This window comes from Uloborus diversus, chromosome 8 (genome assembly GCF_026930045.1).
Source record: "Uloborus diversus isolate 005 chromosome 8, Udiv.v.3.1, whole genome shotgun sequence".
NCBI classification, from domain to species: domain Eukaryota; kingdom Metazoa; phylum Arthropoda; class Arachnida; order Araneae; family Uloboridae; genus Uloborus; species Uloborus diversus.
Genome location: NC_072738.1, coordinates 121,092,882 through 121,164,970, shown reverse-complemented (window position 1 = coordinate 121,164,970; position 72,089 = coordinate 121,092,882). Strand labels below are relative to the sequence as shown.

The 72,089-nt window shown below is 31.2% G+C and overlaps 2 protein-coding genes across 2 annotated transcripts in view; one reads left to right on the top strand and one right to left on the bottom strand.

Annotated features, from left to right (window-relative positions):
• Positions 1–4,167, bottom strand: part of LOC129228564 (motile sperm domain-containing protein 3-like) — a gene marked incomplete at its 5' end in the record, with an annotated part of 18,267 nt that extends 14,100 nt beyond the window's left edge. The window contains 3 exons of the mRNA XM_054863247.1: positions 1,719–1,960; positions 2,122–2,197; positions 4,059–4,167. Of these exons, the coding sequence (XP_054719222.1) occupies positions 1,719–1,960; positions 2,122–2,197; positions 4,059–4,167 (427 nt within the window). The remainder of the gene's footprint in view (positions 1–1,718; positions 1,961–2,121; positions 2,198–4,058) is intronic.
• A 7,933-nt stretch (positions 4,168–12,100) lies between these two features.
• On the top strand, positions 12,101–47,862 carry LOC129228296 (uncharacterized). Its single transcript, XM_054862974.1, has 15 exons — positions 12,101–12,205; positions 16,269–16,452; positions 18,939–19,000; positions 26,411–26,503; positions 28,546–28,758; positions 29,737–29,840; positions 30,891–30,996; positions 31,082–31,298; positions 32,481–32,545; positions 33,409–33,498; positions 34,993–35,232; positions 37,768–37,874; positions 41,918–42,059; positions 44,130–44,286; positions 44,396–47,862. Exons 1-14 carry the CDS (start codon positions 12,139–12,141, stop codon positions 44,282–44,284), a joined length of 1,845 nt encoding a protein of 614 aa, XP_054718949.1. The 5' UTR covers positions 12,101–12,138; the 3' UTR covers positions 44,285–44,286; positions 44,396–47,862.
• The last annotated feature ends 24,227 nt before the right edge of the window (positions 47,863–72,089 follow it).

The following is a 72,089-nucleotide window of genomic DNA, read 5'->3' as shown; positions in this document are numbered from 1 at the left end:
TGCTTGATCAATTTCAAAAGTTTCCAAATAATCTCTTTAAAAAAATAAATAATTAATTAAAATAAGTAGATTTTCACAAATATTCCGAAAATTTTCATGCTTGTTCAAATGCTAAAATCAACTCAGGAGTTAAGGGTTGATAATTTTGATAACAATACAGGATTGGTAATTCTAACTGAAATCAGTATGAGCAAAACTGCCTTACAGAAAAAACATCAGGGTTTCCGCTACGGTCGCATTTTTCGCATAAGGCGAAAACACTATCTGAATTGCGAAAATAAAGCAATGCATTTTCGTTTTTTTGCTCAAATAAAAAATAAATTAGTTTTTTAAATAAAGAAGAAATGTATGATCCTAGAGAGGAAGCGTGCATGGCGATAATCAACTTAATCTTTTTTAAATCTTAGCTAAGATGTTTAAACTACAATTAAGTTCAATAACTATTAGTCTTATCCAGCATTATGTCCCTCCAAAAACTGCTTTATTAGAAGGAGGGGACTGCAACATTCTAAACACCAATCATGTTTTCTTTTTTTATTTTATGTTTTAAAAAAAATTGCTGTTGTACTTATTTCTTCAAGGATGTCACAAATGAAATCTGAATTTTATTTTCAACCGGAGATGAAACACACTGAGGCATATATAAATATATGAGAATGTGTAACATTTTAGCATTTTGCTAACATTTTTCCATCAATTTTAGCTTTTATGCTAAAGAACTTTTGAACCCAGCTTAAACCCTGAAAAACATGTAATAAGTTGGACAAAAATAAAAGTCTACAATTCACATGTTTTAAATGGAAAAAATACAGCAAAATTTTCCAAACAATTAATGTTAGTTGGTTTAAAAAGAAGTCAAATAAAAACCAAATACACTGAAACCTGTTTTTATGCGGTGGATAGGGACCGCATAAAAAGATTGTTTTAAACTTCATGAGTAGCTATAAAAAGTTTTCTCAACACAATTTAAAAAATAATTTTTTTAGCGGTGGATAGGGACTGCATAAAAAGTCTCACATAGAAAATAACCCAAAAACTTACAAAATTGTAAACTTTAAACAAAATCAAAATAAAGCAAGTGATGATAATTTTTGCTGAGTACTCAGACAAAATTTCGGAAATAAGGAAATTTTTGGGACGTCACAGTAACTTCTCATCAGGATGCCTATGTCGTCACTTAAAGATACTGTTGTAAGGAAAAGTTGGCTTACCTTTTCCCTTCACGATAGGGAGTGGTGTAATATAATTGAGTTTCTGAATGCAGGAAGAACTTGCTAATAGTCAATAGACGAGTAGACAAAGAACACGTAAAGATTTAATTAGGAATGACTAAAACTAAATGTATACACAAATTATAAAATATATACATACGGCACAAAACAGATACACTAACACTACATCTAGAGAACAAAGACAACAAACTATTGAAGGGAGGAAGAAAGGAATTGTGGGAAGGATGAGTATGACGTCAGAGTGGCCTTGGCCTTTCGTAATAGTATTATTATGCTGAAATGATTTACTTATTTGAATATATGATTAGAATACAACAGATACTATATCGCACTCGTTTTGAAAATAACTTCATCAGTTGAATCCCAATCTGATTAAAATTTCAATATGCCGCAAAAAAAAAAAAAAAAAAAAAAGCATAAAAAAGACAGCATAAAAACAGGTTTGGGTGTATATCAACTGTTACAAAAAATACTACATCTGCTTACGGTCATGAGACATAGGATGCTGTTTCAAAGAGCCAGAGGAGACATCATCTGCTTCAAGAGGATGAAACCTATCACTTTCTGGCAAAGGCAAAGGAGTTTGCTCTACAGGTCTGCTTGCGAGAAGAGTTATTTTTAAATCATTTCTACCACCAGCACGACACTGCTCATCTGAATATAGTTCAACCCGCACCTTGTCAGAGACTCCTATATTTTTGGGACAAACAGCCTTGTGGTGCAGAACTCTGTTAAAATGATAGAAATGTGTTGTGTGAATTTAATACAAGTATAAACATAACTGTACAGCACTATCACTGTTAGTACAAAATATCTTTTGAAAAGTGCGGCTAGAGATTTTCATTCAGCTTTTAACACAAACATATAGTACTATGAAAAGCATACATACACATTAACGCTATGATGAGGTCGTATCAATCCTTCAGAATATGAAACAGTATATTTGATGCAATCGGTACAGGTTACTGAAATAATAATAAAAAAGATTAAAAAACATATTTAACATATACCTTCTTCTTAAAATAATAAATTAACACGAAACTGTATTTATGTACTGCAGATTCTGAAATACAATAACTCATGGTTAATCTTGTTTTTAGTATACACAATGTTATCTAAAAAGTGATAAAATAAAATAAATCTTATAACTGCATCTCAAAGCTAATATTTATCAGGCATGAAAGAGCAAGTTTTGAAAAAAAGCTAAACTCCACTTGGATTGAAAGTTACCACAATGAGAACAAGCAGTTACACACATATGTAAATCAGAATGTTATGAAATACATTAAAAAATACCTTAAAATGCCCGATAAAATTAATTAAGGAGAAAAATTAAAAACTACTAGTTATTTAAAAAACAAAAAAATTGAAGAAAAAAATAAAATTAATAAAATTTTTTTTAACTAACACAACAAGTTTTTTTCAAATTACCTCTATCCGCATTTTCGGGCATGATTTCTCAACAGATTTATATTAATGTTTAAAAAATAAAAATAAAAATTAAAAAAAATAAATAAATAAGTAAAAAAAAAACACCTGATAAAAAGCGGACTTCCTCAAAACCCCGGAAAGCTTCCATATCTGATTTGTTCAAAATGTGACCCATTTAAATCGACAGACTTTTTTTAGTTCGGTTTTGGGAATGTTCTTTAGCGCTTGTGCCACGTCAGCTTGAATGACTTGAACATCATTGCCAAAAGCTCCTTTCATTGAAGTTTTAAGGTTCGAGAACAGAAAATAGTAACATGGTGATAGAACAGGCTAATATGGGTGACGACTGAGAACACATATCCAATTTATCTGTATTAATAAATATATAGTACTCACATTATATTTTCAGCTAAGCATATTACATTAAATTACATATTGTTGCATCAGAGCAACATTAAGATATCTTAGTGTGATTTCTTTGATTAGATATTTTACTGTTGCTCTGAGGCGATGATATATACTTTTTCAACCTCGTTTTTTCAGTATGCTGGAAAAAACCGTGAAAGCCTGTTGAACTCTGAATTTTACCGCATGCCAGCTGATGTGGGGTAATACTTGTAGATAGTAGAATCTTGATTAACCAAACCTACCCGTTAACTGAAGTCGGTTTCCGCTTCACATTTTTTTCACTTTCTACCATCATCTAAAATTTCCTCTTAACAAACATGCATGTTTAAAGCCCCACATTCCTTCTATATGCAAGCCGTCTTTTCCTAACTGGATAAATATTTTGGAATTCCCTTTTTTAGAATCCCTTCTTGAAAGCTCAATTCTCCGTATCAGTGTACTCTTCCCCGCTTTGAAACATCCCTGTCCTAAACAAAAACACAACCCATTTCATAATATGGAAGGTCATAATGCCGAGTCCCAGCACAATCCAAAATTATTGCACCCTCTGATTGTAAGCAAGTGCAAAGAAGCTAACTTCTTTTGTCATCTCAAGAACTGAAAAAATTTTATTGCAACAGAATTTGTAAAGGGGGGAACAGTTACTTTGTGCTGACTTTTTGTTTCAGATATTAATTTATTTTCATTTATAATTTAAATTTATTTAGCAGTTTAAATAGTCATAATAACAGTTCAATGATGATACTAGATATCAAACGAGATGATTATTAATGAATTCTTGATCATCCAAAAATTTCAAATATCCAATGTAGGTTCGGCCCCAATTACTTTGGATTATCAAGGTTCTAATGTAGTAGTCAAATGTTTTTCAAATTGTCTCTGAAAAATTTGTGAAATTCTACAAACATGGAAGTATCTCACACACTCAAATATTTGAATTCTAGCATCAAATATATGTATATGCAAACAAAATAACTAAAAACTTACTGCGAAATCGCATAGGAATTGTATAATTGTTAAACACTTGTAAAACTTGTCTGTGTGAACTTGGGTCATCAGCATAGAATATTATCTGCTGAGGAGGACAAGTGACTACAGGAAGTAAAATTTGGAGAGAGCTTGGACCAGGCATACCACATGAAGATAGCCTATTCGAAGGAGAAAAAACATAAATGTATAACAATAGGATATTTAATTGCATTTCATATAACAATGATTCCCATACTCAAAAAAAAACTGGTGTCAATATCAATCACATTTTTGAATAATCTATACAGTAGGCGCCGCTTAATGTGATCACTTTGGGACAAATACAATTTGATAACAATAACCGACTGATAACTATAACCGAAAAGAATCCAAGACACAAATTAAGGTGCATTTATTTTGGCAACCTCAAATTAAAATCATCGTTACTCAACTAAATGCACTTTCAAATTTTAAATTATAAAATTAACAGAATGGAAATATCTGAATTACAAAAAGTTAAAGCTAAATTATGCATTTTTTAATCACATAGTAATAGGTGAAGTAAAATATGACCGTTTTCCCTGACATTCGTAAACCAGTTTCAAAGCACACTCAGCTTTTCTATCTTTTACAGCATGGTTTTGCTTGTTGTTTAAATTTTAATTTAACTTCGCATTGTTTTCAATCTCGACACATTCTTTAATAGTTTACAAAGCAATGGCAACAATGGAGATCCTACATCAATGTTATGTCCAACGATTGAATTTTTTTTAGGAGCAAAAGAAAGTTTTCTTAGGGGGAGTCTGGTCACTGGGGACGAACTTTCTGTAGCTTCATTCGTAGAATGAAAACCACAAAATGCTACACAGAAAGTTAGTCTTGTCAGGGTTTGCCTATGTATTTCTGTTAATTAAGGAACACTAACGGGGAAAAAAATTTAAAGTTTATGAAAAAGTGATAACAATAAACGAAGACGCTGATTACAATATCCGACTTTTTCAACGTGTATTAACATACAAGTGTTAAGGGACTTCGTGATTCTGATAACATTAAACGAATGATAATATTAACCATGATCACATTAAGCAGCGCCTACTGTATAAAGGTAACGGTGTTTCTATGTTTGTACCTGATGGCCAAAAGACACCATAACACCTACAGCCCTGAAACTTGGCACAAAATTCGAACATACCCCGGGGGTCTAAACCTCGAAGCCGAAATTCTAAATTTCTAATTAGTTTTTTCATAATTAACTAATTAAGATGAAATTCCTGGTTTTTTGCCTAATTAGGGGTAAGAAATCCCCCCCCCAATCCCTAACATTATATGTCGTTGGAAAGAGCTTTCCTTTCTGAACAAGATGTTTGTTCCATTTTTCTCAATTAATTAGAACATGAGATATAAGCAATTCTAATTGCGATCCTAACTGAGCCAATTTTCAAGGCTAAACTTGATTTTTATTTCTTCAGCGAGGTCATCTTTGGCATACGGTTGCATTCGAATAGTAGAACCAGTGAATTCTTGATTTGGTTATTGTGCAGTTGTCATTTTTGTTAAATTCATTATGCAAACGTTAATTGATTTTCTTTTTAATTTGAAAGTCACTTTGCGAATTTGGCGATAAACAAGGTAGTTGCGGATTATTTGTTTATTTCGGGAAATATTTTAGATTTCAAAGGATTGCATTTAGGTTTTCAAAGGGTGTTACGCACTTTAATTAAAAAATATGATTACTGATTATTTGACATCAGACACGGGGGGGGGAGGAGGTTTTTTTTATTTAATTCTAGTGTTTTTTTTCTTCCTTTTCTTAAGACGAAAGCTTATCTATAGTTAAATTTTTCATACGGGGTACAGGATTTCCTCTTTGTCCTGATGTACCGAGTTTTTTAATTGTGTTGTTTTTCTACTAGGGAGTTGAATCCTTTTTCATACGGGATACAGGATTTCCTTTTTGTCCTACCGTGATTTTTAATCACAATTGCTTATCGGCCAGAGTTCGTTTCGCTCGCTAATTGAGTGGGTTGGAACAAATCTGATATACCCCCCTCTTGGCGACTTTTTCCTGTTGGTGCCAAAAAAGCATCGCCAAGAAAACTATGTATGACGTCATATGTCATACATCGTTCTTAGCGATGCTTTTTTAGCGCCAACAGGAAAAATTCAAATTATGTCATTAATTATTTAATGAAATTAATGCATTAATTTTTTTCCGTTGTTTCTCCGGGATACGAGCCCTCGGTCTCATAGTACTTTCGTAATGAGACCCCTGCCTCGGTCTCATTACGAAAGTACTATGAGACCTCGGGCTCGCCAGGACCTCGCTGCCGCTCGGTCCGTTATCCCTCCGACTTTTAATATACATCACAGTCGGATATAAGTCACAGATCTCCTCCGTTCAGTATACAATAAAGTCACAGATTTTATGTGAAATTAACACCATTTTTGTGCTACAAAAATGCCAACCAGACCAAAATACAAACTACCAGAAACACACTAAAAACACAATAATTCAAAATATGTTCACTTACCTTTTTTACTTTTCTTTTACTTCCTCACGTGAGGCAGTGCACATATGTTCCGCTCTTAGGGAAATTATCCCATTTTTTATTATCATTACTTTACAAAAATATTTAAATTATGTTTGTTTTGACAAAAAAAAATCCAAAAAAAAAACAACCTTATTTTACTTGTATTTTGTACTCCACCCAATTAATTTCGCGAATTATTTCCAAAAACTTTACAAACATATCCTCATTTTTGTATTCACAATTTTTCATTCAAAAATTTCAATTGATATATTTGGACAACATCACAAACCGAACTCATAATTAAAATAGAAAATTCAACTAAATTAACATTAAAAAACAACAAGAAAAAGAATACTCTAAAATAAAGTTTGAATTGAAACTTTATTTTAGAGTATTCAACTTAAAATCTCCCTAAGAGCGGAACATACGAGCACCTACCTCCTACCACAGAGACACGTGAAAAAAGACAGACTTCGAGAAACTACTTTAAAGCGTTCAAGTTGCAAAACCAGGGTTGCCAAGTTATCGCCTTATTGGCGATTTTCGTATTGAGCGAAAAATTAAAATCTCGCCAAGAGGGGGGCATATCAGAGGAGAGCCAGTGGGTTTCTGCAGTGCGGTCACTTCCGCCAGATGTTTCGCTGTATCTATTTTATGTTACATATTTGCGTATTTAATTTGGTGTAAAAACAGGGGGAGGGAAGTCGATTTTTTTATTCAACCGACTTCCGTTCAATTCTTAGCACGGGCATCGTCATGCGGGTACAGCTAGTATATATATATATATATATGAGCCGCTCAGAAGCCAATGCGGTTAAGTCCATTTTTGGATATTTTCTGATTTTGGAAATTTTGATAAAATAAATGTTAATCTTCTTAGTTATTAAAGGATTTACTCGTTGGTTATTTTTTTCTAGGTTAGACAGCCCTTTTTTTAATAGCTTCTGAACATGTTGTATAATAATTTCAGAAGCCATTGTGAATAAGTCCACCTTTTATTAATATTTTTTTACATAAACTTTGAAATAAAAATTAAATTATTCTTCTTCTTTCGATATTTGTTGGCAACACTGAAAAACAAGAAATTCATTATACAAGAAGTCATAATCCCAGTGGCAGATACTTGAATTCAGATTTTTCTATTGCAAAAATGTATAACCTGTATGTCGAACAATGTAATGAAGAGCAAATTGTACCAGTAAAGGAAAAGTTTTATTACCATATATTTTCGACAAAATTTAACTTACATTTTAAGCAACCTTCAAAAGATACTTGTGCAACATCCGATTATTTGGTAATAAAAGAGCAAATCTACAATAGATGAAGAAAAAAATGCAGCTGAAGTTGAATATGACGAACTCTTGCGAGATGCAGAAATTGCCCGTAATAGTATGGCTAATGATCGACTAAGAGCTTCAGACGAAATATGCATGTTCAGTTTTGATTTCGAAAAAGCATTACCATTTCCGAAACTATCCACATCAGTGGCTTATTACAAGAGAAACTTATTTGTATACAATCTTGGTTGCCATGATTTAAAGACTAACGAGGGCTACAGGTATGTTTGGCCTATAACCCAAGCATCGCGGGGTTCATAAGAAGTGTCATCGTGTTTACCTAAACACATTAAATTGTACGCAAAGGATTTTCAAAAAATTATAATGTATTCAGATTCATGTTCAGGACAGAATCGAAATATAAAAACTGTGTTAAGTTTAATGAAATTGGTTCAGAGTGAAGACATAAAGGCTGAATCAATTGAGCTTAAATTTTTATTAAGTGTTTGCCCAATGATGCTGATTTTGCAGTTATAGAAGCTTATGCAAAAAAATTCTGTATATTTATAACCCTAGTGACTGATATCATATAATACAAAATAGTAAAAGGAAGAACCCTTTCAGAGTTGTCGAAAAGAATCCATGAGAATTTCTTTTCACAAGACCATTGGAAGAAGCTGTTACCAACAGAAAAAAAATCAACAAGTGGATTAACAGTCAATTGGCTTAATATGAGATGCATAAAATTGGAACCCAAGCAGCATTAAGTTCAAACATAATTTTGACGAGGATGATACCTTTCATGTAATTGATTTTAAATAAATAAATAAAAAAAAGGTAGGCCAGTAAATTTAAAAAATATAACTCAACCTATATTCAGAACAATTTCAAGAGAAACAAAAAAAGACATCATATGTTCAGTAAAGTATATACCTCCAATTAAACACTACTTTTACAGGACATTAAGGACAACACATGGAGATCAAGATTTACATTTAAATAACTTGTAAGAAGATGGTTTTTGCTATGATGAATAAACATAAAACTTATGACAATAAATGTTATTTTATTATTTTTACATAAATTTCTTATATTTTTCATCTGCCAAAAGGTATAAGTCCTAAAATTTTTAAGATGCTGTCATTATTTCAATAAATACTTACGTTTTTATTTACACATCCTGTACATATCATGTTTTTTTTGCAGAGTTTACATTTCGAAAAAAGATTTTATACACTTTTCTAATTAAATTAATAAACCAAGAATTTTAAAAACTAATGTATCAAAAAACATTAATTTTCTCAATTTTTGTGTTTTGGACTTAACCGCATTGGCTTCTGAGCGGCTCATATATATATATATATATATATATATATATATATATATATATATACAGAGAAATCTGAAATGAAAATTAGAAACATACGGAACCTTTTTTTTTGAGTAAGAATAACATTTTTGGTGTACTAAGTTGAATGTAATTTGTTGTCTGTTTTTTTATACTGATTTTAGATAAGACTTATAAGCAAATATCTGTTGCTAACTCAGGACTTCTACACTAAAATTTTATTGTTTAACATTTCACACCTACTGTTCTTCTGAATGAGGTAAAATTCTGAAACCATTTGACTATTTTTAATTGTTTTTGGTTGTTAACAGGTAAGAGGACAATGTTCCTCAAACTTTTTGAACAAACAGCTGCTGGAAAAACTGCCTTCATTTCGCAAACGAAAACTACTTTTTCAATGTTTTTGAGTTATACTTTTGAAATATAGACATTAATAAATTACTTTCAGAGGATGAATTGGTTAGAGAATTTTATTTTCATTCATGATATAAATTTAAATAAATTGAAAATTCATTTTGTAAAAAATGGAAAAGAATGATAAGTTGGCTTGCTTAAAAGTAGGAAATTACAACAATATGAAAACTCAAATTTGGCATTTTGAAACTTAACTGTTTTTGAGATAAATATTTAAAAAAAAAAAAGCAATGTTTAAAAGTAGAAACGTACCAAGTACTCAGTAACAACTCGGTACTTGGCCAAATTTTGATCACATACTCGGCCAATACTGAGTAATTGTAAAAAATGGAATATTGTTCAAGACAGATTTTACAATTAATAAAAAAATTTACATACTGCAATCATTTATAATTTAAATTTAAATGATGAGAATAATGAAGTTTACTTTGCTTCAATGAAGTAAATCTTTATTTTACTGTCACCAAAGTTAATAAAACTTATTTATTAAAAATGGGACAACAAAGATAGTAAAGAAAATATGAAATTTTATATTATTAAATGGATTTTTGCTACAAAAGTTATTTATAAGAAACATAAAAATACCTTTGCGTAAAAAATAAAAGCAAATAAAACAACACTCAAAGTACAAACGTGCAGGAACATTGCAGACACTTGTTTTCACGTTGCAAGAACAATCAAGAACTTTTAGCACTTCTTTTTTAAAATAAACATTCTAATATTCTAAAAAGAAGGGAAATGAATGAGAATGCATAAATTTCACACTCATACAATGAGACGTTTTTGCTAAGATTACAGTCACGACTTTTTGAAAATGTTAAATCCTCATTCACATTTAATGTTGATTGTTGCTTTTAAATAAAATTGACTCAATAAAATTGGTTTTTTACTTTCTTCTACACACATACTTAAAAAAAACTCATCTCGAAGTGATGAATAGTAGAATAAATTCCTGAATTTAGAATTCTGCAATTTTCATAGTTGAGCTTTTACTATGTAATTAAATTCTTTACTTAACTGTCTGATAGTATAGAAAACTACATCACAGTATCTCAGCTATAAATGGGTTAAAAAGCTGTAGTACAGAATACTGATATAAAAAATAAAATTTTTTTTTTGCCTGTAGAATGAGAAAATGTTTCAGAAGTTTAATATATTTAGAGAGTAACAAAATATATTTTTAAATGACTAATGGTGATCTGGTGAAATTTATAAAAGATTCTCTTCGTGCAATGCAATTTAAAGTACTTCAGTGCATAAATGAGTTACATGAAGCTGAAAGATTTAAAAAAAAAAAAACCTTTTCACTCTTTGAATAAACTTAAGAGACAAAGAAACAATCCCTCAATTTGCAATTTATAAGACAAATAGCCTAGTGCATTTTAGGAAAACCGAGAGCCTCGATTATTATTTTAAGTTATTTATTCATTGCAAGGAAAAAAAATACATATAGGTACATATACAAGCAACAAGTACTTAATTTTAAAACACAAGAAACCAACACAGAAAGCTTAGATAATACATTAACTAAGAAGAGAAAAGCATATCGAAAAATAAACAATACTTTTAAAATCTTAATGATTTTTAAGAAAGGATAAATGATAGATCGATACGTCAATTACTAATTTCATGAAATATAAGCACACCTTGTCAACAAACTTAAAGCAGTTTTGAAACAAATGGTTAACAAAGAGCTTGTATTACATAATTGATGTATCTACGTTTTAACTTGTTAGTAACGTCAGTTTGTTATCCGTATTATTTGGAAGGAAACAGCTGACTGGCATTGCTTTTTTTGTTTTTTTATTTTTCCAAGTACTTCTACTTTCGTCATAAAGGCTGCCAAAGATCAATAAAATGAACTTAAATAAAGCAAAATATAAATTCGTTGTTTACCAAATGAAAATGAAAGAAGTACTGTTTCATAAAATTTTTCACTCATATTTGATGTTATCATTTGAAAAAATATAAAAAAAGTTAATGAATGTGTGTAGGAAAGTAGCTCACGGCTTTGCAATTGAGAAACATCTTGAATAGCTTTTTGTCTCACAAGTAACTTTGAATAACTTTTATGCAAATAAACAAAATATAAAAAAATATATAAAGTTAATTTTAGGCCCAAGAAAGCTTACTTGCACTTTATTTATAATTTAAAATCTATTTTAACGAGACAGCATTTATCTTGAGCTTAATAACTTCTAACTACCAGCTCTGCAACAAAAAATATATACTAATAACTTGAAAAAATTGGTCAATACCGCAGACCACACGTGCTCAAGGGGGTCACGACTGTATGCTCCAAGGTCAGGGTTAAGACCAAAAGGGGGGAAAAGGGTTAACGAAAACAAAACCACAGCTTCAGCCTGACAAAAATATAAAACTGATAATGATAACTTTTGTCAAATACTGCATCAATAACTGATCAGGTTTCTTCTTTAATGATTATTTAAAAAATTTTGTAATTTTTTTTTTAACGAATCGATAGTTAAAATGAAAGTGGCATCAACGCTCGTGAATTTGTTTTCACGATGGTTGATAGGGACGCGCGTGCGTTATGTGTACCTTTAATATTTTACGTTATATTTTCGTCTGTGGGTTAGTATTCTTTTTTATTTGTTGAGCATTTAATTATTTATAAACTTTCATCATAAACCATTTCTTCAAATTCTCCCGTTTCTTTTAAATGATTTTGTGCATCAGACCGCGCCCATCTCCCCGTAACGTAGCAACTAAATGCAGTTTAATTTGTGAAATCAATTTTATTCTGTCAAATATTATCACCATGTTCTCAAAATGTTAAATAATTTTGTGTTCCAATGTTATTTTAATAGAAATATTTTCATGTAAAAATTTGTTACACTATTTTTGCAGAGTTTAAATCGTTTCTGTTCACGTATCAATACTGGTCAAGGAATTAAGCCCCTAAAATCTTATCTTTGTTGTTGTTTTTGGAAGAAGGCAATACGATAGTAAAAACTGCATAATTCTGTAGAAATTTCTTAATATATCTTTTCTTGAGAAAAAAAATCTAAACACATTAAATAAAGGTGCTAACTCTCTCCTCCCTACCGTTTCAAAAAATTATGATGTTTTTAATTTTTCAAAGGAAAATGGAAATAAAACTTGATTGGTCCCTTGGACTGCTAAAATATATATTCTGCCTGTCAGATAGATGTTTTTATTGTCCCGGACCAGAGGACCACTTTTAATTTGGAAGCCTTGTGTGGTATGTTTCCGCTATAAATGCATCACTTAACTTTGGGATTTGTTTACTTTCCACCTTGACAAAAGTAAAATCATGTTCATAACACCACAAGTTTGTTTCTCTTATGATTTGACCTACATTTTAGTTTAACTTATAATGTTTATTCATGACGATACATTCATTTGATTGATTAACATTTATTGAAGCTGCGGCGCCAGCAGAATGCATACAATTGTGAGCTGCTTTGAATTATACTCCTCTGTTCATCACTTTTGCCACATGCTGGAAGCAAGGCAGTTTACTACATACACAGATCATAAGTCGTTGACCTTCGCTTTCCGCCGGAGGCATGATAACATCAAACATTATTGATAAGTGTTCACCAATGCAGATGACGCCAACTGGATTTTATTTTAAAGTTCACAGCATCTATTGTACATATTCCAGGTTCCTAAAACATTGCTGCAAACATGTCTCGCACAGCTACCATAAATGTTCCAACAACCGTTGACTTTCTGACAATTGCAGCAGAGCAAGCAGTAGATAAGGAAGTGGAATCATTTTTGTCTTTGGATAAGGGTACATCTTTGCAACTGAAGAAAATCACCCTCACAGAGGCAGATGCTGAATAAACTTGTGATGTGTCACCAGGCCATGCTTGACCCTTTGTGCCTATTGATCGTCAACTCTGCAGAGCGTTTAATCTTGTTTTATTTAGTTGGCAGATGGAATATTTTGCATTTTAATTGCATGATTTTGGTATTTGGTATTTATTTTCATTTATAACAAAACTTGGAGTCTTTATTATTTTAATGCTTTGTTTCTTTAAAATTTAATCAAAAGTACTAGTGTATAGTATCACCAAGGAAGTAGTTTTGCTGTAGCTTTGATCTAAAATGGTGGCAATGAATGGTATAAAAAATAATGGCTACAATTAAAAATGCTTCTGGACCTGAGTGACATATGGCGGTTGATGCTAAGTCATTTAGGGATCGACAAAAAGCATTGCTATTCAAACACCTTCTTACTAATTGCAACCCAATAAGTTACAATTCAACATTTTTTTTAGGGGTTGATGACCAAAAAAGTTCGGCAGCTCCTAGCCTAAACAGCAACTTAATTGTACCTATTACAAGAAAATAACTAAATTCAAATTTTCAAGTCTATGCAGAGCCTTTATAACGCACAATCTTTCTGGTCTGGACCCGAGCTTGAAAATTATATAAATTTCTTTTTCTCTTCGACCCCCCCCCTCTTTTTTTTTTTTTTGGTTTTACTATTTTTAAATCTATTGAATTTTTTTTATCAGGGGGCATCAAATTTTACCTGGATCTGGGCATTTTTTTGGCTTGATCGAATCCTGACTCAATGTCTCAATTTGATTGTTATTATTTGAACAAAACTTATTACTGGTGATGGCAAAATTATTTTGACTTTGGAGGACATTTAATTATAGTCGAATATCGGAGCATATCCATAGGGGCATATCTCCTCCGACTTTTGAAATTATAGAGTCACCTGGGGTAAAAGGGGTATAAAAAACAGCATTTTTAATTTCAGTGACCCATAGCAGAAATATCATGAAATATAATTGTGTTTTTGTTGAATATTCTATACATTGTGTATCTTAGGTCTAATTTGGGCATAGTTTGTGTTAACTTTTTGCTTTAAATTTAGTGTAAAGGGGTATACCTATTTTACCCCTGTGTATACCCATTTTACCCCGTGCTTCGGGGTAAAATGGGTATACACCGGGGTAAAATGGGTACATGCTGTTTAAAGTTGAACTGCACTGTAACTAATGGAGAGAATTTTTTTAAATTGAGTATAATTGCATTGGAGGATAAAAACTTTAATCCAAAACCACCACAAAAAATTGTTTACAGAACCAAATTTATGAACAAAAGGCGCATTGGCAAAGACTTGCGGTTTGGCTGAGGTAGTATTTTTACAACTTTGTGATGCCTGCACAACATCAGTGTCATCTTTCTTGGGGAGCACATAGGATAATTTGGCAGATGATTTTGTAGCAAACTTCTTAGTATATTCACCTTCAGCTGAGATTTCAGTGGTTAAACCTATGAATTCCACAAATTTAACAACGTCCCTGTCGCAAATTGCTGGAATTAACAAGTAGAAGAACAACTAGTTTTCACTTCTACTTCATTAGTTATTTTATCAATTATTGTTAATGTTTTTTTTTAATTTATTTATTTTATGTGTATTTATTTATATTTTTTCTGCTTTTGTTTGTCTCTTGCCTGTTTGTGTACAATCTTGCAGCCACCTGTTCTGTAATTACACCTCCCACCTTTGTTTAGACTCTTACTTTTTTTGTTTTGTAAATTTTTCGTTTCCTTACCAGTGCTAAAAAATGGCTGTGAACCAAGAGGTATAATAGGAGGATTTAGTTATTCAGTACAACTTTGCTATGAGGCATAAGGATTCTGTTGTGATTGTATGTGAGGTTGTACTTAGACTATGTGGGAATGGGGTTGGTGGTTTTAAAAGGAAATTAAAAAGACGGCATATTAGCTATCAATACTTACTATGTTTTATAATGTGTAGCAATGATCCTTATACATAATAAACTTACAGTAAATTACTAACCTACAGTAATCATGAACTATATCGATAATAATAAAAAAATATAATACCTTTAAGTACTAATTGGCATAAGTTATAGTAATTAAAATGCAACAAATAAATGAAGAGTAATTATTTATAAAACTTTTTAAAAACATACTTTTAGTTTAAAAGATGAATAATATCTAACATTTGTCTTGCAAAGATAATTAAGTTTTTTAATCTTCATGCATTCAATGTCTTTAACTCGAAAATGTTGGCTATACCCATTTTACCCCGTGCAACTAAAAGTACTACAAAATTTTTGTAAATATTAAAATTTACTTATTTTTTGAGTTTTCTGTTAGAAAAATTCTTTTTCTATCAAATCCAAATAAAAAACTTCCAAAACTCTTCCTGTAAATTTTTCTAGAAAGAAGTTTATCACTCACTATAAATGCATTGCTTTGTGTTCTGAAAAATAAAATTGTTGCTAAGCCTGATAAATGAGTTGCTAGATTTTTTCCTCAAGTCAAAATGTTGCTTGATATGTAAACATTTTCATCATATTTTTTTATTTTCAAAAAATGTTGTCCAGTAGAATAAAATCAAGAAAAATGCAACTATACCCATTTTACCCCGGCTACCCATTTTACCCCGGGTTCCCCTATTTAAAAAATATGTATATATTGAGTCAAGTATAGAAATTTTAAAACTAACCATATCCCCCTCCAAAATTTTTGTTTGGTTATGGCACTGGTTAGATAAGTATCAAAGGTCCTCAATGATAAAGTTTTGAACTGGTCTTTGCATCTGTTGGGGGGGGGGGGGCTGGTTGTGCATGCCCTGCAATGTATTATCTGCTTCACCTTTCACTTTATATTTTAGTTTGTGCCTGGTATGGCGAAGAGGCATGTTTATTACCTCAGACACTACATGGTAAATGGTTTTCAAGAGAGGATGGTTTAAACAACTTCATAACAGTTGATTCAAAAACAATTCAAGGGCGTGGCAGATGTGTTGAAATTTTAAACACCAATAACGACAATTTCACAGTTCTTTTAAGAAATGAGTAAGTATTGCATATTCATGCAAAAATGTTATTTAATATTAAATAAATTTTTATTTAATTTCATTAAAATTTTTTGTAAAATGTTGTTTATATAATATACCTAGAAACTAACAAAAATATTTTAGGATTCAATAATGTTTGATGTTTAGCCTTACTAATACTATAAATATGAAAGTAATTTTGTTTGTATATTTGTTCGTTTGTAATTATTTCACTCCTTAACTACTCATCTGATCATCATGAAATTTTGTAAAAACATGGTTAGGGGTTCAGAATAGAGCATAGGCTACCTTTCCTCCAAAAAAAGAATATTCCAAGATTTTAATTCCATTTTCACTGTAAATCATTGATTTGCGATTATCTCATTGAAAAAAAAAATCATTCTTCTGCCTTTATACAGGAGTTTAGTAAGACCTCATTCGAAATATGCTGTTCAGTTTTGGTCCCCTTAGCTCAGGAAAGATATTTCAGTATTGGAAAGAGTTCAAAGGAGGGCTACTAGTCTAGTAAAGGGACGTTCAGATTTAGATTATGATGACAGTCTTAAAAGGCAATGTATAGCCTGGAGCAGAGGAGAGTCAGAGGAGACATGATTCAATTGTTTAGATTTATCAAAATGAAAGACGTTACTGGGTTAATTTTTGCACGGAAAGCAAGACGAGGGGTCATTGTTTTAAGGTTATGCTATTCATATCTCAGGCTAACCTGGAAATTAGGAAAAGTTACTACTTTAAGTAAAGTCTTGGGCACTTGGAATTGCTTATCGGAAGAGGTGGTAATGAGCAAGAGGTTGGGTAGCTTTAAGAGGGCTATTGACCTTCATTGGGGACTAATAAATTGACTATGACCAGCCTAGCTAGGCCCAGAGCCTGTTGCTGGTCATCACATTTGTATTTATATTTGTTGATTTTTGCAGTATGTTCAAGCCCCCAAAAAGCTGCCGTATATGAACTCGACTCAAAGTTTGAGGATAACTGGAACACTCCCTGATTCTTCATTTTTACTTGATTTCATATTCTAAAACAAGGCTTATCTTCATTTTTGAAGTGTCGTCCATGGCTTCTGTTCACGGAATTGAAATTAAATCAAGTTAAATTTCTGATTTGTAGCAGACAATTTAAAGATGTGAAGAAAAGTATTAAAAAAACACGCATGAGGAATTTTTTCTATAAAAAGTGTCCTCTTTCTTAAGAAAATGTCGTCTGTTTCATAATCATAGTTATTTGTAGAAAAATGTGTGAAAATTTTGTTTTAAATATCAACTGTGCTTTCTGCCAGTTTCAATAGCTTTTGTGGAACACAATAGATGAGCAAAATTCTGTTAAGTTTACATATGTTAGTTTTAGTCTAAGCATTTAGATATTTTTCTGAAATTTTCAAACCATAATTCATGAATACTATGTGAATTCATCTAACTAACAATCATTATTTTAAGGGTCATGTTGACGTGAAAATGTCACGCTTGATGCTGGTTAATATTTAAAGATGACTTAAATCTTGAGATTTAAAAACCCCCTTAAAAATGTCTAATTTAGGGTCAGAAAATTGCTTTTTTCTACGCATCAATGTGAAATTTTATAATTTTTTTTTTTGTCCGATTGCTGTTCATGCATTACATGACACAATTTTTATTTTTGAGGTCGTGCAATGTGAGGATTGCTAGAGAGTAGGACTGTGCAACAACAGGCAATGCTGCTAGTAATATTATAAAAAATAATAGGGGAAAAGAAAGATATTGTAACTTTTTCACTCCAATTCATGCATTTTTTGTATAAGCAAGATTCAATGTCATGTTTATTTTAAAGTCACACACACTAAAAGTTATAGTGAACGTTAAGTGTCAAAGTTATAACGTTTAGTGTCAGGTTATAATGTTTAGTGTCAAAAATTGCTTTTAGTTAATATTCTTTATTTGGCAACATTTATTTGATGTTATGATTGTTTGTTGATTATTACAGTAAAACCTGTCTACAACGATACTGCTGGGACCTAAAAAAATTATCGTAATAGACAGGTTATCGTTATAGACAGTTTGATTATTCATGCTGACATTTTGCTGAGGCCAAAAAAAATGTTATCGACAGGTTATCCTTATGGACAGTATCGTTATACACAGGTTTCACTGTATGTTGTTATGAATTAACAAAATTATTTTTTACTATGACATGAACAAAATATTTAAATTTTCTTCTGTCAATACATCTGTAGTTCTTTTAACTTGCACCATCCTTCACATTGCTTTTAATAGGACTATCAATATTAAGGAATTAAACATTAAACAAATTCAGTGAATTTGCATTTGTAATTTAGAATTTGACCTGTTGAAAAGAAAGTATTTCCTTTAAAATAGTGATATTTTCACCTGTAATATTTTAAATTCTGAACTGAAACTTGAAATTGATGAATTTGTTTTATAGATTAATTTAGCTTTTAAATTTTTCTATTGTTTCTCTTAATTTCTTTTTATGTTTGTAAAATCATTTTAGTGATTGCTACCATTGTATTCGGATATTGGTTCGAACTCTGAATGTACTGGAAAAAATTGAAAGTACGTATTTTCATTCATTTTTGTTATTTTGAAGCTTTGGTTTTAAAATGATCCATTGCATTTATTTTTTGTATCCTCTTTTGTAACTTTTTAACTCAATTTTTTTGTCAATCTTTTTGAAACTGTATTTTCTTTAAAGCATTAGATTAAGAACAATTTTTCTAAGAAGTTTTTTATTTGTAAGTGTACATTAGGGTGGGCCGAAAAAAACTTTTTTTGGAAATCTGTTTTTGGATAGTGCGTAAAAGTTGCTATATGGGCCCGTTATTACCCATAAAAAATTTTGCTAAATTTGTTTAATATTTAGCCGGCGCTATTTGACCTTGAAAAACTGAAAAAAAGGGCAAAAATGCACTTTTTTTTCAAAAAAAAAAAAAGAAAAAAGAAAATGGGGGGGGGGGGAAGTTAAAAATAAAAGTTTGAAGCTAGTTTCAGTAGACATTTGAAGTATCTGTCAGTGAATTAGTTGAAATCTTCAAAGACTTTTATACATTTCGTAGAATATTTAGCTACGCTCCTTTAAGACTGACACATGGAAAAAATGAAAAAAAAAAAAAAATTAAGTAGTTTCAAAATAAGTAAATACTGAAATGTTACTCAATACGTTACTTAGAAAAAACAGTGAAAATTCAATCAATTTTATGCGACATTTGTACGCCAATTTAAAAAAATGCACACACTCAAATAAAAAATAGTTACATAAGATGCTAATTTTTTAATCTTTGGTTCCAATTGTTTCTCCTGGATAATAAACGGCGCTCAACTGCTTCTATTATTCCTAAGATTATGTTATAACTATTTTATATATGTTTGACAAATAGAGCCCTTGAGTATTAAAAAAAATGTGAATTCTCTGAAGTCTTTTAAACGGGAGCCGGACATTTCGAATGTCATTGCATTATTATCTTTGTTTTGTATACAACACGACTGTTATGTAGAAACGCACGAAAAAAAAAAGTAACGCGAGCAAGCACAAGTAGTCTTCTATTTGAACCTGGAAGAGATTTGTTTCCTCCCGATGCTTTATTTCTTCCAACATATGAGGACATTATCAGATGTTATCAAATCACTAAGATGCAAATAAAGGGAGAAGGAAGTAAGCAACCATCTTCAGCAAGTGTTGTCGCTGTAGTTGCAAAAAAAGTTATTGATATTTGGGGACGTGCTTCCCTTCCCCTTGTTTCGATAAGAAGAGTGATTGCCATGGATTTTATCTTATTATTCTAAATATAATAGCGCAACAAAAAATGCTAAAAATATAAAGACGCAACTTTTACAATCACAGCTAGGCAAATTTAAAGCAGAGGCTACGACTTTGTTTGACGTTTGTGCCTGCAAATGCACAGATTTATATTCGTGTAATTGCAGAAAAATAGCAAAAGTCCCTGATAGAGAAAAACAATTTCTAATTGATCAAAGGACAGTAAGAAAAATGGCTATTGGAAAAGTGGATAAGGTAACAAATAATACATATTTCGTTCATCCTGAACAGCTACTGTTAACAATGTTGTTTGATTCAAGAAAATACATTCGGGAAACTGTGAAACGTTGTGTGAAACTAATAACCGAAGCTGCAATATAAGTTCTTGGTGAAACTGCACAAGATGGATACATTCGTGCCAAACTTCAAGCTAGGAAAGAACTTTCATCATTTGATAACAAGGGACAATATTATTTCAAAAAATAATATTCATTATGCATGAGGTATTACAAATCAAATTTGAAGAATTCTTTTTCAAAATGTTATTATCTTTATATGTAATTCTAGAAAATGTATGATATTATTGCGTGATAATAATTACTATGATTAATAGTGCTATTTAATTAATTAGTCTATGATTTAATTTTGAAAAATAATTTTCACAATGGTTTTTAAAAAAATTCAATATCTTTTCAATTTTCTCCAATTTTTTGATGTCCGAAAGGAGCGGTTAAATGCTTATTAAAATCAATGAAACATTTTATGGGCTCGAACTGGCTCATTATATAACATTTTCGGTGCATTCCAGCAAAATATTGGGAATTTAGTTTTTTTAAAAAAAATTTCGACAAAAATTCATTTTTCCTCATTTTTTTTCGGTTTTTTAGTGTCAAATAGCGCCGGCTAGATATTTTTTTAACATCCAAGAAATTTTTTTGTGAGTGCTAACTAGCTCATCACGCAACTTTTGCGCGCTATCCAAAAATTGATTTCGAAAAAAAAAATTTTTCGGCTTATTTCGGGCCCACCCTAGTGTACATACTGTACACTTCCAATTATTTTCAAAATTGGGTGGCACAGGTACCGCAGGTAACAAAAAATTGCACAAAACCAAAAAAAGATTTAAAATGAGGAGTAAAGCAAACAAAAATTGTCTTTTGCTTAAAAATGATAATAGTGTACATAAAACATTGTCCTTTAGATTAATTAAATCAATTTTCAAAATCATTACATCGAATGAACATTTGCCACAATGACATTTTTTCTAGTGAGTACATTAGCATTTGTGCTGAATTAGGAACCCAGGCCGAGAGACAACTAATGCTGCTCCCTAATTAATTTAACAATGAGCTTTGACAAAAACAAACCGAACGGGAAAGCCTGACTGGGGCAATTTTCATTGAATACATTTCAAGGTTGGCAAGATTTTCCCCACTCCCGGTAAATACCATGGTAAAATCCAATAATTACCCTGGGAAATACTATGTTTTTCCCACATGGGAAAAGCTTTTGTAATATGATTTTTAAAAACATAAACACAAATTCAAAACAATCTTTAAAATTATCAAAATTGAGTTCTAAGTAAATAAAAGATTGAAAAAAAAGAGGAAAATGTACAATGAAGTGGATTTATTTATCAACATTTGCACAATACACAGATTACAAATCATAATCCTATTCATATTCTTCGTCTTCTACTTCCACATTGGGTTTTAGCATCGTGTAACAAAATACTAGTTTAGAGGCTTTTTAAAACCCAGTCAATTTCTAATGTTTTGGATGAATGCAAAATTAGAACAAATACATTCGAGAAATGCTGATGATACAGGACAGACATCCCTTAAGATGTTCCATTAATTGCAAAAATTGTACTTAAAATCTTCCACCATATGCTGGTGAAATAGTGTTTGTAATGCCTTCAGAGGAAAATGTCTTCGACCGATTTTTCAAACATTCCATTTGAGTGGAGAAGAATTTGGCAGCAATTGTTACTGATGAGATGCAAAAGAACATATTTTGTAAATATCACACCAAACCAAAATTCAAGACTGTTTTATAGGTCTACTTAAAAATGTAATAAACATTTTATTTCAATTAAACACAAATTGTTTATTGCTTCTCTTAATGACCCTGGTATTTTCAAGTTTGATAATTTTATTTTATTCTGTTCTAAAATATTTATTTAGGAAATTAATTATTGTTAAAAACTTTTGTGGGCAAATTTTATGTTTTATGCAATAATTCTTATTATTATTTTTTTGTATTCCTTTCCTACAAAATAATTTCAAACCCAAAGGGAATTTTTGTAATAACTATTTATTTCTAACTTCCATTTTACACATTAGAGTTAGAAAGCCAACATATTTCTTACATATTGTTATTTGGAAGTTTTTCCCGGTTTTTACCACTTTTTCCGGTATTTACTACTTTTTCCCGACGGGATGAGAAAAACTAGATGGGAAAAAACCAACCCTGATATATTTACGTGAAATAACAAAAACTTATTTGGCACCATATCAAGCAAAGCAATATTCACAGTGAGGTGACAACGCATTACATCCTCTCGTTATCAAGTCCTAGCAATCCAACATAAACGACGATGCATGCATAGTAGGCAGGAAATGAAAAGAGTTAATTTGCACCATTACACTGGATTAAGTTTCGTGCACGATGAAAACTAAAAGTCAGTATCAGGGGCAAGGTTCGCCGATATAGGATGGGTTGGGGTAGTTTCTGTATAAAAATGACTAGTTTGAGCTTTCTAGTCCAACTGTAATAAATTTACTTTTCTTTTTTATTTACTTTTCTTGTTTCAGCTTAATGTTGGGACTTCCTAGAATAGTTTTCTACATATTTCATGATGGTAGACCCATTTGCATATAAATGGCTAAAATAAGTTTACTATACCCAAATTACCCTGTGGATGGGAGAATTCGTGTATAGTAATGGTTAAAGAGCAAAGTGTGGTTTTAACCACAATCTTATTCAATGTTTTCAAACTTAAATTGAATGTAGGTACAATAAAATGATTGGATAGTATAAATACTAATTTTTATAAGCATTAAGGTAGATTTTAGACTGAAAATGCTGCAAAAATAGCAGAACTGTGACAAGCTATTAATGGACAAGGAGTAGTTTTTTGTTACAGAGCATTCCACGCAAATTTAAACAACCTTCCAACTTATTTTTAGCATATATTACCTTGGGTAGTGAGGATGCACATAAATGCCTATGTTTGTAGTCCAATAAAATTATTATTTGTCCTTTTGATAAGTAAAATGTAATGTATACCCAAATTACACCAAGATTTTAAATCATTAATTACATGAAAACCAATTATGTTAAATGTTTCAGTTCAATGACAAATTAAAGTAAATGTGTAATGTCTACACATTTAAATTTGGAAATCATAGGGCTGTAGGTTAATTAACAGCACTATTTGGAAATAGCTGGTTTGTCTTGTAGTGCTCCAGAAAGCTGAACGTATTTTTATTAATTTCAATTATAGTTTTGGTAAATGTTTTTCAGCATATAATCATAAGTAAAAAAAGTTTATAACTGAATTTTTATAGACATATAAATGATTAGTTTTCAAAGTATTTAATAAGATATAAATAATACCAAAATTACCCCGTATACCCAAATTACCCAAACCCACCCTATATCGGTTGATATATATCATGATATATATCTAGTATTTATTCTGAAAATATAATATTTTGATATTTTTGATACTTTTTTTTCTAACTACGATATTTTCAGTCTGATAGGAATATGTATTAATCATATTAATATTATCGTTAGTTATTAAAAATAATGGAATATTTTCAACAGGGTACGACGATATATATCAGTCAATATATATCATGGTATATAATGCACTATATATCAGACATTTATTTTGAAAATATCATGCTATTTTGATATTTTCGATATTTATTTTTTTAACTACGGCATTTTCAATATAAAAATTATATCAATCATAGTAATATTGTTCATTTATTATTAAAAATAACCAAAAAGTTATGTCTATATTTTTATGATGTATTAATACATCCCTAATATAACAAAGTAATATAATATTACTTTTTTTTTAAAATTTATATTCATAAAATTATTAATAATGAAACAATTTTAATTCATATTAAAAGAGCCTAATTAAATATTAAACATAGGTCTGAAAAAAAAATGTTTTATGACTGTCTCGACTAAAGCATATTTTTTATTTCTGAATCATGTATAACTGTAAAACCAGCTAACAGAAGAACAATGAACAAAACAGCTAATGCTAAATTAACTCCATTAAAATTGATAAAAATGGTAAATGAAAATATTAAATGTAAATAATGAAAAAAACCTTAATTTTAAGTCTAAATATTGTAATGACAATATAACAAAAGAAAGGATGATTTAAGGATGCATTTACTGTCTTGAAGACTTCAGTTTGTACTGATTGAAAATATCGGATATTTATCAAAATATCCGATGTATATCAAAATATGGGATATTTTCGAAAATATCAGAACATTTTCCAATCCTGCTTTTCAAGACGAGCGTCTGCAGCTTTGATCCATACTCCTTAACTGTGAAGGAGGAATGAATGTTTGATGAATGTCCTGAAGTGTTTGCCAATTCAGGACATTATTTCAGTTTGCATTGTGCAATAACTGAGGAGAAATTAACATTGATTTGTCACATAAAAAGAAGGAAGGGGCTTTATGTTTAGCACATTCAATTGCCATTTAAAATTTAGGTGCATAACTAGATGTCTTAGAAATCTTGCACTGGAAATTTCAACCTTGGAGTACTAACCATTTTTAAGTTGTGTGAGATAAATACAGTGAAACCTCAATAAGTAGTCGACTGGTTAAGTGGTCACTCCGTTTAAGTGGTCGTTTTTCATTGGTCCCGAAAAGATCTTATTCACAGTAATGTAAAATGATCCTTCTTTACTGGTCACCAAATTTAATTTTACCCAGTTAACTAGTCACTCAAAAGTTGTTTTCTAAAATTCCTTTTCCTTATCGGATCTTATAAAATAGTGTCGGACTTAGTTGAAAGGCTGTTCGATAGTCTTTTCTCCTTGAAATCTCGATCCTCGGTTCTGGTCGTTCAAAGCATACTTCTTGCTGTGACTCTGCCAAGTGCCAAGAGTAGGAATCAAACTGCTTTCAGCAAGACATACAAAATCTAATACCTGGAGAAAGTTAGTCAGTATTTAACATCCGTTCAAGGAACTACAAACACAGAATTTAAAGCTTGATGTATGTTAGAAGAGATCATTCTTTTCCGTAAGCAAAACTTCATGAGTCAACATTGAAAGATTGTATTAATGTACTGTAACTAAATAAGTTGTTGTTATTTAGTAATGTATAAGTCAGAGAAAATGAAACAAAGTAACTATCATTAGTATTTTCCCCCCTTTTTAATATTTCCACTAATTTATAGACCTTGATTACATAAGCTATTGTTTTTCTCACAGAATTCATCTGCTATTTATGAATATTTGTAAGGCTTTTTTTTTCTTCCTTAATTTCCCACTCCACATAAGTAGTCACTCCGCATAAGTGGTCAAAAATTTTTGGTCCCTTGAGTGACGACTTAACGAGGTTTTACTGTAGGTATGAATGCACATTGTACATACAGAGAGACCACAGTAAAACTCATTAAAATGTTAACTTGGGGATGATCAAAATAGATATTTTAGTTGTTTGAACATTTTTATTTTCTTCTATATCTAATATATAGAAGAAAGTATTGGATTCATGCAAATTTTCGAATTTTGATGGATTTGAACGTTTTGAGGTGTGCTGAGTCCATTTCAACCATTTTTATGTTGACCCGGGTGTGGTCAAAAGAACCAGTAAAAATTCATTAATGAGGGGATTAAGGTAAAAATGTGGATGAAAACTTGACTTTAGTATGTATTTATAATTCTTTTGCCAAGAAACTAAAGAGTGGGAAGCTTGCAATTGCTGTTTTGACTTTCTTATAGATAGCTAGTTATTGATGTATAAAAATGTAAATAGAGCAAAACTCCATGCTGTGTTTAAATTATTGTTTTTTTAACAATTCTTATCCTATTGCTTAAATATAATCTTTACATCCATAGATTAGATTTTTCAGTTCATACTGCTACCAAAGATTTTTAAAATACATATTTTTAAAAAACTCATTCTCATTTTGATTAATTTGGTTTTACTTTTTAGCGGGCTGTGTCAATCCAGAAGGAGGAGGAAAGCCATCACTGTGGTCTGTTTGCAAGCATTTGGACCCACAAAAAGAGCTTATTACTTGGTTTTGTAAGTTCCAAATGATGTGATTTTTAAAAAAATAATTTTATTTTTATAATGTTGGGGGGGGGGGGGGGGGGGGGGAAGAAATGCATTGAAATCTGCTGAACATGAACATAAAAAACACAAGGTGGTTGACACATAGCTGACCAAACAGTATGCTGTGCAATTTTATACAACTCTTTTAGCACAAAAATTAGGTGCTGGAGAAAGGAAAAGTTTAATTTTAGATATATTTTTTAAAAAAAAGCTTTTAATTACACCTAAAGTGTCAAACTTAAAAGCAACCAAAGAAGATATATTGAGGATGAAATCAATAAGAAATTTGGGATGGAAGCCACAGAGAACCTGTCAGAAGCCAAGGGACATAAAGGAAGAAGGAATAGAGTAGTTATAAAAATGGCTTTCAGACAGAAAAAAAAGTAGTACTGGAAAGGTTATTAACTAGAGAGTTATTTATTTACACATTCATGTTTGATTTTCTTCTGGTGTATTTTCTGCTCAACAATCTATATTTTCATGCAAAAGAATTTTGGTGTAAAACAAACTTCACTTCACACCAAATTAAAGGATTGCATACCTGCCAAGTTTTATGTATTTTACTTATTATACATTTGTGCGCAAATCCTCATTTGTTATGCATTTTAAAATCTAGTTGCATCGACTTCTGTAACACTCGCTCATATTTTTCCACTAGGAGATTCTACTGTTTTAGACATTAATAATTTTGTGTTAACCATTATTTCTAAACCACCTTACATTTTTTTTCTTGATGATAACTTTCATGCTCATCTTTTTACTATGCTGATTCGAAAATTTCTATCCATTTGCACCCGAGTTAATTCAAGCCCACACCACTTGCAAACTTAGCCTTAATGCATACCAGGCTTACCAAAGATATAGTTAATAAAGAAAAATAATAATTACCTTATTATTAAAAAGGTTTAGGCTGGCAATATATATTTCTGAAGTCAAGAGACTTTCTTCTGAAAAGAATTCTGCTGAACTCTGGAGGAGAATTTAATTACTTTATGCAAGAACTACTTTCAGCATTTCTAAAAGTTTTGACAGACATGTCAGTTATTGTAATGATGAAATATGGTCACATTACTAATAATAGTAGCTCTAAAAGTTAAAAAAAAAAAAAAAAAAAAAAAAAAAAAAAAACCTTTTTTTGATACTGTTTTTTCGGTAATTGCAGAACAAGTTGCATTAATAAATGAACAAATGGTGCATTAAACCTTGAAAAAAGAAGAGGTTTTTGAAAATTTAACATGCAAGTATGTTGCATGCAATTAGTTGAATTTATGAGACTTGATTTGCCTGTTTATTATTGAAACAGCATAAATTTTTTACAGTTTGAAAATTTTCCAAGTTATCATATGTGAAATTGCATAATGAAACTTGAAATAACAATTACTTATTTCTGATAATTTTTTAAACATATTTAAAGAGTTGTAATTTTCTTTTTTTAGTTTTGACCTTATATAAACTTGCTTGTAAATGAAGCAATGCTATTGCAATGCTATTTTCTATATCTAAAGTGCTTCAAAATAAAATAATAATAATTCAATTCACGAACATAACACCTAATCAAACTTCTAGGGATGCAGCTTAATTTTCGATTACTCAAAACCATAGGTAAAGCGATATGTATATATACAGCAACGACATTGCATTGGCTAAGCATGAAACTCTGGCTTAAGAGCTTACTAATTTAACACTTGTTCACATTGATTATTCTTCTTATTAAAAAATGGATAGCTTTTGTGCTATAAATTAAAAGTATACTGTTATAAATGCATTACTTTTCAAAAACAAAAACAAAGTAAAAAGAAAAAAACATCCATAAACTTGCATCTTTTGTACTGAAAAAGGATCATTTAACCTTGACTGCTTTTTTTCTGCCAAATTATCAACATACATAATATTGTTAACGTAATTTGTTTCCTAAAGAGTTCAAAAACTATCCCATGCCTAATTTGGTGATTTGCAGCATGTTTATATATTTTTCTTTTTAATCTAACATTGAACTGATTTATGTTTTACAGCCAGAAATCCAACTTTAAAAAATTGTCGCTCAAGCTTAGAAGGAGTCTGGAAGTTTGCTTATCAAAACCAATTTCTTTTTACTGGAGAATGCAAGCATCCAGAAGCAAATATCACAGCTTGTCAAACACCAGGAAGCCAGTTTTATATTGAAAATCAACAGTATATTATGAACTATAGACATTGTGAAGGTGTAGCTGAAACCCAGGATGCAGGTAAATTGTTTTCAATAAAAAAAAATTCTGATTCATGCTGTATAGCAGCACTCGCCAGAACAACTAGTATCATCTCTTGCTCTAAAACCGAGGAGAGATTCTCATACTGTTAGTAATGATTCTCCCCAAATTTTTAATTTCAACATTTGCATTCTTTTGCTTTTCCTTTCCTCATTGAAAAATATCATTTTCCTAAGGTCTTAAAGTATTTGAAAATGACATTTTCAAATACTTTGGCAGATTTTATCGAAATTTAGTAGTTATGTTTTCAAAATGAGTTAGTAGTAGATAAATTGGATGATGTCAATGATAGTGTGGAAAACAAAGGTATTCAGATTTTGTTAACAAAAGTAGAAATTTTTCCAAGAGCTAAGAAAAGAAAATGTTACACATTTAATTTTTTAAAATTAAAACTAATAGGAATTTTCTTCTCTGTATTGTTATGTGATAAAACTGGTTTGCTGCAAAAACCTGGTTTGTTGTTCACCATGGCAAAATTAAAATACATTTCTAAAGTCTTTTTTTTTCATCAAAAAGTTCTTTTTACTTTTGCATACTTCTTATAAGAGAAAGCAATATTTTTGCATCTTTACCCAAAGTTTTTTTTTTTCCATTTTTGATTATTATTAAGCTGATAAAAGGCTAAAAGATGAAAATTTTGTTTCTTTTGATTAAAACTTTAATTCAAAAATATTTAAATGAAATTCTGTAATTATTTTGGCTGCAAGTTTTCAAATGACTTGAAGTTAAATGCCAAATGGGATAAAATATGACTTTAAAAGCTCATCTCAAAATGTTTTTTGTATAAAAGCTTACTGTTTAAAGTAAAATCTACAGTTTGTGTTTTCCTTAAAAAACTGCAGTTATCCAACTAACTGTTTTAGTTTCTGAAAAAAGTATTGCGGGCGTAATAAATGATGTGATATTGGCAGATTTGTTTCCTAAAATTATTTAATTTGTATGTTTGTTTTTTTGCAGAAGTCCAATATAAGTGTTTAGGAGACTGGTACATTGGGAAGAACCATTTTTGGGCTGTATTAAATGCTAGAGAGTCAAGAATTGAAGAGGCTTATAGATGCTTTGTAAGTAATTGTTCGTTTCTGTTGTTAAAAATACTTTTTTTAGATTATGTGATGCAATGTAATGTATAATTTGAGTTTTACTTAAATCAGGTATATGATTTTTCAGTATTTTTACTGAATTCGATATTTTTTTCTGAGAGCAAAATATTGTATGCAGGAAAAAAGAAGGGACGTTGAAAGCTAAATTCAATGTGTCCCAGTTAATTTCATGCATCCAATTAAAATAATCTGCTATATAGATACAAAAATACATGGGAGAGCTTTCAGGTGTAGTACAATGTAGTAATAGCGTTGTGTTAACTGGCATTTTGAAGAGGAACAGCCTTTCAAAGAAGGCAGTCCTCTTCAAAATAAAAAAAGAGTTGAAAGGCAATAAACAGAGTCCCCCCCCCAAATACATTCAGGATCATTTGCACTGATTACTTTGGTGAGAGAAAATAATTGTTGGAGAGTTTTATTTATTGTTATTGTTCCGGTTGGGGGAGCTAATAAGTAAAAGAAATCCTGAGTTTAAAACGTTTTCAATAGGATTTTTTTTATTTAATGTACCAACTTGCCTACTGTGTTAAAATACTTAATTTAAGCAAAATGCTTTTAAAGCAGTTTGTAGTTTGTATGAAGGAAATAAAAATCTTGTTGCATATTATATAGCATGGCTTTCTTTTTTGCAGCAGTGCAAAGGAAAATCCTACTACATGTAAATATATTCATAAATGTACTTTCATTTTTAGTTTTGATTGCATAAAATTTATTACAGTAATTTAATTTTGAAAGGAAGCTTTCATTTTCTCGTCAATGTTAGTGGTCTGCAGTTTCCCTGTAAACTTTTCTTTAAAATAATATTACTGCTGTAAAATTGAATTGATTTGCAGCAAAACTGATGATGCCATTCCAAAATTGTTTTTACCTGATGCAAAACTATTAGTCCCAATGCAAAACTTGTATTTTTACTGAAATGAAGCTAATAAAATAAAATAAATAACTCTTTTGATTGTGTACAAATTTTTAATTCCATGTGTAAACATAATGCTTATTTGTTTATTTTTTCAGCTTGCAAATCGGGATGATGACTTCTTTATTTCTGTTTCCATTACTGCAGAATGCAATACATTAAAAACTGCCCAAGGTGGACCTGAGAGGCTACATTTAACTCCTGGTAAAGTATTCACCATATTTTATTTAATCTTACTTTTAACATATTTATGTCTCAAAGTTCTAATTTATTTCCCATCCTTTTCTAGTCAAAGCTGAATATGTCCCACCACGCTGTAAGTTTCATGACAATTTTACTGGTGTATGGATCAATACTGCAAATTTTGATGCTGAAGTTATGATAAATTCAACTCACATAGTTGAACGTTGGAAGCCAGATCAGGGCAGAGAGAAAGAGCAAGTGTATGTATGTCATGAACGTCGAGACTCTCGTTTTGTCTTGGCTAGAATGGGTATAAATGGATGGTGAGTTTAATTCTTTCTAGAAGCTGCCTTCAGTTACAGAAACATTTGTCTTTGTAATGCTCAACCAATAGTTAACTTAATAATATTATGTATTCTTCCCCTTAAATACCTGGGATCAATGACTTAATACTCTTCAACAACTATGTAAAATTTTGCTTTATAATTTTTTACAAAATAGGTTTTAATCTAAATTTCAACATTGTTTTTGGATTACAGTGAAAATCTTGTTTTAGCTTAGACTTTGGTAATCTCCAACTCTAGTTTATAGGACTGATGTCAACATTCATAATATCAATATTACAAAACTATACTACTTCATAAATGAAGGTTTGTTTTGGAGAGGATGCAGTATTAATTATTTTTTCTTTTGTTTTTCTTGACTGGCTGCTAACCTCCCCCCACCCAAAGTAGCTTGTCTTAGCAAGCCAGTAAAAATAATTATATTATTCACAAGTTTATTTAATCTATGTTTGCAGCTGTATACAGTGCCCGCCGTTTATTAAAATCATATTCGTTCGGGGAAGTTTGATTTTACAAAGCGGCTGATTTTATTATCCGGCATTCAAAAAAATAAAAGGTTTTGAAGCTTAAATACTCTAAAAATGAATTGAATTACTTCATTTATTTCTGTTTTAAGTATTTCAAAATACAGTTATCATATTAACTAAACATGAGGTACATTTTTTCAATAATTATTTGCACACGGATCTAAAAATGTAGTGTATTGTTGTTTGCTTAACAGAATTGGGAGAGCCAGGATTCAATATCGTTTGAGAGTTTACAAAGTGTTTTGTAACGTTCAACATATTTTCCTCTTTGTTCTAAAGTGCATCGTACTTTATCAAGCGCTTTTCTGGCATATATTAAAAATGAAGAGGCAAATTTGACTCTTAGATTTTTTTATCGTCTGAAACCGATTCCTTCACTTGGTGCTTCTTTAAAAAAAGTTTTACGGATGAGATCCAAAAGTTTGATTTTATAAAACGGCGATAGTGATTTTATTAAAAGATGGTTTTAACATGTTTTGGTATTGCAATGATTCTGTTTTTCCAGATTTGATTTTAAAAAGCGGCTGCTTTTATAATCCAGTGATTTTATTAGTGGCGGGTACTGTATATGTTTGTATTTTTCTTGTTGTTTTCATAGGTGTTTATTTTAGATTTTTTGTTTTTTATTTTTCAGCCAAAAAGATTTTATGTGTTTTGATTTCGTCCCACGCCATCATAACATCATTAGATATAGAAAGGGTGAGTTTTTTGAAATTTACTTTTTACTTAATTGTATTAACTGTTCATAACCTTTTACTCTAAAATCATGTGTTGGAAAATAGATTAAAAAGTTTTTTGTTTACTTAATGTACAGCATCAAGATCTCCTACTTTTAGAAGGATAATTGTGCAGGATGCGATGGGTAAAGGTAGGGTAGGGTAGGGCTTGTATGATTGATTACCCTCCATTAATTTTAGTTTGCAGAAACAAATAATGGTAGACACTGCTTACTTTGCTATTTCAAATTTTGTCTCTGATGGAGTTTTCTGAACCTTTCCCAAAGTACCCATAAATTCTTTATAATATGTAAAGAGAGTTTTTCTAACACCTTCATTCTCCTGAGGGTTTTAAGGATGAGGTTGGACATGGTTAATACCAGTTCGCCTAAGATTGCTTGGTGAACAGCAAAAAACTTCTGGGAACGTCTTGAGCAATATGTCGACAATGATGGCAGCCATCTGCCATCATTGCCCATAAATAAAAATTTTTAATCTACTTTTCAGAAAAACTAAGTCAGATAACTCTTTCTTCATTCTCCTGAGGGTATTTAAGGATGGGATTGGACATGGTTAATACCAGTTCGCCTAAGCTTACTTGGTGAGTAGCAAAAAACTTTGGGGAACATCTTGAGCAATATGTGGACAATGGTGGCAACCATCTGCCTGATAGTTTCAAAACCCATAAAAAATTTTTAATCTACTTTTCAGGAATGTATTCAGAATTTTTTGATTTACTTGTTAATTTCTGGTGTCTCTTCTAATTGTGAAGTTGTTTATGCTGAACCCTGTGTAAAAACTTAGCTCTTGCATTTAGTTCTCACAAAAATATTTCTTCTGTTGTAGGGAAGTCTATGATTGTTGACGACTTTTCAATTGTTTGTTCTTGGACAATGTTTCCTAATAAGGAAAAATGGAGATATGATTTGCTTATAGGTATGAATGAAATTTATAATCTTATTAAAGTTTTTAACTTTATTTACTTTACTTACATTTTTAATGCATAATTGTTGAAAAAGTAGTCTAAAATTTTATTTATTATTGTATAAAATGAATTTAATTTTTGCTAAGTTTCTTATTTTAATAAATTAAATGGTTCTTATTCTTGCTAATTTACGAATTTTATGACAACTTTGGTTTTCATGTAGAATATACATTGAAGCCTATCTCACACATTTATCTCATAATCAAGTACTGCAATGTTCTAATTCCAGCATTTTTTTCTTTTTTTGAGAAACAAAGAGGTGAACTAGTTTATCTAATTGCCCTATATCAAGCGTTCCTGGTTTTCTTATACTTGATATTCTGATAAGAAGGAACCATCATTAGAACTCCTTCTTTTCCCTAAGGTGTTCGGCATTGAATAAATCTCGGAATGAGCTTTATCGGCTGCTGTCTATAGCCTTTTGAATCTTAAAGCTAATTGAGCTTTAACAGAGAAAACTGTAGCCTTTCAGCTTTTGAACCTTTAAATGTGAAACAAATAAACCTGCACTAAAGTGCATTTATAAAACTTTTGAATTAAAAAAAGTAATTGACTCCCACATAATAAATCTTTTTAAACTTAACTGAAATAATTTAAGTTAATTATGATGAGTGTTGTAGTGATAATGTTTTTCTAACCAAATACAAGACTAGTTTAAAAAAAAAACAATATTGTTGTGCTTTGTTCATTCTTTCCTCTTTTATGTGTTGAGATGGCTGATGAAATTTAAAATATAGCTATACCTATAGTATGAAGAGATTTTTTTTTAAATCTCTATTTTGGGTAAAATTCAGATTTGGCTAGGCTAGAGTCACATTTGTCTGTTTTGAAGAGAAATGAGGCTTTTCAAATAAAATAAAAAAGGTTTTTAATTTGGCATAATATTTCGGGACAGTGTTCTGCCTTGTAGAAAATTGAACACCATATTGGCACGTTGCAGCCCCACTACTCCCCTGATTATAATATAAAAATAAGAGCTCTGAAGTGTTGAATTTGCTGATAAAATTAGCAGTGTTCCTTCATTTTCCCACCAAAATGTAGATTTTTCAATTTGTTTTAAAGTTTTCCTTTGAGAAAATCTTGTTGTTGTATTAAATAAATAAATCTAAGCATTAACCAAAAATTGTTAGCCCAGAAATTATGACTAGTTTTGTTACCAGTTTCTTACTACTTGTTTTATATTGTATAAAGTGGAAAACATTTAACACGATGCTGAAAGGACCGAAAAAAAATTATGTTAAACAAATTTCATATTAAAAGACTTATATTTAACGCCCAGTATACAGTCTGAATCGCTATACCAGTTTGCATAAACCGATTTTTCATGTCAAGCGTTTTCGTGTTAAAGGTATTTCACTGTATTTATTTCAAAATTCTGAAATTTATATTTTCAATGTATATACATGTTCGTATAATTTCTGACTGGCAATTGAAATTTCCATTAGCAAAGAATCCAGTTTCTATGAAATGTCCAGTTGCTGGTAAATTTCGTTTCGAGCAAAAAGGTGACATATTATTTGAAACAAGAATACGAGGAGGTGTAACATCAAGTCCCAGACCAAATGTCAAGTGTCAAGACATAATATCTGACTTTTCAGTTTGTGATGCTGATCAAAAAATTATCTATGTGGATGCAGAGTACTGTATATCTGTAGATTACTTTGGCCGTCCAGTTGATATTTATAGTAAGTTATATTTTGTATTCCTGCAGTTGTTTCTTCTATGTATGATAAGTTTTAAAACTCTTATCATTACTGATGCAATAACATGTATGCAAACCTGCTTGTTTGGTATTAAAATGGAGATGATGATATTCCTCTTAACAGTGATGTGTATTTAAACATTTGCTCCTTCTGTATTTGCGATCAATGAATGCAGGAAATTGTTAAAGAAATCAGTTGAGTATAGCACTCAACTGATTTCCTTAACTAAAAGCTTTTCATTGCCAGAAACAAGTCAATTTTTCTCTTTTGTCTTGTGCCTAGTTTAAGACTTTTTAGGGTATAGTTAATATTAATTGCTTTTATTTTATTTGTACCCTCTTGCTATTCAGACATCTGAGTCACCAAAAAGAAAAGAAAAGAAAAAGAAAACCTTTGTTGATAACTAGTTTTTCTTAAAGTTAAAAAGTGATTCAGAAAAATAAACAAACTATATCAATTGCAATTATCAATTCAATAAATATCAAAAAAAAAAAAAAAAAATCTTTACATCAATAATTAAATTTAATACATTTTTGGTTGACAACTTCCCGAGTAGCATCAACTCATCGGCCGATGATCGGCCGTTCATCGAAATCCGATCAAACTTTGATCGGTCGATGATCGGCCGATGATCGGATTCCGATGAGTTTTCATCGGAAATTGCTCCAATATGTCTCATCGGCAATAGTAGAATCCGATCATCGGAATCCGATGAATTTTGCTCCCTATACCGATGAGATTTGGAGCAATATACGAGCAGTGCTGTTCCGAGGCGATGAATTTTGGATAAAAATACGATGAGATTTGGAGCAATATACGAGCAGTGCTGTTCCGAGGCGATGAATTTTGGATGAAAATACGATGAAATTTGGAGCAATATACGAGCAGTGCTGTCGTTCCGAGGCGATGAATTTAGGATGAAAATACGATGAGAAGTAGTAACAACTACGATATAGGGACAAGCGAGGAGGGAAAAAAAATAACAGTGGGAAGAAAACTTGCAGGAGGGGTATTTTCGGATGACGTCATTTGGGAATTACTTAATATATATTAATTTTTTTAATAACTTGTTTAATTAACTTCTAATTTATCATCTTTTGATGAGCGTGATTCATGAGTTCAATTTTAATCGCTCTAGCCGGGAATCGAACCCTAGTCCTCTGGAATACGAGATTCATACGCTAACCACTAGACAAGTTATGCTCGCTCCATGGCGGAAAATAATGTATTAAATGGAAAATCATTTGTGGCGCCATCTATCGGGTGGCAAGGCCATGACAGATTTCTGAACGGAAAGTGAGAATTTTATTCAGTGAATATACTTATGGCGCCAGCTAGTGAAGAGTCGGAGTCGGTAATTTTGGGAGTCAGGAGTGGAATTGTTTTGGAGATAGAGAGAAATCATGCAAGAGTCGGAGTCTCATTTTGTTCGCAATTCCAGTGAGGTAATCGGCGTTGGAATCGTGGAGTTAAAGTTGAATTGATTTTGCAGCAAATTGAAGTAAACCCTTCCAAAATCCAGGAGTCGGATTCGGAGTCAAAGTCTCAGTCATTTTTCCTCCGATTCTCAAACTTGAATGTTGATCCGTATAGCCTTACGTTTGATCAATAGTCGGATATTCAAATAATAAAATTTATCCTATTTTAACAGTTGGAAGATTTCCAAAAAAAATTTTTTAAGATGAAATGTAACTCGGCAAATTTTCATCGGAAAATTTGATCGTTACGATCTCTTTTTCCGATGAAATGTAGCTCGGCAAATTTTCATCGGAAAATTTGATCGTTAAGATCTCTTTTTCCGATGAAATGTAGCTTAGCATATTTTCATCGGAAAACTTGATCGTTACGATTTCGTTTTTCGATGAAATTTCGCTCGGAAAATTTTCATCGGAAAATTTGATCGTTACGATATCTTTTTCCGATGAAATGCAGCTCGACAAATTTTCATCGGAAAATTTGATCGTTACGATATCTTTTTCCGATGAAATGCAGCTCGGCAAATTTTCATCGGAAAATTTGATCGTTACGATCTCTTTTTCCGATGAAATGCAGCTCGGCAAATTTTCATCGGAAAATTTGATCGTAACAATATAGTTTTCCGATAAAAAACAGCTCATCGAAAACCGTTCTCGGATTCTGATCGCAACGATATCAGCGTGCATTACGCGATGAGTTTAGGAGGAGTCGATGATCGGCCGAGCAAAATCCGATGAGTTAATGCTACCTGGGTTATGGTTATCAATAACTTTGGCTGGGCATTTTATTTTCTCTCGTAATTTTCAAAATACAGAAGCAATGTTTTTGAGACTTTTTTGAAAATCCTATTGTAACAAAGTTGCAGTATTTATATTTTTAAATAAAGCTAAAATAATTTTTCTTTTACTTCATAAAATAAAACATTTTTGCATCAAAAATGTATTATTTCTCCTCTAATTTGTTTTGAAATATGTTGAGTTGTACTTGTGTTTCCAATATAATTGTTCAATTTTTCATTATAATATATCTATGTTCGTGTAGGTGAACCTGACTATAAAATGAAATGCATTGGATATTGGAAAGAAAATCTAAAATCATACTTAATTACTTACGATGAAGAGGATGCGTACAGCAAATATAGATGTTGGGTAAGAGAATTTTAAACATTTCACTATTGACTTTCATTGATCTTAATTTCTTTCTTTTTTTTTAATAGCTCTTTCTGTTTTCCAATGTAATATGTATTTCAATTTAGACACGATACCTTTATTTTTAAGTATTAAGTCGAATATTATAAATTAGCAGAGGGTTGGTAGTTTGTTTATGTACTGACATGCTGTATGCTTACTAAATAAAGAAACTATTTTGCATTAAGAATAATTTCTTATAGTTAAATCAGAAAGCTAGCTTTTCATTAAAAAGAAAACGTAAAAGTAAAGGCACATCTGAACTTATTTAAATTTTAAGATCAATTTTTGCAACAATCAATGGAGGAAAAAAAAAAAAAAGGAATTTTTAAGCTGTAAAATAGTTATAGGTTTTTTATAATGGATATGAAATAACATTAAATGATCCCCTGATCCACAGCATTTATGCAAATTTTAAAATGCCCTTATAGTTTCTAATCACTACTTTTAAAAAGTTATATTTGACAGTACAGTAGAATACTGATCCATTCATTTCATTTTCTGTATTAATTTTAAGTGTTAGTGTCTAAAATGCCTATAATGTTGATTTATGTAATAACATAAAAATAAAAAGACAAACTTCTTTCCTAAAGGACATGTGCCTATTCCCTCCATTGTTATAATTTGAATCTCATTTTTCATACACTTTTCCACAAAAGTTCTAATGGATTAAAATGAAAATCATAACATGTAAAAATAAAACTTACAAAACATAAATGTGAGAAAGAGGACAAGTTTGTTAAAAATCACATTTGTGGTAGTAATTGTCACTGACAAAAGAGTTCAGATATAACGGATAAGTTTCATAGCAGTTCCTTTAATCATAGGTGTAGGATGATCCAATGTTCTTCCATTCATTTAGAAAATAATTTTCATTTCCTTTGGTTTTGGGTTTTTAACTTGGTGAGTTTTAACTGCCAATAAATTCAAAACATTTGACACCTCAAGTTATGAAGTAACTTGCCAAGTTAAAAATCCTTTGTCAAAAAAAGTAAAAAATTGTTTTTTAAATGAATTGAAGAACATTGGACAATCCTGCACCTATGATTAAAGGAAGTGCTATGAACCTTGGTACCTGTTATCTGAACTCTTTTGTCAGTGACACCGATTACCCCTATCAACATTTCTACAAAATTTGACCCCTTTTTCACACTTATATTTCTTTAGGATTTCATTAATTTATGAAATGTTAAATCCAAGTTACTGTTCCTATTTAGATATTTAAATAGAATAGATTGTACAAATATGTGACCAGCATTTTTTCTCTGCATTTATAGTGCATTGATTTCTCTTTGTTTGTTTTGGGGATATGTTAATAACTCTTGTCTTGGCGATAACATCAAATTTTATTCAATAATCTTTTAACCACTGTCAGCAAGGCCCTAATACTTTAGCTCTTTGTCCTTAATGTCAAATAATTTGGTGACAAGTGGGAAAATTACCAAGACTTTTATTAAAACTTCTCATAATTTCTATGATTTTCAGAAGAATTATCATAATGTAGACCAGTGGCGCAGCAAAGAGGGGGTTTTGGGGGTGAAAACACCCCCCAGATCCATTGGTTTTAACATAAATGCAAATTCTAATACAGTAGTTTATGCATATGAGAGGGCTGTTTTGGTCAAAAAACCTTCAGAAGGTTTTTTTGATTAAAAAAAAATCCTCCAGAAAGTATTTTTCATTAAAAAAAAAAAAACCCTCCAGAAGGTATTTCCGGCTGCACTAGTGATGTAGGCCATGCTGAATCAGGGAAAAAAAAATCTTCATTGCTGAAATTGCTGTTGCGATTTTCTTCTGGTGTTTTAATTTTACATCTCATGGAACTTTTATTTATTTTTTTTAAATGACTTCATATATTTATTAAAGGAGTAAGGTAAACACTCCAGTAGCGGCCAGTGCTTCAGTAGTAGCCGCTCCAAGGTTTATATTTGAAAAAGAAGGATTCCAGGTGTCCCAATAGATTCAAAAGTGCATCAAATGTGCAGGAGGTGTTTGAATCTATTGAGAAACCTGGAACCCTATTTTTCAAGTATAAACCATGAAGTGGCCACTACTGGTGTGTTTACCTTATACTCCATTTTAATGGCTTAGATTAATTATTTGACTGATAATTTTAAACTTTATAAGAGCTTGTATTCTTGTTTAAGAGTTTGTTTTGTTTAAAAACTAAACTTTTAATTTTAAACTGAAACCATACTGCTTTTGGTTGTGCTTGACAAGCAAATATGTGCTTTGTTTTGATGTTTGGTGCAGTATTTTAAAATTGCGCCAGGAAATGTGGTGCTCTTGTAAAAAAATGTGATTTTTAACTTTTTGGATTTTTTCCCTTTATATTTGCCTGATTATCAATCAACCTTGATGCCAAATTTCAAGTATCTAAGTCAGTTGAAAGTGGTTTAGTTTTTTTGATAAAAGTGACACTTTTTGAACTTTAACAATCCCATAACTGTAAGAGATATGTTCGTGAAATTTGGAACTCTAAGTTTTCTGGGAGCTTGACCAGACAGAAAAATTTAAACTATGTTGACATGATAGTGCTACAAATTATTTTTCTGTACCTTATTTGTTTTAATTGTACTAAATTTGGCATTTATTCCATTAATTTTCACTCAAAATTTTCTTACTTTTTGGAACTTGACATGGATGTAGATTTTGCCTGCTTTGCGTCATTTACTTTTATTATCATCATTTTTGAACATAACACCTATGAGTTTGGCGAGAAATTTTGGAGGTATTGCCAAGTTGTCATCAGTTTTAGCAACTTATTTTTGATGACAAATGTCTCCAGGTTTTGCGGCACATTAAACCTAACATGTAACTCTAGTATTTTGAACTTAACAAATGACTTGAAGCTAAAAGATAGTCCCAGTAACTTTTAGAATTTAGTAGAATATTCTCAAATAGTATTTACTAGAATGCTTTTTCAATGCTATATTTAAAAAGCTGTTCAAAGTCGGTTAATCTAGTCTAGACTAGACTAATATTCATTTGTCTGTGTTGTTTGTTTATTGACTCTGTACTGTTTGAGTTGTGATTTCATCTTAGTGTTTTATTGTGTTCAAGAGTAAATGGTGTTTTATGTCATTTACTTAATTGCTGTGAATATTTTAGCAGTTAAAAAATTTCTTGTACGAGTGCAAATCAAAAAGTCTTTGCGCCTATTTTTTATTTGCCAAAAAAAGGTACCTTCAGGTATTTACAAATATCCGTAGTAAACTATGTCACTTACAGTATTTCTCCACATAGTTGCCACCCTGGTTCAGACATTTGCCCCATTGCGGGACTAAGTTAGGGATCCCTTGTGTCAGAACTCTTCCGGCTGTCAGGCAACCATGCACCATCAGACCGCGTTCTTGCCTTCTTTGTCATATGTGAATCTTTATCCTGCCAGAAACTTCTTCAGTGGAGTGAAAATCTCTAGGACAAGGTCTGAACTGTAGGTGCATTTCCCTGTGTATTGCTATCAGCTTTTGTTCCTTGCTCTGTTCAAAATGAATAACACTTCGCTGCTCATAAGCTGTGTATGTCTGAAGAACAACCGTCATCTTAAATGACTGATAGCAGCTCTGCTTTTCCAAGCAAAAAGCATATACTGCTGGTACGGTTCAAGGAACTGTCACTGTTGGGAATGTATATGTTTGCTTTGTATTTATTCACAGCCGTATTTTGGCTAAAAAACAACTGGCTCAAAGATTTTTTGATTTTCCCTCGTACACATATAAAAATTAATTTTCTACATTTTTGCCAGAACTGAGTCATTTTAAGTAAAAGCAGGCTTGTAACAATAGTTTTTGAGAAATGGGACATCAAAAGTAATTGATTTGGTTATGTTAGATATACACTCACCTGTGTATTACCCGTTTCTTTTCCGATTTCCAAACTTAACTGACAAACTGCCATGGGTCTAAAAATGCTGTAAAAAATATTTCGTTTACAATTTTCATAAATGTTAGTTTTTTGTGGAATCTCTTAAATATTAATGTTTGGATTATCTCTAAAAATAGGTGTATCAAAAAGCGGATTTAAACCGTTTACTGATGTCTCAGTCTGTTGGAGCATTTTGTCATATAAAGCAAGATGTTTCTAGTTATAATGCATCAGAAGGAGCTCAAGTGTCCTTAGTAATGGATGAATATGAAAGAGAACGTAAGAAGTCTTGATCTTATTGCTGGAAATTTGTTTTATGTTTTCTGTGTTTTGTGAAAAATAACTAAAAAATCATATTTATTTGTTCGTAATTAAACAAAATCTTGACATACTTCAGTCCAGGTTTTGAAGAACTATTTTATGTGTCATGTCACATGTTATTTTAATTTATTGCAGTTACAAAACAATTAAGAGAAAAAGAACATTTTTTATTTAAGACATTGCATGTTGTAGTTTGACTTTTCATTCATACAAATCATGCTCAGAGGAGAAAAATCATAGAGCATGTTTGCTGATCTGAAATACATGTACAAAGTTTGAAATTTTAGTACAACTGAGGCAGTGAGAAGCAAAAGGATGTATGTGGCCAAATTAAAAATTTGGAGGTAACCAGTACACATATGGTACCAGTACCCGCACGGTGAACCTCTCCTCTCTCTGTCTTGGGGCAAAAGATAGTTCTAGTAGTACTGGTAGTTGCTGCTATATGGCATGATTTAGAAAAAATTTCAATGAAAGCCTACCTAAGACATTATCTTTGAACACGTTTGATTCAAAACTTGAAAATGTCCACTTATCCCATTTGATTCTCACTGCCTCAATTGTGGTATTAATAATGACACATGTGATTATAGTAGTTACTGGTGTACACATTGTATCCCAATTACTCAAAATTACTACAGTATGTAACTTTGGCTCTCTAATAAACAAAAGGTTTATTAGAGTGCTGTAATGTTTCAGCGTCAAAACTTTCAGCTGGTTCAAGAGAAAGCGTAAATCGTTTAGGAAGTTTACCGAAATGCAGTGTCTGAAGTGGTTCTGAAATTATTGGGGGGGAGGGGGAGGGAACTGTACTGTGTATGGGAATACTTAAAAAGGCTTCAGATTTTTCTTTGCTAATCATGTATTTATATACTGTTAGAGAAATAATCTTAACTGCAGTAAAAACTATCAGTGGCCTATAAAGACAATTTCAAATTTGCTTTTGAGTTTCAGAATATATCAGAATTGCATGCTCTGATATAGAATTGAAATAGATATTCTAAGCTATATCAGCCACAATATTTGCAGTTTTTTTTCTCTTCAAAATCATTTACATTTTGAAAAAGAAAAAAAAAATTCAAATAGGTGTTTTAGTTAGCTTGAAAGCTTGAAGATTTTCTGTCAGTTTGTAACAAAAAGAAATATTGTTAATTTTTAGGTGAGATAGCATTTAAATAATTAGATAATAATGTTTTTTTTTTTTGAAGGAAATTTGTTTCTAGAGACTATGCTTAGACAGTAAATTAGTCAAGTTTTAAACGTATTAGCTGAACTTTGAAAGACTTATCCAATGATTAATTTTAACAAATTTTAATGATTTTTTTCCCTATAAAAAAGTTTAATCAAAGAGCAGTATATAACTTTATAAAATACAAACACTTACTTAGATGTGTTTATTTAGAGAGAGGTTTTTCTTGTGCAGAATATAACATTTTTTTTGGGCTTAATTTAGTGGATTAAGAGAACATATATATTTATATATCTGTAAATTTTGGAGAACTCTTTCTTTGTCAGTTGGAACTTTTGCCAAAAATGAGTGAATTTTATCGAACATACTGTTTTTTTTGCATTTGACACAGTGACAGCAGCTTAGCATAGGCCTAGTTTCTTATATTTTTTTCCTTTCTTTTTTAAATCATTTTGTGTGCCCACTCTGCCAATTGTGCCAAACCAGTTTTACACCAATGTAAAATTTTTTTGCAATAACTCCACAATGTTCATGGTTCTAAGTACATGTTTGGAATACAGGTTCCTTATCTTTAGCTCAATGGCTTCATATCATCTTTCTTTCTATCTTTCTTTTTTTATTAATTTCAGGACTGAAAATGAAAGAAAACCAGTAGTTGAAAAATATTTTGCTTGAATATCAATATTTAAGCTATCTCTAGCTATTGCTTTATTGAGTATAAATATGCCTTCAATTTTATCTAAATTTTTCTCTTTGAAACAAATTGTAAACAAATCTGTTAAGTAGATTATAAGATGGAAGTCTAAGTTTCTCATTTTGTTTCTGTTATGTATTTTCAGATGATGATTGTCCAATGTTTTTTGATGATGGTTCTGATCCATATCAACCTGCTGCTGAACAAGTTATGGTTTTAAACTCAGGAGTGCAAATTTCACTTCATGCTTGCTTGTACATTTTAGTTTTGTTTCAAATTAGTACAATATTAATTTTATGAAGGTAAATAAAAAAACATTTTTTTTGGGGGGGGGGGGGGGGATTTATCATTATAAAATAAAACAATTCACATTTCTTAAAATTGATTCCCCCCCCCCCCCCTTTGCTACAGATTGAAGTCTAGCAGGATGAAAAGTCATCACATTTTTAGATACGTAAACGAAACTTTATTATGTATAACTGTTTATAGCCTCACATCATCTGTACTTTAAAAATATTTTTGGATGAACTTTAAAGTTGCCGTTTTTTACACAAATGTATGCAGAAGAAGGATTTTTAGAACTGCCTGGTCATTTCATAAATTTATTACAAAACAGTATTTGTTTCTTACTTTCTTGTGCAATGTTTAAGCATTCATTGTTAAAGAAGCATTCATTGTCAAACTGTCTGGACAGTTTGAAAAACTACTGCATATGATTTTTTCTATGTTAAAAGGTAGCAGCTGCTATAATGTTTTTCTATTTTAACTTTTAAGTTGTCTCATTACTTTATGATGTTTCAAATTTAGGCTGAATATATTTGTAAAAGAGCTTTCATTAATCAAAAAGTATCCATCAAAGTCAAGTTATGCATTGTTCACTCAAAAACAAAAAGTTGATGTAATAAACATTTATGCTAAATGTTTGATCTACATATTTGAAACTGCTTGTTGCACAGAAATTTATTATTTGTACCTATTTAATATTGAGAAATGGCCAAGCTGTTGAAGTAAATTCATTAATCAATGCGGTGAATCAAAATGAAATTGTGTCCGTCCCAAAATTTCTACCCACATCAATGATTGTGATCATTCCTTGAATATTTTTTAAAAATTAAATCCTGTTTGTGATTAGATGTGTAAACAATGTTGATTTTTACAAGTATCTACATTTATACTAAATATTTATTGAATCCGTCCAAAATTTTTGCGCACCTGTGATCATTCTTATATGTTAAAGGTTTTATGATCTTTTTTTATGATGTGGGAAATCTTTCACTTTTCTTACAATCACATCATTGATTTTAAATGTTATTTATGTATAATACATAAAATTTGTTTTTATTTACTTTAACAGTATTTTATTATTTTACCAACTAAGTGCTCTCCTTGTAAGAATCATTTGTAACATTCCATTTTAAATGTACATTTTGTATTATTTTATATGTGAAAAATCATTTATTTACAAACTACGAAATGAATTTTGTGAATGTGAATGTCAACTGTTTAAAGAGGGTATTTTCTCTACTGCATAAGTATACCCTTGAATATATTCATTATTGATCTTCATATCCAATTGAAAAGCTCTTTTTCAAGATCTCATTATAGTACAGGATCATTTAGCATCTTACCACACACCAGTTTTACACATGTTTTGTTTATGTATTAGTTAAACAGCTGTGAAGGTGATACCTTCCAAGCGCAAGCCGATGGTAACAAGGACGTAAAATCTACCTGAGCTGTAAGTCTGATGTTGATCTTGAGGGACCAGATTAGTGTTTAATATGTTAATTAAAAGTAAACTATTTTTGTACTAGACAAGTGCACTTCAGGATCAGCAGGTAAAATGTTTAATCCGTCCAAAGTAAACAAAGATCTGAATACGTATGTATTTGTGATAAGCATGTTGTGATTTTTAAAAATTTTTTTTAGATGTTCATGTTTTAAAAAAGTTTCAGTTTTATATGATCTGTTATATCAAATAAAAGTTTGAAAAAGTGATTAAAATTTTTATGAAATGCACTTTAATTTGAATAATCATACTGCATTAATAAATTCACTGCTTGTCATGTTGCAGAAATAATAAATGCACTAACACATTTACAAGGCGAAGATAATGTGTAAAGTGATGAAGGAAAACCGATATTTAATAAAAACATTTAATTGGCAATAAACAATTGCAAAACAATAACCAAGGGATATTTAATAAACAATTCCGGAATCCTAACGTAGCACGTCTTTGCGAACATTCCTTCTTTCTTAGTAAAAAAACTGAATGTTGCAAAGACAGCATTTAAAAAAACAAATAACTGATTTTACATATTGGACTGCAAGACATCTTATGCTCAAAAGAGCAAACAGTTAATTGTTCAAAACTATTTTAAAAGTCATATTTTTTTTTTTAAATCATTGGTTTTTATCAAATTTTTCAAATAACTCTTAAAGTAGTTTTTTTTCCTTTTTTCAGTTTCAATGTGTATAGAAATTCTTATTGAATAAGAAAATTCTATTCCAAGCATATTTTTAATGACATCTCATAATGAATTTTAAATGTTCTGCAGAAATGACATTCATTTGAAAGTGGTGTGTTGATGCGTACTAATTTAAGTTGTGTGTGGAATTATAAGCAATTTTCATTACTTTTTGGGAAATTTATATTAGGTGTAAAACAAACACCTCAGTTTTGTTTTTTGGCAGCCATTGTTTAAAAAAAAAAAAAAGAAAAGAAATAACTATACTTTTTAAATTTACATACCTTATAATGTCAATTTTTGTTTTATTTGGTTTTTGTATGTTATTTAAAAAAAAAATCTGATGTTTATTTTCGAACATTTATTGCCTCAGGATACTCCACAAAAGATTTACTGTTCTCATTTAAAATGAGTTTACTGTACATGATTGTGCAAATAAATCTGCTGAGGAACCCCAAATAACTGCAATAAATGTCTTTTGTGTGTTTGTTGATTTATTACTAAATGCTTTTACTTTTTGAAGCCATTAATTTTAAATATCAAAGCTGAGAAATTGAATATTTTCACAAATCTAAATAAATCTATTTTTTTCACTAATAAGTGCTGGTCACCTTGTATGTTTTCAGAAGTTAGCTTAAATATAGGCATTATTTTTTTTTAATTGAAAAAAAAAATGATATTTCAAGTTTTTTAGGGACATGAATTTTTATTTTAAATATGTATGTTTTTTTTTATTATTTTTTTAGCTCAAAAACAATTAAGTGATGAATAAATTTGACAGAATTGGTGTCGTTCACATCTTTATTTTGATAAGTGTTTTTAGTTACTTGAAGTAATTACAATGTAATAACTGGAACTGAAATGTAAGAATTCTACAACAGTTGCATAAATTGTACCTCCATTTTAAAACAGTAATACAAAAATAAGATTCTGTTACTCCAAACGCTATTTTGTCACCTCAGAGCAGCAGTAAGACATCACACAAGAATAATACTAAGCTATCCTACTGTTGCTCTGAGGCTACAATTTAATCTCTGGTAATTGTGTACTAAAATGAAAACCAAATATTTAAAATATGGTTAAGGTTTGCTAATTCCACTCCTCAAAAGCTAGTCGGCTCTGAAATGTGACTTTCTTACAAAAGGAGTGCAATGTGTTGTATTTTTGTTTTAAAACTGTTCCGCTTCTAATCAATGTTTTAAATTGTTTTCAAAATTCTTTTAAAGCATTACAAAATTTGTTGTGAAATACACGCATTGACTATGTATTATTTCTTTCACATGTAGTTTTTAGTGGCAATTCCAAAAACTACATTGAACTTTTGGGTTGGGTACTTATATAGATTTTATTGTAGTTTGTTTTTAAATTTTGTTATGACTTTATTTGTATTGTATGTCCAATAAAATTATTTTTATTTAACTTGGTTCAACTTGTCTTGACTCTTCCAAGAGCGATTTATTCCGGTATTTTATAAAACTAGTTTTCTTAAATTTAAGCTAATCAAGTATGAAAGTGTGCACTCTCTTTTTACAATGATGTATTTTGGACCATACAAAGCTGATTGTGTTCCGGTTATACACCAGAATCTAAGATTTTTTTCAGTTCTTAATACCGGAAATGTGGTATTTTTCGTTATGCTTCTTTAACCACACCTCCAAAAAAAAAAAAAAATTTCCCTACTCCAGATTCCGGTGATTATGTTAATAATTATTTACATTATTCATCACGTCCATCTGTTAAAATGGCATACTATAATTTTTTTACCTTAATAAATTCCTTTTATTTGCCGTTTTACTCTTTTGATACCTTCATTTCGAAAAGTGGAATTCTCTTTGTATCCGTTATGAAAATTGAATTTTCCTTTGAAAAAATAATGTTTTTATACATGTAAGTGAGCATGTTTTTTAACATGCTTTTATTAGCTTCACCTGTATGTATGTATGTATCTTGTAACAGAATCTTGCAGCTCAAATTTCGCCCACTTCCTGCGATCGGATTCTTTTGAAATTGGCACGCGACCTCAGACCAGATGACAATGCAATATTCTATAATCTAATTAACTCTTTTAATTGTTAGTTTCCTCCAATTTTAATCAATATTTTAGCATAAATCCAACAATGTGAAAAAGGAAAAATTAAAAAAAATGCTCGCAAAAATATTTAAAAATATCTACAAAAACCTTTAATTTTTCTGCATCAGACAAAATTTGTTCCAATGTTCCAAGGTAATTAGAACATGAAATATAATTGTTTTTAACTAATTCCAAGCCAAAATTTAGGTGATCCTTCAATTGGAAGTTCATTGCTGATTAGACCATTGTTGAACAAAACGTTTATCAAATGATTTCCGCACACATACATCGATGACTGAGATATGTTAGCTGGATTAGACAATTACTCTACAGGCAATTTATCAGCAAAGTTGAATGTTTTTCGAGCTCGGCTATTACACTTTAAGGGGTACAGTTGCTCTTTTTGACCATGTTTTGAGACCATGTTTCAAATGCCACCCGAGACCTTTAGTCGCTTGTTTTGGCCAAATTTCATGAATATAAAAGATTTTGAACAATGTTGGAATGAATATTTTTTCGTAAAACAAGTTAAACTAAAAAGAAGAAAATAAAATAATAGTTTAAAAAACTAAAAAAACACGCTTTTGTAGCAAAATGAACTAAAAAGTGAAAAATTATCTTTGGATGATAGTAGTAAACCAATCACTTTTTTTTTTTAAATGTAATACAAAAAAGCGTGGGGGGGGGGCTTCTTATCAGGGTTGTCTTTAATTTCTTCCATTTGTTGTCCATGCAAAAATGTGAATAGACAGCATCTCATGGTTTTTTTGTATTACATTATAATTAAGTGATTTGTCAACTACTATCATCCATAGATTATTTTTCACTTTTTAGTTCATTTTGCTACGAAAGCGTGTTTTTTTAGTTTTTAAACTATTATTTTATTTAACAATAAAATTTGCATTGCGTGTTGCCCTGCCCCCTAAGAAAATTTGAAATTTGTTTAAGTGACTTAATATTTAAAAGTTTTACACGTAGATTATTTTTCAAACATATTATTTGCAGTATGTTACCGCCCCTAAGCCCGGGCTAAGGCAGAACTACATGCAATATATAAAACAGCCCAGTTATCACGTCCTGAGACTGCAGCTTTGTTCTCATTAGAACTCCTCAGACAAAAATAATGAATTACCGAGCCGGAGACAGATGTCATCTCATTGAAGCTGAGAATGCCAACAAACTGCCAGATAAAGTGAATTTATCTCATCGGTGAGTGTGCGCAGCATGGTGTGGTTCGACTCGTGAAAACTTTGGCATGTAGCAGTAAATTACCTCCCATATGCCAGGGCTAAGGCAGAAAAGGCTTTTAAGCCAAAATAATTTAATGCAGTGAGTAATTTCTATAAAGAGTTCTTCTAACTCTAAAAACTTGATTCTTGAAGTTCTTTTTCATAAAGCCGTTATTCATCCAATCGTGCTATATGAATTTGTAGCTTGGACTTGAAGTGGGAGTGGTGGAGAACTTTTAAGAATTTAGAAAAAGAAAGGCTCCGGAAATTTTTTTTCTGTTACTATTTGTGAAAATGGTCATTGGAGGATTAGAAGAAATCAGGAGTTATACGATGTACAATAATTGCTAAAAGAATATTTGTTAGAAACCTAGGAGCCTCAAGATTAAGAGGAAGATCCAGAGCCAAATGAAAAAAGTTGAAGACTACTTGAAGCTTCTGTAAGGGATGTAGGACCATGATAGTGATGATGTTCAGAAACAAATGGACTGCCTACTTAGGGGAGATCAGGCTGCGCTATTGAAATTTTCAGGGAGGGGGATGTTTTAAGAGGCACTTTTCTCTTTTCTTGGGGGGAGGGGGGTAATCATTCATTTTTTTTTTTCAGAATTTCTTGAAATAATTGATTTTTAACCCTTACAGGCGCGGGTCATTAAAATTTTAGAAATATAATTAAAAAACACAATGGATGAGATAAATTGGTTATCTGGACATAGATTTTACAGTCAAAAATTTTTTAAATTCACCCCCTCCAGCTGGGGGTGGTGTCCCCGTTTGTGACCACCGCCCTCCTAGAGCAGAAATTGTTTTCTGAAGTGGTTATGTTTACCTCGTATGACAATTGGAGTAATTTCAAATATTTTAAGCTCTTAAGCATTTTTACTAATTATTTCAATAATTTATGCCATTAAAAATATTTAGAACACAAAATTCAATATTTTTACTATAAAAATTCCAAGATAAAGATGAAGTAAAATTCAAGAAAGTTCATATAGATTATATAAAATTATCTAAATAAGCAACTTAAAATGTTAAAAATATTTTTGGCACATTGTTCTTGCTTTATGTGCATTCCTTTTGTGCTATAAAATATTAAATGAAAAAATACGACTGTATAATACCATTTACAGAAAAAATAATATCAAAGCTGATAATAAAAAAAGTATACAACTGTCTGGTAGGAAAAGCAGATCTCAAATGTGTGCAGTCATGGACCTTCAAATTCACCTGTTCTGGGTCAAGAACCCAAAATAAATATACAAAAGCCCATTGTAAACTATTCGTTTGGTCCTCCTTTTCTGAAATGTATCAAATTACATCTTTCACCCACAACAGTGAGATCAATGCTCTAGACGGGCGGTGTCCACATTTGGGGACACCTGGAAAGAAACTTTGTTTATGCATTCAAAAATGAACTCGAATCTTTTGCAAAATTATGATTGATTAGCTCAGGATTCCTGAGGGAAAATGGTTGACTAATTTAGTTTATGGTGTAAATTTTAAAATCTTGAAAAAAATATTGTATTTGAGCTTGAAAATCGAGGTATTTTAAATAAGAAATTAAGCCAACAAAAAGAGTCATATTTAATAGTGCTGCCATCTGTGTGCATTAAAGAGAAATAGAAGCAACTAATGCAGCGATTTTTGGAGTTTTAAAGAAAAAACTTTTTTTTAAAGAAATTTTTAAAATTGGTGTCCTTTTTTGTGACCACCGCGCCGGAAAGGGATAAAGGTTACGTTGGAGATTTTCAGGCTGGTGCACAAAGTGGTTCAACTTATCACCTGTATATCCCTTATTGTTTTCACTTGGAACTAAACCTAAGAATTAAAACAATTCTTAGGCTGAAAGACAATTGATGTTTGCCCTTGTGCTTACAAGGGCAATCAAGCACAAAAAATGCAAAATGCTGCTCACACATGTTTTGAGACTACAATTATGTATTTAAATCCCTTTTTAACCGACTTCAAAAAAGGAGGTTATGCATTCGTCTTGCGGCTTTTTATGTATGTTTTCTGAATATTCCAAGACTACTGGACCGAATTGAAAAAATCTTTTTTTGTTTGGAAGGGTATGCTTCTCAGACAGTCCCATGGTAATTTGATCTATATGTGATTAGGGGGTCCCAGAGAAATCCAAGAAACTTTAAATTTCACACGCGTTGTGGCTACATACTCCAGCTTAAGTCAACGGCCGGAATACGTGACAGGTCACGTGGTTTTGCTGTGATCGGTGTATTTTCACACCTAAGGTTTTGGCTTTGTCTTAAACGATATTTAATCCTGGCGGCACATGGATGATTTCGCAACCCTGCGCCGCCTGTTACTTTTTTATTATAGGTGTTACTAATGTATTTATTAATACGTAGCAAAGCAGTCAATTAAATATATTTTGCTACTTTAATAGTTGAATCAATTACCCTAATATTTTATTTACCAATAAATAACTTTATTTAGGCACTAAAATGTAAAGTTATTTATTTAATATTCCAGTTTTTAATTATATTTAGTGCCCGTCCCCCACGATTTAATTTATATTGTTAGGTAATATGCATTATAACTGGTGTCTGATTTCTGAAGTTTGACCAATATTCTAGATTTACTATTTCGCGATGCCGCCAGTTTAATTTGAAATTAGGGTTATACTAATTAGCAGGCTTCAAAAAAAGGAGGAGGTTCTGAACTCGTGAGATTTGTTTTTTCTTTGTACAATGTAACCTAAATACTCGAAGACGCCTGTACCGATTTGGAAAATTCTTTTTTTGTTTCAAAAATTATACTTTCCCGGTGGCCTAATGGTAATCAAGTCCGGGTCTGATGAAATCGAGGAAACACTTAAAATATCATACATTTAACCCCTTCAGTCGGAATTATGAAATACTTAACCAAATATGTTCATATTTGGTACACAGTGTACTATAGTAAAGAGTGTCTAGGAAACAAAATATCAAGTTTCTAGGCAAAAAATTAAGAGTTGTGATACGTCCAATATTCTGGACTAATATTTTTCAAATTAGTATTTCAGATAAAAAAAAACTATGAAATATCAAATAAAATTCATTGTAAAATGTTCTCCAAACAATAATACAACATATAATAAGCATTTGAAATGAAGAATAAAATATTATGTATTATTAAAAAAAATCAGAAAGAAAAAAATCTTGCCTTTGTGACAAGAATTCATGGCTGGAAAAATGAGCCACTCTCTAACTTCTAATTCCTGCATGTTAATGTTGTCAATCCCAAAACACAAAATCCTTTCGCAGATAATAATAAGCAGAATGTAAAGAGTCGAGTACAAAAAAAAAGAGTAATTTAAAAAAAATATTAAATGATTAGCAGCTGTTTAAAGCTCGTGTACAATATACCACACGCCATATCTGAAGGGGTTAAATTGTACTTGATTAACTTATATCGTCTCACTTAGTGAACTGGTTTTTATGATTTTTTTGTTTAATGGTTAGGGGATGGTCTAACTTAGGTTCCAAATCTTTGATTGATCATATTTGTTCTTTAGAGAAAAGTTATGGGTAAAAAACAATAAGTTTCATGTAATTTTCCTCATAAACGATTAAATGTAAAACCGATTGTTAAAGAAAATGCCATAAAACAAAGGTATTTACTTTCTTTACTCATAGTTAAAGGAAGTACCAAAAAAACATTCATATTATAACTAATAGTACTGAAAATTTTGAATAAAGGATTCTCTGAAGCAAACATAAAATTCATTCATTGTGGAATTTTTCATCTTTATCTATAGTAGGGCTATGTGAAGAAACATGCGACTTTTATCACGAGTTACGTGACACGTATTGTTGTGAAATATAAATTACAATTTACTGTTTTGCAATTTACAATGTTACAGTTTACAGTTTTGCAATTTACAATGTTACAATTTGCAATTTTACAATTTATAATTTCACAACTTACAAATTTACAGTTTTACAACTTAATATTTGCAGTTTCACAACTTACAATTTATGTGTACTTTGGGAAACCGTAAACATTTAAATGGTTCTAACTAAATACTGAATCCAGTCTACTTTTCATCAGAAATGTCAATTGTTGCATTTCTGCTAATGCTCGTTCATCGTGAGGTTTAGTTAAAAGTTTAAAGGGTTCTAAATCAGATAGAGTTATTCCTTTTCAAGTCTTGACTCTGCTGAGAGCTACGTATACTCGTCCTTTCGCCAAGTTCTTTTTTCCTAAATCTATGACAGCTTTATCGAGGGTTGTGTGATACGTGTTATTGTGAAATATAAATTACAATTTACATTGCAGTTTTACAATTTTAAACTTAAAGTGATTTCTGTTGTTTTTTTAGTGACTCGTGCATTTGCTTTCGGAAAGCAAACTTTGATAAAGTCGAAAATGATGAAGACAAATTTTTTTTGTACATTAGTCGCGCATTTGAAAAAGCCTTTCGTCGCATTCGTCGGAAGTCTCCAAGACGCTGTGGTCTATTTCTTTCTCTATCGTGTTCATCTTAGCTGTTTTCAGACTCATGTGCTCTTACTCGAGATGCACGTAAGAAAGGCCTCAACGTCATGTACCACAGACTTGCACACACATACTCCTGCGTACTTATTTTATATTTACACCACTAAAAAGCAAAAAATAAATTATTTTTAAATAATATTTTAAAAAAAACGCCTTCAAAAAACACCCAGGAACTAAAAAGCAAAAAATAACGGATTACACTTACATAATATTTCCCTCCCAAACCTAGAAATGAAATTTATTTTACAATTTCAGTACAAAAATCAACTAAGAGTCATTCCATTTCAAATCAGGCAGGCAGGTATGAAAATTATCGTATGACCATCATCGATTTTTTTGAAAAATTTACTGTAGTTACAACTAAGGGACATATGAAATCTCCCAAAAGGATTTTGCAAGAAATTTTTTTTTTCTTCAGTTACAGCCTATTAAAACTCTGCACAAAATCCGCCATTTTGAAAAAAAAACCCAGCGAAACACTCCATTTGAAATGGACACTATTTTAAAAGTATTTAACCTATTTGAATAATTCTTTTTTCTAAAAATAAATAAGAACCCATATATCCTCTAGACATCGTTTTTGAAAGTTTAGTTAGTTTTTTTGATAAAGAAAAAAATTCATTTTTGCTTCGAAAAAACTGCATTTTTACCGATTTTATGATTTTTTTTCTCCATTGAGAAAAAAGTTTTTTTACTAAACGGAGATGGCAGTCCTGATTTTACTCAAAAAACCCATTTTTTAAAAATCTACAAATTGGCTCATTTGAACCTTATATAATGCTTAACAAGTGGATAGACACCGCATGCCGTATTTTTTCCCATAAAATGTTTTATGATTTTTTGAAAGTGACTTTATTGATATTATATTGAACCTAAATTATTTGCGACGTTGTTGCAGAATGGGGTTGTTTCCTTCAGTCAAAAGTAGTCCTTTTTGTCGCTGAAATTGATAAAATTAGAAAAAAAATAAAAAAAAATAAAAAATAAATAAATAAATAAATAAATAAATAAATAAATAAATAAATAAATAAATAAATAACATGGACACAGAAAATACTTTCATTTTCCCAACAGTTATTCTTTTTATTAATTTTTTAAAATGTCCGATTTTTCAAACAAGGCGTGGTCTTGATGACGTCACAAATGATGCTCTTTGCTGCATCTTTCTAGAGCGAATCCACGTCATGATAATCAAGAAGCGAATTAAAATTGCACTCTATGTTTGCTATCAACCATATTGTTGTCAATATACTTGAGTGAAGATGCAAATTAAATATCTTGCTCTGTGAATAGCAACACAGAATGGCATTTCATCATTTGTGATGTCATACTGCAGAAGCATAAACATTAAAAACGCGCCGATTTAAGTAATTTTATAAAAACGTTAAACAAATTATTTAAAAAATGGTCAGATCCTATGCTTTTAAGCATGCTCTTTCAGAAAAAAATACTTTTAAAATTTTGGAAACGACCCCATTTTGGCGGCGCCCCTGTAGAGGTTTTTTTGCTCAAGGAAAAGTGTTTTTTTGTGAATTTTGCTTAAAAAAAATCCAAATGGCAATCCTAAGGCGCTTAGGATGCTTGCAATTATCGGTATCCGCTGGAAAATATGCACGGAATAAAAAATCATAAACACCAAAAGAGGAAAACTGACGCAACAAAGTATAATTTTTCTCATTTCAGAAAAACGAAAATGTAGTTGCATAGGACAAATACTAGTCCTTTAACCAATCTTTACCACAGCTTGATAATTTAAAATGAATAGCAACCTCAAATTGATGCAAACTAACCTTGCCTGTATATAGGGTTATCATATTTATGAGCCACTGTCTGTAAGATTCAGGCAGTTTACGGCATTTGTGATTGTTGACATTTTTAATTTTTCTTATTTTCACATATGTTGTTCCTTATCATGAATGTGATGTTTGTGCAAAATATGAGCTTTGTCTGCCTTACCGTTTTTGGGAAATTAAATTTTTAAATTCAGGGGGCGTGGCACATTTTTGCGTGTTTTTCAAATTTGCAGATTTTAAAGTTCTTGTTGCTTTAAGCGCCCCTATAATGACATGGATTTTTAAATTCTGTACTATTATATGGTCTTCTTAGATACTATTACAGCTGTCAAATCGGTGTCACTACGAGGGCGACGGCTCCAAACTCCGTTTAAAAATGACCGAAAATGAATTTTTTTACTACATTCAATGCCAATTTTCTCAAAGCGCCGTCATGATGACACCAACGTTTTTACATAAATTCTTAGCTATACCTACATACATCAAAAATATGTAATAAAATTGGTGTCACTATAAGGGCGCAAGAAGATATTGGAACTTTTATGCGATAAATTAAAAAAAAAATGCAAATGTTTAAAATCTAACTACTACTCTCGCCCTCATTGCAGAGATCTGAAACTAATTAAGTTTGATAACCAACATGTTCGTCTAACATATGAACTAAAAAAATCGGTGTCACTCCTATTACTTTCGGAAAAATAATCATTCGAAATTAGTATGTTATGGAGGTATTTAAAAAAAAGACTTTTCTAATTCGAATGGCTTTTTGCACGGTTTGTTTTAAACTTTAATATAAAATTACAGTAGTGACACCTAAAATAATATGTTTCTAATGCTTTTTATTAAAAAAAAAAAGCTTTATAAAAAGCATTGGAAAGACAGTAAATCGATATAGGTACAAATGGACATGTTGTGTAATGTGCATTATAGGCTAAAATAGTAGTACTAAAATTCCTATTTTTTCAACCATACTAATTTTTTATCTGTTATTTATATTAAAAATGCAAATATTTATAACATAATTTCTTAAATAGTTATGAACATAATGTATTATATAGCGAGCATTCGGAATCTGAAACATAATTTGAGGATGACGTAGACTAAAACAAAGGAAACATAAAAAATCAAATCACCCAGTTTCAGAAAGACGGTCATCTTTTATTGATCTGGTAATTTTGTAGCACTAAAGCTTGGGAAAACATGGTATCCCAAATAGTAGAAATAGTAGAAGTTGACCATTTGCAAGTAAAGGTCAAATGCATGGAAAGAAGGATTGGAATAAATAAATTTATTTGACTGGAAAAAAGGCGAGTATTGCTATGATAATCTAAACATATAATGCACAATAGATCCACCTGTACCTATATCAAAACAAGCATTTTCCATTCAAGATAAAGACGATATTACTGTCCAAAGCTGTTTATGTTAAAGGTTGCTTCTTTGTAATAAATTAAAAATAAATATATGTTTAAAAACACTATCTGGGTGTGATAAGATTAAATTAACAAAATACATTAAAAAACAAATAAAATAAATGAAAAATAATAATAATAAATGAAAAAAAAAAAGCACCACAACATACTAACTTCCAATGATTATATTTCCAAAAGTAGTAGGAGTGACACTAATTTTATTAGTTCAAATGTTAGACCAACGTGTTGGATATCAAGCTTAATTAGTTTCAGATCTCTGCTATGAGGGGGCTAGTTGTATTCAGATTAGCCAAATGGTCAACTTCTACTATTTCTCCGGGATACCATATTTTCCCAAGATTTAGTGCTACAAAATTACAAGATGTCAATAAGAGATGACCGTCTTTCTGAAACTGGTTGACTTGATTTTTTATGTTTTCTTTGTTTTAGTCTACGTCATCCTCAAATTATATTTCAGATTCCGAATGCTCGCTATATAATTCATTATGTTCATAACTATTTAAGACATTATGTTATAAATAGTTGCAGTTTTAAATATAAATAACAGATAAAAAATTAGTATGATTGAAAAAATATGAATATTAGTACAATGCACATTACACAACATGTCGATCTGTATCTATATCGATTTACTGTGTTTCTAATGCTTTTTATAAAGTTTTTTTTAATAAAAAGCATTAGAAACATATTATTTTACGTGTCACTACTGTAATTTTATATTAAAGTTTAAAACAAACCGTGCAAAAAGCCATTCGTCTTTTATTAAATAACTCCATAACATACTAATTTCGAATGATTATATTTCCGAAAGTAATAGGAGTGACACCGATTTTTTTAGTTCATATGTTAGACGAACATGTTGGTTATCAAATTTAATTAGTTTCAGATCTCTGCTATGAGGGCGAGAGTAGTAGTTAGATTTTAAACATTTGCATTTTTATGAAATTTATCACATAAAAGTTCCAATATCTTCTGGCGCCCTTATAGTGACGACAATTTTATTACATATTTTTGATGTATGCAAGTGTAGCTAAGAATTTATGTAAAAACGTTGGTGTCATCATGAAGGCGCTTTGAGAAAATTGGCATAGAATGTAGTAAAAAAATTCATTTTCGGTCATTTATAAACGGAGTTAGTGCCCGTCGCCCTCGTAGTGACACCGATTTGACAGCTGTAATAGTATCTGAGAAGACCATATAATAGTACAGAATTTAAAAATCCATGTCATTATAAGGGCGCTTAAAGCAACAAGAACTTTAAAATCTGCAAATTTGAAAATCACGCAAAAATGTGGCACGCCCCCTGAATTTAAAAATTTAATTTTCCAAAAACGGTAAGGCAGACAAAGCTCATACTTTGCGCAAACATTGCATTCATGATAAAGAACAACATTTGAAAAAATAAAGAAAATTAAAAATATTAACAATCACAACCTGCCTGATCCTTACAGACAATGGCTCTTTATAACCCAAATTCGGACTCTTTCATAAAAACGAGGGACGGAAGGGGATGGGGTTAGGGACTAGGGACAGGTAAGACGTTTCGCCATCAACTTTTAATCTAACTTCGTAAGCTGTATTATTTCTACTATTTTTTCAGAGCTCATTAAAAATTTGCTCCTATTGAGGTTGGAAACCCCAAAATTAAGCTTCGTACCAAACGAATTGCAAATTTTTTTTTTCTTTCTCTTTAAGTATGGGTTCTTTGTAAGACCTATGAGTTCTTTAAAACCTATATGCATTATTTATAAAACCTATGGATTCCTTATAAAACCAATGAGCTCTTTATAACCTAAGGGTTCTTTATAACAATTTGTGCTTCACAATTTTGTGCAATCAGTGGTGCCCAACCTGCGGCTACCGGACATGTTGCCTGTGAAGCTGATCCACTCGGTCACTTCTTCTGCTCAATGTTACAAATCGAAAACAATGTTCTGGAAAATTCTAAAACAATTGATCATCTTCGGTCGGTATTGAGCTTGATTGTTGCAAACTAGAAAATAAGTGGTCAGAAATTGGTTTGTAAACGGCAGATGGTGACTTCTTGATAAAATAAGCATTAATGATAAGAACAATTTTTATTTCTTTTCTATATTATCTAGAAGAAATATTTAGCTATATTTAAATTTTATACTTGTTCTGGACCGCGAGATTCATCTTAATATGAAATGATGTCTTGGTACCAAAAAAGGTCGGGCATCACTATTATCCACGATGTGTGGGAGTTAGTGTCTGTAAATCATAAACGCCACTACTATCAAGTAATAGAGATGCCGGGGGTGACCTGATCAGTAAGGCGTCTAACTTGTAGCTGGAGGATCTCGGGTTGGATGCCAGTCGATCGAAAATCACCGTGTTCACTAATGGTGACTGGGGCTCATTAAATACGTTCATGGTCACAAAGATCTACCAGTTCCCATTCCAAATCAATACCTCTGGAAATTCTGGATTTGGGGTTGCTCGGCTCCTAGTCTGGATCAAAAAATAGACCTCTCTTCAAGGCCCCAGCGAACTAGTTCAGTCACGTGTAATGGTAGGTACGGGGGACCCTAAAGCGTAGTACAGTATAAAGTATCAATTGATAGAAAGCTTGTTGACTAAAAGATATAAGAGCAAAATGTTAAAACAATATTAATGAAGTTATCATTTAGTCATATGTTAAGGTTTTTGGATTGCCATTTTCAAATAAGGACATTTTTTCCATCTGAATATCATTCCAGACGGGGATTTTAAATGAGAATTGTTCGGTCGAAATTCAGACATCTGGTAACACTTATACATACAGCAGCATACATAGACTTCGGTGCGTCCCCCCCCCACAGCAAGAATTATAAGTGCACCCCCCACAAGATTTTTTTAAATGATTTTAATATAGTGTTATTTTTCAGAGGATACGCCCTCATACCTCTTGCACCTTCCTCCCGCGCTGCGGATGTTACAGTGGGTGCTATGTATGCTACTGTATACATATAAGTTGACAGGCAATGTTAATATGTATAAGTTGAAGTATTTTGTGTCAATGGTACAACAGTCTTTCGCACTAACAACTTAATAGTAGAATCTCTCAATAAGAGACGCTAAGGGGACCAGACATTTTTGTCCCTTAAATAAAAGAGGGCCCTTTATTCGGAGGGGGATGAATTGATGCTTGCTGTGTAATAAGTAGTATAATATCACATAAAATATACGTCATATAAAATATATGTCATGTTTTATATGTGTCATATAAAATTCACAATTATTCAAATTTCTAAGTTTATATTATTTTATTAATTAAAATTTAATCAACAATTTTGTAATGGCAAAATGTTGTAGCGCACGGAAATAATTTTGAAGTAATTTATTTCATTTATTTGCTCTATGTGACGGAATTTACAATGTAATACTATGTGAATTACAATTATTTTTCAAATTTTTAAGTTTTACATACAGAGCTAATTAGTTGCTGTGCACTCTTCGTCGGCCCTGAACCTACTTGAATAAATTGTTGACAGGGCAAATTATGCATGTAAATTTTAGCAAGTTCTTTTTTTACAATACATTACTTGTTTCCTTCCTTCACATAATATTTATCTCATCAAAAACAACCCCATTGTGAAAATTTCCCCGCCAACAAAACCTTTAACTTTTCCGCACAAAAAAGAAAGCCTTCATCCTAAACCCCAAAACCCTCAGTCTTAAAAAGTTTATCTAGTTTGCCCGTCAAGTATCTGCCAAACTATTATCCTTATTGTGATAAAAGAGGAGAACAGGTAGGATAATAGTTTGGCAGATACTTGGCGGGCAAACTAGAAATCATAACTTTTTAAGACTAAGGGTTTTGGGGTTTAGGATGAAGGCCTTCTTTTTTGTGCGGAAAAGTTAAAGGTTTTCTTGGCGGGGAAATTTTTACAACAGGGTTGTTTTTGATGAGATATCACATCTTTTTGCATTGATATTATTACTTTGTCTGTATTTTTAGAATTGAGAACTTCAAGTCAGAAAATGTTCAAGTGAAACAACTCTGTTTTATGTTTTTAAGGAACAATAATGGTAAGCCTAATTTTACGTCAAGTTATTTTCTGACCATTTAGATTCTAAGTTCGTTTTGCGAGAGTTAGGCTGTTTAAATTTTATTGCAATCCTTGTATCCTCTCTGTTGCATAGAAAACTTCTTGGACAATAAAATGCTAAAATTTTTTAACTATATTGTTTTCGAGTATTTTACAACTTCGCAATAAATTCTATTAGTTTCTTTATTCGACGGATTATTCAACATTTTGATGAAGGTTTTTTTAAAATGTTTTACAGCTTGCGGGCTATTTTAATCTAGCTTTTCACTTTTTATTTTATGACTTTGTTTCTTAAATCGTATTTACGTTTTAAGAAAAAACATCGTATTTACGTTTTAAGTTTTTTACGTTTTATGGGATAATTTGAATTGTTTGGAGATTTATCTTTCTTTTGATGGAGGTCTTTGTCTTGTTTAATGCCTAGTTTTGTTTAAAAATTCATTAAAAAGACGAAATAACGCATGTCATTACCAAGCAAAAAAAAAAAAAAAAAAAAAAAAAAAAAAAAAAAACTAAGCCATTAAATATTTTAAATTTGAAAGTGCTAGAAGAGCTATACAACTGTACTCGACGTCAAATGGCGGATATCCCAAATTTGCAGCAGCGACTGCGCATGATGCACGCGTACTTAGCTCTTTAAAAGTCTTGATTAAATTAATTGCAAAAATTTTGCCTCTTAACAAATTATTGCAAAGCACGGATATCCACACACGTATTTCATATATTTTCAATTCATAATGTGTTATGTTTGTGAAAAATGCATTAATTTAGAAAATAAGCAAACCAATAAAAAAGGGCTATTTTTTGCTTTCAATTATAAAGTAAGATGTATCATATTCATATACGTATAGTTTCATATAGTGTGTCACGCAAAATATTCTAATGGTTTAACCCCAGTTTCGCACCGACATTTGAAATCCCCCCCCTTAAATGTATCAAAACTGAAAAACAGGGGGAAGGAAATTTCGTATCGGCAAAACTTGGAGGGGGCGGGGGGAGAACAGCATTATGGACTCTTAAAACAGAAAGCCCAATGAGCAAACAAACAACATCGAATCTTAAAACAAAAAGCCCAATGAGCCAAGTCCGCGCGCATGCACAGTCGCTGAGGCAAATTTGAGATATCCGCGATTTAAAGTCTAGTTGCAACTATTGGATCTTTTTAGTCTTGATTGAATTTCATTTCCTAAGACAACTTTGAACAACTGTTAGATCTGTTCAAACCTTGTGCAATTGCAGTCAAAGATTAACAAACCCTATGAGCTGAGAGTAAGTACATAAGAATTTAAGGGAAATTAGTGATTTTGAAATTTTCATTACTCCAGCCCATGATGTCTCTGGGGGTTAAATTTTCGTATATGTGCTCAATGGCCCCCTAAGAATATGTATACCAAAAATCATTACCATAGTCCCCCGGGGAGCTGTGACAGAACCCCGGGGAGGTACAATTTGGGGGGTATAAACGAGAGGGGAGGGGGGTCAAATGGCACAAAAGGCACATCAGTAGGGCACAAGGAATGTGTGTGGAAAATTTCAGCTTGATTCGTCTTTTCGTCTGGACTGTAGCCCTCTCAAAGAAAGCGAAAACTTTTTTGAACAGCGATTTTCTAACTTGAATTCCTACTCCCCTTGATTGTCCTGAAGATTGTATTTTGGTTTATGTCGTCAGGAGCCACTAGAGATTTAGTATACCAAAAATCAACTCCGGGGGTCGTCATGGGGCTGAGATACAGAGGCGTGAAAAACCCAGAAAAACCCTAACTTGTTCTGTCGTGTAAACTGTTCCTTAGTCGCTTTTTTCTTTCGTCTTTCTTGGCGGTGGATTTGCTTTTGTTGACTGCTGACGTTTGGTTCTCTTGGTGGCCGGGACGCTCCCGCGTCTTGTGATGTCAAACTTACCTCATTTTTTAGAGGAAAAGTGAAACTTGGATTCCAGTAAATTCACTATTTCTTATGTGCTTGCACATTATTTCTTGCATTTTTTTTTGTTTGTTTTGTGACTGTCCCTTAAACAGAGTGTCCATTAATTAGAGTCAAATACATGGAAGTCCCCATTCAAAGGGACTGGGACCAGAAAAATGTCCCTTAAATAGAGGTGCCCCTTATTCGGAGGTGTCCCTTAATAGAGGTTCCACTGTATACATTTTCTAAGCATGTGAACGTGTTTAAAATAATGAAAATATTTAATGACACTTACGAAGAAAAAGGCATAATCTTCTTATTTTCTCAGCTCGTAAGAAAAGTTATTTTTTCTATTGTTGCAGCATATTAATTCCACGTGAACTTCGCATCTACAAAACCCTTATTTAATCCGCTTAAAAAGTAAAACCATTCATTGTATGGTCTCAAACAAAACTAGCATATTAATTTAAACGCACACGAATTAATACAACATATGGCAGAACAATACCGCATTCTCCTAAAAGCCCTATTCGTGTTTTTTTCCCTTCTATTCTACATATTTATCAATTGAAAGATATTAAAAAAAGAGCTTTGTTCTTTAGAAATTCATCTCGCCAAAATAAAGCATTGTTATTAGTGGTGATATAATATGTTGCTAAAGTTAAATATTAGCAAATTCTTCTTCACATCAAAGGAAGAGAAAAAAATATAATTACACGTGCTCCGATCGATTTTAATTTTCAAAGCTTAAGAAAATTGATCTGGGTATCATAAGGAGGAGGGAGAGGGACATTAGTTCCATTTTAGAAAGGGAGTAATTAAAGTCTCTTTGTACAATTTGACATTGGACTTTAATGCTTACTTCTTCTAAAATTCCAACTTGATATAGATTTTTTAAAAGATATTCTTGTTCTTATTTCCTGAAAATTTTCTTTCCTAACTTTTGGAAAATTTATTCTGTTAATAATTAAATTTAATACCAGATAATGTTTTTCTTTTTCAAGTTATTTTACCTCGATTTGATTTGCTAGATAATTTTCCTCGGTAGTTAAGATTTTTCTAAAAATCTTTCTTCATTTATTTGTTTTACAAGTAATTTTTTCATTCAATGATGAACTTCCATTCGATGCTTTTTTATCGTTTTGCACTGAAAAGAAGGATAAATTGGATGCAATTATTCTGGGGAAAAAGATTAAGAATTCTAATTTGTCCTTAAATAAAAATTTACTCGGCGAAGAAATTTCAAATCAGTAATGCACTTACTCTGTAAAAAATATTAATAGATAAAATGTAATCTCATTTGAAATTCATACAGCTATTAAATAAAAGTGTAGTAGCAGAAATGTTTGTTATGTCAACAGAAATTATGATGTATATATACATATGTGTGTGTGTGTTACCGCGACAGACCAAAATCGGAGAATGTCGACTTTCACCGGTGACCCACTGAAAATATCCAGTCGGTCACCTATGACTTTAGCATGTGAATGTTGATATCCACCGGCTAATTTCGACATTTACTATATTTTTCAGCACCCTCATACATATAATAGCCAATGATCGGGTAACCTACGAGTTTCAACAATGAAACTCGCGCCACGACGTGATAATTTGAAAATATACTCTGGTAGCGTTTAACATGCAGGGAAAAACTTTATTGTGATTCATGTTTTCCATAAGAAACGTACGGAGTCTTTCTGAAGGGAGACATTCAAAGTAGTTTGGTGGTTTAACTGTTTTACTGGTGAGGCAGTCATTTTAGGGGAATGAAGAATAAAAAAAGCGGTAGAAAATTAACGCTACCTACTGGAGTTTAGGGTTAATCCACTGGAGTTAGGGTTAAAATTTCAACTATCAAAATATCAAACAAGCAATAGAGTCGTTTCCAAAATTTTAAAAGTATTATTAAAAACTAGGGTTTTTAATTCTGAAATCCCGATCCCGAATCCCGCGGGATCCCGCATGATATTTAGCGGGATTAATCCCATGGGATTGAAGGGAAAATCCCGTGGGATTTCAGATCCCGCAAATGTTTTGCTCACAAATGTTTTCCAACGATTGACGCTCATAAAACGACTATTTTCACCAGTATCATCTGAAGTTTGAATCATTTTCCTCGTACTATATCTGAATGAAGATCAAGAAAAACTTTGTATTATGATGAACTATAGACTTACCTTTTAAGAACAATATAAAAGTAGCATATTTTTCTGAGGACGAATTGGTATTCTCATTCGAGGTTTCAGTTCTCATTCAGTAGTTGAAAAAAAATGAGTAAAAATTATGAAAAATTCGAAAACCATCTCTAAATTTAAAATCTAGAAAATTACGCTTGAGAAAAAATAGAGAAAATATCACAATAGAGAAAGGAGCGACAACACGCGTTTCCATCAAGCGCATTATTTTTTGAGCAAAAATCTTTTCCCATCCCATACGAACGATGCTTTGTTAAGATGCATAGAACTTTTTAAGGGCACACTTTCTCCAATCAAACGATAATTGCTAATTGGGAACTGACTTTGTACTTATCTACAATAGCTGTAAGGAATTCGAGAAAACTACTAATTCAAGCAACAAAAGCAGTCCTCCCCCCCCCCCCAAAAAAAAGAAAGGGTCCCTCAAGAAAGTCAGTAAAAACACAGATTATAAGTAGGCTTGTCAAATTTCTGAAATATTCAACCGGGCATCGGAATGCCCCTCCCCTCCCCCTAGTCCCGTGAGTATTCAAAAGAGTACACACCACTGGCTAGTTTTCAGTGTTTTATAGGGTGGTTCATGCGATATGATATGAATAAATGGTTACTTATTACAGTGGCGTTCCTAGCATGGGTGACACCCCCCTTCCTACACACACACAAAAAAAAAAAAAAAAAGAATTTTGACATCTTGAATTCAAATTATGTTTTTCGCAATCACGAGTGTGTGTATGTAGGCGTGTGTGTTTGTGTGTGGGGATATGTGTGTTTGTGTATAGGGGGTATGTGTATGTGTGTGTACGCATGTGTGTTTGTGTCTGTGTGCTGGCATAAGTGTGTGGGTAGTTGTGTGTATGAATGTGTGTGGGAGGGGGTATGTGTGTGTTGGCATATGTGTTTGCGTCTCTGTGCAGGCATGAATGTGTGGGTAGTTGTGTGTATGTGTGTGTGTGTGTGTATGTGTAGCTGTCTGTATGTATGCGTGTGTGTATGTGTTTGTGTATGTGTGCGTGTGTGTATGTGTGCGTCTGTATGCATGCGCTTGTGTGTAGGACATGGATGCAACCTGGAGAAGGCTTTCGCTAGAGGAGCAGCATCGTGAGGAGCCGGTCGACGGTGATGGTGTGGAGGGTGGCGGTGGGAAAATAAAATGATAGGACGCCAAAAACAGTCAAATGAAAGCATTAAGCAATCGTGATTGCTCAAAAAAAAAAAAAAAAAATCTTTTACATTAAAATTTAATTTTTAGAAGAATAAAGTCATTTGCGGGATCCCGGGATCACGCGGGATTAGCTCCTTAAAATCCCGAAATCCTGCGGGACTGAATTCGGCGCGGGATTGGAAACCCTATTAAAAACATAGGATATGACCATTTTTTTAAAATAATTTGTTTAAGTTTAATATTAAAAAAAAAAAAAGAACTTTATTCCGGGCGCTTTCATTGTTTAGACTTCTGCCGATGACATCACAAACGATGAAATGCCATTCACTGTTGCCATTCACAGAACAAAATATTTAATTCACATCTTTACTCAAGTGTATTGGCAACGATATGGTTGATAGCAAGCATAGAGCGCAACTTTAATTCGCTTCTTGATTATCGCTAAAATGCATCATTTGTGAGGTCATAAACACCAAGCCTTGTTTGAAAAATCGGACAGTTTAAAAATTAATTAAAGAATAACTGTTGGGAAAATGAAAGTATTTTCTGGGTCCATGTTTTTTTTATTTGCTTATTCTATCAATTTCAGTGACCAAAAGTAGTACTTTTGACTGAAGGAAACAATTCCATCAAATGTAGAAGAGTAGAAGCAACTTTCACCCGTCATACCTTGACGGTCGACTTTCTAGTATTATGAGAATTAAGTCTCGAAGCCATGACATTTTTTTCTAAGAAATAAAAAAACGTTTTGAAATGAAAATTCTAAAATTCATTTTTCAAAAATTTGTTTGTTACGAAAAAGAGAAAAAGATTTTGTTCTGTGTATAGGATTTAGTTTTTGAAAATTCCAGTCATAAGCAGCGGCACTTCAGCACACAAAACATTTAGCACTGAAGTAGGTAAGAAAGAACTTTTTAAAATTTAGTAATTAAGTAGGCAGAGTGATTCGCAACTCCAGAGCTCGAATACGCTACCTTGCGGTGATGAACAACACTTCCGAAAAAGGTAAAACATTCAATTCCACGTGTTTTCTTTGGGGTAAATTACAGGCTTCAGACAATTTGTTTTGTAATGTAGTTTTAGAAAAATAGAAAAAAAAAAAAAAGGCTTTCCACAAACACGATGAAAAGTTCCTGTCATTCACTAAGCGTCAAAACAAGTTATAAGTTACGGCATTTGTTTGTTTTACCTTTCTCATCCGCCATCAGACAGTGGCTGCAGCGCCCCCTATAGGTTATTGGAGTTGCAAATTAGTTTAGGGATTTAGTAGACTGATATTTCAACGCTTCAAAATGTTTGACACTAATATATGTGCAGAAAATTCAAATACTCTTTGTCTTAAAACATAAATAATGAAGTAAATACAATTGAAGATAAAAATAGAAACAATCGAATGTTAACACGAACTTAGTAGATCTTGAAACTCAAGAACAGTGGATGTACATATTTGAAAATTTTTCTTCGCAACATTGTTCAAGGAAAAGGACTTAAAACTCTGTTTGATACATATTCTTAAGAGAAACTAAATAGGAAAAAAGACACTCTGCTGTACCTTTCATTCCTCTGCTGTTTAAAAATTGTTTATTCTAGTTCTCTGTTATCCTCGTATAATTATCTTGGAATATCGTTGAAGTGTTTAAAATAAATAAAAAAGCAGGAGCAAGACAACTCAGAAATTGCTCCCAGAGCGATCGTTGCAGTAGGCTGGAACAGTTTGTAAAAGCAGAGCATTTATTTCCAGCTCATTTATCACATAAGTAACACGTGTCAGAAGGAACGAAATGTTTTTCTGAACATAAAGTGAGCGCATTCTGTTCAACTACAGACACGTTACGCTTTCTTTCCAATATAAGTGGCTCTCGGAGGTCCTAAATTTATGAGTCTAAACGCCAAAATATTGTTTCAATTTTTTTTCAGCTCCTGACCGTTCGCCGTTTTCTTCATTTTTTTGTTCCCATGCGTTTGATTAATGTGTCGACTCAGATGGTTATTCACCCTCGCATTATGCTCTAGGGATTGGAAATATATTATTTTCAAATCTTGAAAGTTGCTGCGAAAATATCATAATATGCTTCAAAATCATATTTTTTTAACCGTCCCAGTTGGTATAAATCAGCTGTTTTTAGATTGTAGTATTTTTTACAGCAAAATGCTTTGTTTCTAGCTTTTACATTTATTTATTCATTTATTTTTTATTGGGAGTGGAAAGTAATATCATCTTTGAAATAAATAATTTTTTTGTGAAGATCTTATTTTTAACAAATTAGTTAATGCCCCCCATCAACTACCTTTCGTCATACAGTGTACAAATTTTCAGTTCCAGATCGATTAAAGGCAATTGGTTTTAGAGCAAAATCTCTGGACATAGTATTTTAGATGTCAGTCAAGTGTTCATGGTTTTAGCTACATATCAATCGAAATAAAGAGAACTCAGATGACGCAATGCCGGGAGAGTATGGCACGCAAGGTAACCCACCGAAATTAATTATTTTTTTCCTGGGTTCGTCTTGAGCATTGTGACCTTGAATAATCATGCTTCAGATTCATGTCGTTTCTGTTGACAATCTCTGAAATATACTAGTCTGACATTGCATTATCTGATTTCCTTTTTGCTCTGATCGCTACAGCCCTTCAAAAACTTGAATACATGGCTAATATTTAAAATGCAATCTTTGAGATATTTTGCTAAAAAAAAAACCCAATGGATTTTTATCGGTCAGCGATTAGAAATTTACTCACTTAATAGCAAAAGGATAAGGAGGGAAATTAATTGCATCATTTAGTAATAAATATCTTTCAAAAATATTATTTTAAGAAAAGAAAAAGCAAAAAATAATATTTTTTCGGCTGATATTAAGAACAACTGACAAACTTGTATTTTGTTAGATTACTTAATTTCGTTAAAATTTTTATACAGACATTATATGCTACTGCAGACAAAGATACTTTTGTGCATGAGCGTGTCAAAAGAATCTGCAGAAATTTTGCTCTTTTTGCTTTGCAGACGTCGTAATATTTTATTCATTTCATGAAACAGATCATGTAGTCCACGAATACAATCTGAAACATATATAAAAGTAAATGCAAGATATTCGGTTGGTTACGTAATCAGTTAACCGAAATATTTTTTGAAAACCTGAATATACAATCAATGTAACAGAGATGAAAACTCAGCTATAAATTTAAAAAACAGGAACTTTGCCATTTTGAATTTTATTTAGTTTGGAAGGTAAAAAAAAATTTATTTTGATAAAAGACTGGTAATTACAATTTTCAATAAAATATGAGAATATAACTGAATGAGCATTAAAAAAAATGCTTTGTTTATAGGATAGGGAAATTTTTTTAAACATAAATTATCCTTTTGTAAAGGTGTCGTATAACAAAATGAAGACAATGTCCATTTTAGTACGAATATTTGCTTTCAGCAAAATTGCTTTAGTTATGCAATCAGCAAGAAAAAAATTTAGTTTAAGAATTAATAATATTGCTCCAAATGGGAAGTAGGTCTAACAGTTAGAAAAAAAAAATCTTTATAGCGATGTTATTTTGTTTTGTATTGAATGTAAAATTTAATCGTTTTTAAATACGAGAAAAGTTCTTTTCAAATTTGCAATTTATGTATAACATTTTCTTCGGTTACCATCTTGTATCTGTGCTTATTTGATAGGAGAGGGAGTTCTTTTTGACTATGAAGCTTCAATTTTATAGTGTAGGAATTAAAAAAAAAAAAAAAAAAAAAAAAAAAAAAACCCTCGATGATTTCTTAATATGGAATGTCGTAATAAATTGTCGCCAATTGAATCGCCAATTTGGAATCACCTACAACATAAAATATAAATTATTTTCCTTATATGTGTATGCATGCATTTTAATGCCAAACGGCAAAACGGAAATAAATACAGAAGCCATAAACATTTTATTGCTTGAAAAACAAAATTTGCATTTGAAAAAGTTAACGAAGCCAAAAAATCAGATAAAATAGTTATGTAAAGTTAAAGAATAAATGTAAAAGCAGTACTACTTCTACGTATTTTAGAAAACGAAACAGCTATTCTCTAAGGCTTAAGTATACTTTTAATAAACACATACATTTTCTTTTCAAAAATCACAAGTTCCTTTTCCTAAATTTATCGACGTACTGAGCAAAATGTAACCATTTCAAACTTAGAAACTAAAAGTTTCCAAGATTTCCCGTTCTTATTGAATTAATCATTGCTTTTTATTCTTTAAGTAACTTTCGTCTCTTTAATCAAAATCATAAATTTAGACCTCGCCAGGGAAGTGAGAAAATTATTCCAATATTCAGTCCAAGAAAGTTTGAATATTTTATTGATCCAATTTTGAAGGCTTAAACCAATCAAAGTTGGGAAAGGTTCTTTAAACGCGCCAAAAATAAACCCAAGAAAAAATATTTAAAAGAAAAAGAAGGAAATATTGCTTCACAACCAATACTTTTTCGTTATCAGCGGGTCATCTGTAAGGAAGAAAGGGTACAAAGAAAGTAATAAAAATAAATGGGCCTTCATTAGGCAAGGGAAAATGCTTTAGTCAGGGCACTTACTTTCCTGCATTTTTCCTGGCAGCTGAAAATTTTCACACGTCTATAAAATGGAATCATATTTCTTGAAATTTCCCTTCCGTTATGGTGCAGTTGTGTTCGTTTTCGGGGCTGGTGTTTAGTTTTCTGCCGTAGAAGTTATTTATTTGTTTAGAAATTTAGCATTTCTTTCTTTAAATATGAATATACATATACGTATATATATGTCACCGTTAAAGTATGAAATCCGTTATTTTATAGAATACCTAGTTATTTTATGGAATACCTGATCGTGTCCGTTAAAATGTAAAATAATCTATATCATATACCTTGCACGACAAATACATTTACCTTCCACCCCTACTGCATTTATGAACTATTCCAGGTCATAGGGAGAGAACTTGTTTAGTATTTTGGCGCAATGTTTTTGTTTTAGAAATAATGTTCTTTGTAATTCCAAGTGTCATTTTAGAATCCTTGTTGTAACAAATGATTTTATGGTACGTTTCCATGAATACCATTTATACATGCATAAATTAGATAAATCGCTTCTTTTTCATTTTAATTGTCTATCATTAGTTTATTTATGGAATACCTATATAGTTATTTCATTTTAGATAAATTGTTTATTTTACACTTTAACTGTCTCTCATCAGTTAATTTATAGAATACCTAGTTATTTCATTGAATAACTAGTTAAAGTGTCAAATTAATAGCATATTACACATTTTAACGGACACGATCGTTAGTTCATGGAATAACT

What these genes read in the sequence shown, in the direction of transcription:
- LOC129228296 (XM_054862974.1), top strand. Translation starts at nt 12,139, where the DNA reads ATGGTTGATAGGGACGCGCGTGCGTTATGTGTACCTTTAATATTTTAC. An exon ending in CGTTATATTTTCGTCTGTGG is followed by an intron (nt 12,206 to 16,268) that starts GTTAGTATTCTT and finishes TTTATATTTTAG; the next exon opens with TTTGTGCCTGGTATGGCGAA. An exon ending in AGAGCTTATTACTTGGTTTT is followed by an intron (nt 26,504 to 28,545) that starts GTAAGTTCCAAA and finishes TATGTTTTACAG; the next exon opens with CCAGAAATCCAACTTTAAAA.